This window comes from Carya illinoinensis, chromosome 1 (assembly GCF_018687715.1).
Source record: "Carya illinoinensis cultivar Pawnee chromosome 1, C.illinoinensisPawnee_v1, whole genome shotgun sequence".
NCBI lineage: Eukaryota > Viridiplantae > Streptophyta > Magnoliopsida > Fagales > Juglandaceae > Carya > Carya illinoinensis.
In genome coordinates, this window is record NC_056752.1 from 33865966 (window position 1) to 33938054 (window position 72089).

Sequence of the window (72089 nt, forward strand, 5' to 3'; positions counted from 1 at the left end):
TTTGGGGAAATGCAAGTACCCTCTCTCTTGTTTTAATGTTTTATTGTTGGGTATTAATCATGATTGTACTTTTAAAAACCTTGTTTCGATATTATATATAAATGTATGATTAAGTTGAGTTTGGGGCGATCTAGTGTGATGTTTGAAGAGAATATGAATACAGATTCAGTGCTTCTGAGAGGAATTGATGATAATAACTAGGTGGGTTTCCCTCTTAGCGCTAGTTTTTCGGGGGCAATGTAGTTTTTTTCCCCTTTATCTGTTTGGTTTTGTACAATATTTCTTCCCAGAGGAAGAACCTGGTGAAGTCGCTATGGAGCAAAACTTCAGTTAGGAGTATGATTAAAATCTGAGCTAGTTCTGGATTTTTTTTTATTAATTCCTCCCTTTTGGGTAGACTCAACTTTAAAACTGAAAGGGTAAATGAGCCAAAAGCTACTTTTTGTGCTTAGATTGTGTATTTATATAATCTTTCTAGAGTATTGCATTAATCTTTACTTATCAAGAAAAAAATTATTGTGTCAATCTTCAAGAGAAAAGTATATGATCTGGCCTTTCCTTTTTTCAAGGGTTTTTTGAGTTCAATCTCACTTCATGGAATTCTCCTTTTTCTTTTCCAACATGCCATATTCATGGTCAGAGAGGCAGCAGTCTGAGGTCTTATGGGAAATTTTCTTTTTTTGGTTTAGTAGAGGGCGAAACCCCAATTTTATTAATGCCCTCACTTATGGCGGAGGAATACCGTGGAACCAATTAGACATCTTGAGGTTACAAAAGAACCAAAACCAAAGTGTAAAATGACCTAAGATAAGAAATCATAAAACTAAAGCCCTTAACAATGAGCTATACATAGTTATAAAATCATAGCCTAGCACTTACATCATAACACAGGCAATCCTATCCTATCAAGTCTCAAAAAACCTGTTGTCTCTCCTTTGGGGCCAGTTCAAAGTCTATCGTATTCCCCTTGACACCTTCTTTGGCAAGAAAATCAGCAACTTGGTTTATCTCTCTATGTGCGTGCCTAACTAATAGATTTAGATCCTTTGCAGAGTCAGAAATTCTCTCCCAGACCTCTTGAATAGACCAGTATACATTACCCTTTCCATTCCACCAGTTACTCAACAGTTGGTATTCCGTTTCAACCTCAATATTAGTCTGCTGCAGCATAATGCAAATTCGCAGGCCATCAAGCAATGCCTTAGTCTCAGCCATGGTGTTAGTGCCACATCCATAATAGGCCATAAAACCACCCAACAGACCCCCTCTAGAATCCCAAACAACCTCTCCACCACCACATTCACCAAAAAATCCCAAACTACACGCATCAATATTTAACTTGACAAAACCCAATGGTGGGAAAGACCATCGCAGAATCACAGTTTTCGGTGCTTTTAAAACCAAGACAAGAAGTCCTAATCTATGTAATATGGCTTCATCAGTTGGGCTTACCTTCTTGCAAGCTGACACTTTCACCATATGTTGAGACAGCATGCTTTTAATCCTAAAACAAACCACATTGGTAGGTTCTGATTTCCCTTTCAGACAAGCTTTGCACCTTCAAAACCATTCTTAGGGAATCAAATGCTTACCATTCTTGTAAAGTAGCCCTTTACAAAGTCAAAGCTGATTAATTTTATGGCATGTCTTGATGTAAGGGATATGCACTTCCCTCATGATATAATAGGGGATAACCTCATCAACATGTAACCAGTGAGAGCCTTGGGCAGCACTGCTCTAGCGCTGCTTCATGCTTCACTGTGCTCTCCACCATCCTCTGACTCAAAAAATTAGCTTCCTGCTGTGGGTAGGAAATGCCACTCTGAAATGCCTAATCCTATTGCAAAATTTTACTTGTGTTTGGTTTCATAGATGGTCTCAACCCATCTCATCTCATCTCAACATCTAAACACCATTCAAACACAAACATTTTTCAATTTCAAATTTTCAACTTTTCAACTTTTTCATCTAATCATTACAACTTTCTCAAACTTCCAAACAAAACACAAAAAACAATTCAAATTTTTCAAATTTCAAAATAAAAATTATATTAAAAAATTATATTCTAACAATATTTTAAATTTATAATATTTTTATTCAACTTTTTCTCTCCTTTTCCAAAACCCCATAAAACATCTTAACTCAAATCATTTCACTACTATTTACAAACTATCTCACTACTATTCACAAATTTCTCATCTCATGTCATCTTTGTAACCAAACAAGTGAGGCTGTAACTTCTCACACTAACTTCAGTGTAAATTGCTGGTCACTGGTACCAATTGCTTCAAAACATTTAAATATTGCCCTTAAACTTGGTCATAGATTCTGATTCTGTGTCATTGTTCTGCCATTTCTCTCGGCCAATTTTTCAGTAGATACACCAATGATTTCCTCAGTCTCAGCCATGTAATTAAATGATTTTTTAAGATAAGGTTGTTTGTCACTTTGTGATTCCATTTTTTCTTTAGAATGCATAGCATTTTTTTCGAATTCTGTGTCTAGGTTCTGAGTTTTTCCTAAAGGCTTACAAACACTTTGCATGATTCTAAAGTTAGAGTGAAATAACATTGGTGTTAATGACATAGGAGAGAATATAACATGACTAGCAGTGATCATTATGGAACCTGCTACATGTAGACCATTCCCTTTACCTGTTATTGATAAATACTTTAGTTTAAGTTATGATCCAGTGGTTTCAGGTTTCACCCACGTGTCTTCGTACCTGGCTCTACTGCCCTCATATTTCCTGGCGGCTTCTTTAAGGCTGCTAGTTTCCACTTTCTGTATCACTAGAATATTGAGTGCCTTTAAACAGGCTTTATCTGGAGTTGCATCATATTTGTTTCTTTCTCAGGATGTTGTTGTTGACATCTTTCTGGATGGGCTTAGTCACCTGACACCAAAAAAATTGCTGGACGTGCATAGTCTCTATGTTGTCTTTCTTCTTTCGTGTTTCTAAGTTTAAGGACTATTGCTGCATAATCTCCACAATTTCCATTATCTTTTATTCCTAGATCCATGACCCAACTGATAACTATGATCCCTTGTTTCATACATTGTGCATCAAATTGCTCAAGCAAGGTGAATGACAACATTGTCTTTAGTTGTACCTTAGGCTGCTTCATAAGCAAGCTAACCCCAATTCTCCAACACTGATGGATGTCCTAGGGACTTTTTGCCTGTGTGCAATACTTGATCATTCAATTTACAAAATTTTTTTAGTCCTTGTACATACTTTCTTCTTTTCACTCTCTTTGGTAGCATCAGAGTGGCCTTGGTCGTTCTATGCGTTGCAACTATGTCGTCATGAAAGGGAAATTCCTAGCAGCTTGTGATATGAATAAACTGCAACACTCAAACTTAATGATACATAATTAGACCTGCTTTCATAACTAAAGTTGTGCCACATTTTTCAGATGATGCATATCTTGTGCCATTGACAAATACTTGATTTAAGTCTAAAAATTGTGATGGTTAATTGGATTATATAGAGTTTTTTTTTTTTTTTTTTTTTTTACTTTGGAATCTTTATAACAGAAAGCTTGCAATGTTAGATTCTAATTAGCAATTTCATCTAGATTTTAATGAAGTAACTAGTCTGAAAAATAGTGCATCCTAAACTTCAGAGTAATATCATGGGGCAAATAACCATCTGCCTTCTCTGCACTTGAAAGTTCTGGCCAATCACCGGTTGTTTGCCTGTACTTTTTCATTTTTAATGCATTTTCTCCTCGTTTGTGTTACTTTTTGCTCATTGAGACACATAGGGTAGCTGACACCTAACATGATGCTTTTGTTCTTGGTAAATTGAGGATCTGAAAGTATGATTGATTTTGTGATTAGAACTCGCACAGCACAAGTCAAGTTTTGTTTAACCTCGATTGCAATAGTTATCTCAATCCCTATAATGACCTTATGAAAAACCACTGCCAAGTTCTGCCCCTGGCCCCCTAGTCTTAGATCAGGGGAAGGAACTATTAGACGAATTTGCAAAATTCTGTCCTTTTTTTTTTTTAATGTCGGGCAACCTCTCCAAGGCAGCCCTTTGGACCCACCCCTGCAGAGTACACCCCGATCCCATGCACCGCAGCCTCGGAAGTTTCCTTACACGGAACTGATTTAATTGCTGGTTTTTCACCATAGGGTGTGGCCCCAAAGGATTATTTGCACCCATGAGGTATTGAACATTGGACCTTAAAGGGAGTGAGACCCTAAGACCAAGGCCTTCACCACTTCAGCCAACCTTGTCCATGGAAAATCGTTTCTTTTCTTGGGAAATTTTTTTATCTCTTTTATTTGCTTTTATAACTCATTTACCCGTAGAATCTTCTAGTGAATGCGTCCTCTCTCTTCAACTGGATTTGCTCAAGAACTTACTCTTCTGGGTGTTCTTGAACTCTTTCTTGAATAGTTTGAGAAGGTCTTAATCTGCAGTCAGTACCAAGATTTGTAGGCGTACCGGCAATGGGCAACCAGGCTTTAATCTTAAGTTTCACTAACGGTGCTTTATGGTGATGCTGGGAGTTATTCTCGCATTGTTCCAGCTGTCAGAAAGGGCCATCATAAGACAGAAATGGTTAATGGCTTGAATGAAGTGAAAAGAGTGATGTAAAACAGACTGTTTTTCTTTTTATTGTTATAACATAAACTTTTAGGTGTTTTACCAAGTGGCATTCAAAGTAATATTTTCACTTGCGCTACTTTTACACCTCCATGAAATTCATTGTCCTTGCATTTTACCCCGATATCATTCCATCGTGACTCTTCTGTCTCCCCTGAAAAAGATACCTGAAACTACCATCCACATTCCGAAGCAAATCTCTCTGCTGATTGTCGTGGGGTAAAAAATCAGGACTCTGTAAGCGAAGGCAGCAGCTCAATTTTGACCGTTGAGCAGCTGCATGAAATAGGCCTAGAGAAGCTACGCCAAGAACTCAAGGAGCAAGGGGATGTTGTAAAACTCGTACTAGAGCAGATGCTCGAGTTGTTTTTCAATTTGGTTTATACTTAAATAAATTCCCGTGAATTGATGTCACCATGTCTACCCAGCTCTAAAACAACAGCAATTCTTGTGAATAACTACTGCCGTCCTGGACTACCTACATTTCTTCATTTTATTTATTTATTTATTTATTTTTTGCATGTATTAACATCAGTTGACAAGTTATGCTGACGGCTAGCATTTTCGATAATCCTATCTGAAATTTTCTATGGTTTAATATTGAGTTTTTCAAATAATGAAACGCTTTTAGTTGTTCCATTCTAAATGCAATGTGAGATCTTGGTGTGTACAACGGGCGGGGTATTCAGATCAAACTTGCAAGAGATGAAATGGTACGGACATTAATTCTCAATTTAGTGTGAATCATGCCTGTGCAAGCTAGAGCCTGGAGTTGGCTATAATATGATGTGATGTGCCATTGTTTAAAGACGCGAGAAGGCGTTGTGCAGAACTGCTGGAGCCACTGCAGATTCTTGTCTCTGGTGGGAAAGACAAGAATCTGTTTCTAAAATGGCTGCGTTGTGGGTGTAACCGTGCAGGAAACCTACTTTCTTTGGTCGAGTAAGCATCTATAACACAAAGACTTTAGATTCTTACTACTATATTGCTTTGGAAGCTTTAGGAAAGGGGATTAGATATGTGGAGATGGACTACGAGTACATTTCTTACGCTGAATGTTGATGGAGAAATAAGGCAATAAGTTAGAGCTTGACATGATACAAAGAGGTTAGAGGAATAAGACAACAACTCAATGTTGATGGAGAAATAAGGCAATAAGTTAGAGATTGACATGATACACAGAGCTTAGAGGAATAAGACAAATATCTTTTATTTCTTTAGGAAGAAGAAAAAGATAGGAAGAAGAAAAAGATGAGTCATTGATTTAACAAAAGCCAAAAGGATAATCCTAAAATAACCAAAGTTTCCACAAGATTAGACCTTAACCTACCACCATTACCTACCTTGTCTTTTTATACTTTCGTGACGGCTTTTGGGTCCAGGCCCCAGGGTACAATGCCGTGACTTCCACGTTTTAGTTATTTGCTTCTTCTTCTTCTTCTTTTTAAAACAAAAAGAAGTAATAGGAGAGCCCAACATGAAGATTAAAAATTGGAGATGGAGAATCCATTTTTGATGCATTTAGTGGAGGATTTTGAGGATGTAATGATCAGAATGAAAGCAGAAGAAGAAGAACAGCCTTATAAATTTGGGAAATGCAGGAACGATGATCGGAGTGAATGTGAAAATAGCCGACTTTATTTGTGCTTTTAAAATAGCATCTCTCTCTCTCTCTCTCTCTCTCTCTCTCTCTCTCTCTCCAATATTTAGTACTTACTTGATAAGAATTTCGCACAACTCAGTCTCCTATAAACATGTTGTGTTTAACATTTAACATTGTTTTTTACTTCTCTTTGTATCGAAAAGTCTAATCCAATAAAATAAAAAGTATTCAGAAACAAAGGTTGCTGACTGTTTGCATCCATTTATAGGAAATCTTATGGGGAATGGGATGTGCTATAAGTTTATTGCTTGTCACCAGTATCTACCTTTCCAAACTTGCATAAAAACGCACATTTTCGCTTATAAAATTATATCCGGGAAATGCGAAATATCAACCTCATTCTTGAATCGGAGCAAGTGTGGAGCTAAAAGATGGCTAATTAACGTTCGATTTATGGGGAGTTTCATTACTGGAAAATCCCAAGTGTATGAAGAAGACTTATCATTAGAAAATAACTTAATTTTCTTTTATCAATATGAATAACTTAAAAAAGACTTGAAAACGAGAAAAAAAAAAATGCAATATTGTCAACTAATAAAATAACAACTAGAAAGCTGCCAAATCAAGACAATGATACAGCAAATAGTATTATTTTTTTTTCCCTTTTGAGTGATAACAAAAGCAGCAAAATTCAAAGAGAAGCAGTAACAACACAATCCCCACACAGACCCATCCAGCCTTATTCATTTAGAACCCAACCAGGGTCTTCTTTCAACCGCGACCCGGCAATTTCTTTCCTTCCAACACATTCCACCACCAGACAAAAAAAACCCTAAAGAAATCAAACCTGCCATCCTACCAAGTCAGGAAGCCGAAAGAGACACGATCGTGCCCTCCAAATACCCCATATATATATTTTTTCCCCCTCAAGTTCTCTCATTTTCAAGAACCCCCTCAATACCTGTACTGAGCAGGCTTGTAAGGACCCTCAACGGGCACGTTAATGTAGTCAGCCTGATCCTTGCTGAGCTTGGTGAGCTTAGCCCCAAGCTTGCCAAGGTGAAGTGCTGCAACCTTCTCATCAAGGTGCTTAGGCAAAACATAAACCTTCTTCTCATACTTCCCACTTGCCTTCTCCGTCCACAGCTCAAGCTGTGCAATCACCTGGTTTGTGAAGGAACAGGACATCACAAAACTAGGGTGCCCTGTGGCACAGCCCAAGTTCATGAGCCGACCCTCAGCCAGCACAATGATGCCCGAGTTCGTCTCGGGGAAAACCCACCTGTCTGTTTGGGGCTTGATGGTGATGCGCTTCACGCCTGGGTAGTTCTCAAGGCCGAGCATGTCAATCTCGTTATCAAAGTGACCAATGTTGCAAACAATGGCATTGTTCTTCATCTTCTTCATGTCGTCAACCATGATGATATCCTTGTTACCAGTGGTTGTGACGAAGATGTCAGCCTCTGCGACAACATCCTCAAGGGTCAGAACTGGGATGCCTTCCATAAGGGCCTGAAGAGCACAAATTGGATCAATTTCAGTCACGATCACTCGGGATCCAGCTTGCTTCAAGGCAGCAGCACAGCCCTTTCCAACATCACCGTATCCACAGACAACAGCAACCTTGCCAGCAATCATTACATCAGTAGCTCTCATCAAACCATCGGGAAGGGAGTGGCGGCACCCGTACAAGTTATCGAACTGTTTCAACCAAGATCAACAGCCATTATATGATTATGGGTGACAAAGGAATCAAGCAGTAAAAACTTTCAATTTGCTAAGAAACCATCCCCCCAACCAGGAACACGCTAATGCATAAAAATTCAGCTTGTTAGTTGAGAAACCATTGAAAAAGAAAACTGAGTCCGTCCAATATTTATTTGCAATCTTTGAAAGCTGACGAAGGCCCAGTTTCGAGAAAGACATTAAGCAAAGCAAAGCAAGGAAAAAATTGGATCTAAGATTCGAAATCCTAGGAATCAACATTCAAAGATCCACTAGAATAAGCAGTTTAATAGAATTTCCTTTTTGGCTGAGATCAAATATATGGTAAAGACTAGAAATTTCACGTGTCAACTAATAAGAATGTGCATGTGTCCTTGAAGTTAAAAGTGTAAGAACAATGAAAAGTAAACGAAAGAGCAGGACCTTTATACAACAGATCTGATTCAAGACTATTGAGACCAACTAGATCTATAAGCAATCCAGTTATAGGATACAAACCTAATAGATCTGAAGCAAAATATCAATTAACACAGAGGGGAAAACAATCACTACCCAGATCTGAACTAAAATCTCACAGATCTACAAACATAAAAAGTGAACAAAAAAGAAGATTATTACCTTGCTCTTAGTGACAGAGTCATTAACGTTAATAGCAGGGAACAGCAGAGAGCCACTGGACTCCATCTGGTAGAGCCTCTTAACCCCAGTGGTGGTCTCCTCCGAAACTCCGACCAACCTGCTCTTCATCTTGTGGTACCTCTTGGGGTCAGTCTTGAGCCCATCCCTGATAATGGTCAGCACAATCTGGAACTCGGCATTGTCGGTAGAAGCCGGGTCCGGAAGCTTCCCGGTCTTCTCGAAGATCTCCTCGGCCTTAACCCCCTCGTGGATCAACAGCGTGGCGTCTCCGCCGTCGTCCACGATGAGGTCGGGGCCACCGCCGGGGCCCCAGTCGAGGGCACGCTCGGTGCACCACCAGTACTCCTGGAGTGTCTCTCCCTTCCAGGCGAACACGGCGGCGGAGTCACGGGCTATGGCGGCGGCAGCGTGATCCTGGGTGGAGAAGATGTTGCAGGAGCACCAGCGGACCTCCGCGCCGAGGGCGGTGAGGGTCTCAATGAGTACAGCGGTCTGGATGGTCATGTGAAGGGAGCCGGTGATCCTGGCGCCCTTGAAGGGCTGCGAGGGACCGAACTCAGTGCGGCAGGACATGAGACCAGGCATCTCGACCTCGGCGAGCTCGATCTCAAGGCGACCAAAGTCGGCCTGGGACATGTCCTTGACCTTGTACTCACGGCCACTCGTGGTTTTTTCCACTGAAAGAGCCATTTTCGAGGGATTCAAGCGACGCAGGAAGTAGATGCAAGATAGGAAGAGAATTGGAGGGCTGTGAGCGAGGAGAAGCAGGAGAGGGAGAGGTGCTATAAATAGGTTAAAATGGTAAGATAGACGGTGGGGATCAATGTATCGGGTTGGTGGATTTGGTAAATGATAGCGAAACGTTTTTGCGTGCGACACGGAACATCATACGGCGGCTTCGGCCATGGACGATGATGCCGGACTAAGGTCTTGACTCTTTACTATTTTAGACGCGTGTTGATTTTTCATTGGCTGATTACATAGGATTTATGAATTTGTTCTGTACTTGACTGCACTGGGTGCACTTCTCGTTCTGTTTCTCAGTTCAGCTCGGCTTGTATGGTTAATACTCTACCACATTTTTACAGTCTTGACATTTAAAGCGTCCCATTTTGATCATTTTCTGGACCCCTACACCGCACCCTGCGCCGCAGCCACCACTCGAGAGGGCCAGGGCCACCCACCGCAATGCTGGGAGTGGGGCGGACCCTGTACACCTCTAGCATATCAATATTTCATTAAGTTTAAAAAATATTTTTTTGACAAATTACTATATAATTTAAAAATTAATAACATAAAACTAGGTTATCAGATTTTTAAATTTTATTAAATTTGTTTACAAGAATATTAGACTTGATTTGAGAGCAAGAGTGTGAAATGAATTGGCATAGGAGGCAACCATATAGTATGGGAGGGTTAACTGGGTACGGCTCTGCTGTCCACCTCTAATTTTCAAGTGAGTTATTTTATTATTAAGTGGTTGGGTAGAGTGCATTATTTATATGTTAAAATTTCATAAATTTATAATATTTAAAATTTAAAATTTATCTTTTAAATTTGAATAATTCTACTTATCATTTTTACTAATCATACTTATTTTAATTTTTTTTATAATAAATACGTGGTTATGGATGATAAGTAAAACAACTCAATTAGTTTAATAAAAATAAAATAAAATAATAAATAAAAATTTTAAAATATGTAAAATGTGTATTGTGAGATGATGATTAGCATCACTCTTTAAATTTGATTATATCATATAAATATTTTACTAAATATACTTTACACACCGATATAAAAATAAGATACAAATTATCTCATCTAGACTGTATGACAATCTAATCTGTCTATCCAAACAGTACTATCTCTGGATTTTGAAATTAATAACTAACATAAACAATAAAAAGTGAAGTAAACAATATACAAATGATAGAAAACCTTAAATGAACAGTGCAAAATTGACAGAAATAATAAATGAACAGTTCAAAACAGTAAGTGAACGGTTGGTATCCAAACAATGGGACTCACTCCTTTATCAAATCCCAAAAAATAAAAACTATCTCATCTCATCTCACTATCTAAACACACATTTTTTTACAAACCATCTTATTTTATCTTAACTCAAAAATCTCACTACTATTCAAAATATCTCATCTCATTTTAACTGTGTAACCAAACAAGGCCTTAGACTTTCAAACATACATATCGGTGAGGGTTTTTGTGAGGAGGTGGTGATGATTCAAGGCTTCAAATTTACTGTACCTTTCCAAGTTTTGACATTGTAAGACTGTGATATGGTTCTGGGTGTGCAGTGACTTAGGACATTAGGGCCTATTAACTGGGATTTTGTTGTTAAGTCTATGAGTTTTGTTGTGGGAAACTTGAGGTTGCCATTGCAAGGGCTGAAGCCAAATGAATTGAGGGTCTAGACTAGGAAAGTTGCTTGAAGTCTTCCCTGGGTAGACAACATGGACATTTTTTACAGATAGTGGTAGAGAATTATGAACAATAGTCTACAAGTCAGGAAAAAGTGATATCAAAAGTTATTGAAGAATTTAAAGCAGTTTTTGGGAAACCAATAGGGTTACCTCCTAAAAGGGCCTTTGATCATCAAATTCCCTTGAAGGAAAGGACTGCTCCAATCCCAATAAGGCCTTACAGATATCCACATTACCAAAAGATAGAAATTGAGAATATTGTGAAAGATTTGTTGGATTCTAGAGTGGTGAGGCCTAGCCAAAGTCCCTTCGCTTTACCAATACTTTTGGTTAAGAAATCATATGGTACTTGGAGAATGTGTGTGGACTACCGTGCCTTAAATAAAATAAAATAAAAATCATTAAGGACAAGTTTCTCATACCTGTCATTGATGAGTTAATTGATGAATTATTTAGAGCCAAGATTTTTTCAAAGATGGATTTGAGATCTTTGTACCACTAGATTAGGGTTAAAGAAGATGATATTAAGAAGATAGCCTTTAAGATTCATGAAGGCTACTATGAGTTCTTAGTAATGCATTTTGGTCATATTAATGCTCATGCTACTTTTCAAAACTTAATGAATGATATATCCAAGCCATTTTTTAGAAGTTTTGTATTGGTCTTCTTTGATGACATCTTGGTCTACAATAGGAACTTGGTTGAGCATGTACATCACCGCAAATCAGTGTTGGAGGTATTGAGAAATAATACTTTGTATGAAAAAATGCCCAAATGCAAGTTTGGACTAGATGAGAATGATTACTTAGGCTATGTTATATCGGGTTGTGGAGTTAGAGCTAACAAATTCAAAATTGAATCCATGTTAGAATGGCCTTTTCCAACATCTCTAAAGGCTTTAAGAGGGTTCTTATGTCTCATGGGCTACTATAGGAACTTTATAAGACACTATGATACTATAGCAGCTCCATTGACAACATTTTTTATAAAGAATTCCTTTTGTGTGGAATGAGGAAGCAATTGAAGCCTTTATAAAATTGAAGAAATCAGTGACTAAACTTCCTATTTTGAGGTTCCTAGAGTTTTTCAAAAGTTTCACCATTGAGTATGATGCTTTTGCAGCCAGCCTATTTCTTTTTATAGCAAGGCTTTAAAAGGCAAAGTCCTTCTTTTATCCACTTATGAGAATGAGTTCTTAGCACTTGTCTTGGTTGTTCATAAATGAATGCCATATCTATTGGGGCAAACCTTTAAAATTAAAATTGACCAACAAGCTTTAAAGTATTTGTTGGAGCAAAGGGTAGGGAATTGAAGCTCAGTAGAAGTGGTTATCAAAGCTTGTTAGTTATGACTTCACTATTGATTACAAGAGAGACAAGGACAATATGGTTGTAGATGCACTTTCAAGGAAGTATGGAGAGGAAGTGGCAACTATAGCTCTGATCACTTTTCCAACTCTTATATGGATTTAGGAATTGAAACAATTTTACCAACCCTCTCCTTTAATCAATGACATATATTCTAAGCTCTAGCAAGGCTTAGAGGGGCCTAAGCACTACGATATTAATCAATGGCTTCTGTTGAGGAAGGGCAAGATAATAGTGGTTCCTGATTCTCCTTTCAAAACCAAGATACTTCATCAGATATGATGTAGCCTACAAACTGATCATGTGGCTTACCACAAGATTGTCCAAAGAGTCATTCTAGATTTTTTCTAGGAAGACATGAGAAATGATATCAAGAAGTTGGTCAGGGAGTGTGATGTAAGTCAAACCAATAAGCATGAAAATCTGTATCTAGATGGGCTACTGCAGCCTATACCAATTCCTAACTCTCCATGGCTAGACATATCCATGAACTTTATTGAGGGTCTGCCCCTATCAAAGGGATTTTTTGTCATATTGACAGTGGTTGGCAAGTTTACTAAGTTTCCTCATTCTTTTCTTCTTACTCATCCTTTTACATCAATTAGGCCTAAATATTTTTTTTCTGGTGTTTTTAAGTTGCATGGGATGCCCTAATCCATTGTCTCAGATAGAGATGATGTCTTCACAAGCTCATTTTGGAGAGAAATTTTTCAGTTGCAAGGGACTTCATTGAATTTCAGTTCTGCCTATCATCCACAATCCAATGGATAAACTGAGGTATTGAATAAATCTTTGGCGGGTTACTTAAAATGTTATGCCTGTGACAAACCTAAAGAATGGAGTACTTGGACTCTTATGGTTGAACGGTGTTATGACACCACTAACCATTCTTCTCTAAGGGTTTCCCCCTTTTGAGGCCCTTTACGGGTATTTGTCTCCTAAACTGTTGGCCTATATTCTAAGAACAATTGCAAATGCAGCTGTAGGCCAGTAGATAAAGTCAAGGGAACAGTTGCTTCAAATGTTAAAGGAGAATTTAAATGTATCTTAATAGAGAATGAAAATGTTTGTAGATAAGAGAATGACTAAGAGGAATTTTGAGTTAGGAGATTGGGTATTTTTTAGACTTCAGCCCTATAGGCAAAAGTCGATTGTCATGCGCCACAACTTAAAACTTGCCCCAAGGCTTTATGGTCCTTTTTAGGTGATCGATAGAATTGGATCTGTGGATTATAAATTGAATATGCCTTCTTCTTCAAAGACACATCTAGTTTTTCATGTGTCATGTTTGAAGAAGAAATTAGGCCAGCAAATCACACCACTTTCTATATTATCTCCTGTCGATTCTTAAGGCCATATTCAAGCTAAACCTGAGTCTATTTTGGAGAGAGAGATGAAAAAGGTTGGTAACCAAGCTGCTATAGAAGTATTAGTGAAATTGGTGGGAGCACCTCTTGAAGATAGCTCATTGGAGTTGTTGTGGAGACTAAAAGATCTTTATGCACACCTTGTGGACAAGGTCTTTTTTGTGGACAAGGTCTTTTGAGGGGAGGAAAGCTGATAGGGCCCTTGAGGTCAAGGATCTTAAAGGAAAGCAGATTGTAAGGAAAGGTTTGGATGAGGACCTGGAAGGGTTGTGGTGTGGATTCTGTAGGAGAGCTTGATGGTGGTTGAGTAGTCATTGTAAGAAGGGGTGAGATAAAACGGTGCATAGCAATAAGTGATGTTGTGCATTTCATGTAAGAGCAACAGTATTAATGATAGGAAGATCCAAACGATGCGTTTGATACTTAAGTATAACAATGTTTTTTATTGTAGAGAAGAGTATTGTAGTGTGTGTAGTGATTTGCAAATGTCGTCGTTTCTTAATTCATGTAAAGAACTAGTATAAAAGCTCGAGAGTAAATGTGATTGATGTTCTGAATCCTTAAATATCAAAGTGTACTTTAGAGGTTAGGTTAGAGATTCATTGAAAATCTATGCAGAAATAAGAAGAGTGTTATGGGCTTTTACTTCATTTTCTTATTTCTTGATTCCTAGTCTTTTTTCTTCATTCTTGAATTGTTATTTCTTTCTTTTTCTTGCGGAAGATTGAAGAATACCTTCACAAACTATTAAATACTCTTTTACTATTATTTATAAATTATTTTATTACTATTCACAGATAATATGAGATATTCTTAACATCTAAACAAAGATAAACACACATATTTAAACATTAAAAAAAAAAATTATTGATTAGGTGGAAGTTTACTACTCAAGAGTTTGAGTAATGCAATCTATAGAATTAAACAAGTTTCTTTGCTCATAATCTTTGGCCTTCAAGTAGGATGTCCCACTTCGTACTTCCTATTCCTAGTACTTTGAAGATTCAGCTGCAACATTTAACCAATTTTTGGTTCAAAATGCAAAAATACCTCTTTTTTTAATCTTTAATTTTTTTTAGAGATTTGATATTCATCATTTCCACACATCATATTTATTTTTATTTTATTATTTTTAAATTAATTAATTTTTTCTATTCATTATTAAGGGTGTAAAAAAAAATCGATAAACTGGTAAACCGGACCGGACCGAACCAAACCGGTGGCATTGGTCCGGTTCCGAGGTTGGTTCGGTCCGGTACCGATTTTAGTTTTCTTAAAACCGGTCAAAATCGGTTCGGTTCTAATTTTTCTTTTTCTAAAACCGGACCGGACCTGACCGGACCGATTTATATATATTTTAATTTTTTAATTATATATAATATTTATATATAATATATAATTATATATAAAATAGTTTTGTACTATATGTTAAATTACTAATTAATATAATATTAAATTTTAAAATCTTATATCATTTTACTTATTGTATTAATAGTTATATTATTATTATATAGTTCATATTAATAGTTACACTTATACTATATCACTATATATTATAATATAATATAATATATCATTATATTATATATTATAATATATCATTATAGTCTATAATACCATTATAATATATATTATAATATACTACAATATATTATCATTATAGTATTATATACTATAATATACTATATTATATAATATATAATATAGTACATTAAAACTGGTAAAACCGAACCGAACCGGACCGAAAACCGGTAAAATCGGAGTACCGGTTTAGGAGGGTAACCAGTGCGTAATTGGTTTTGAAAAATGCAAAATCGGTACATACCGGTTCGGTTCTAAATTTTGTTCAAAACCAGATCAAATCGGACCGGTTACACCCCTATTCATTATCTATATATTATATATTAAATAAGAGAAAAAAATTATATAAAATTTGATGTGAGGAAGACGAAGAGAATTTTTATTTATTTAATTGGTTCACGAAATAGACGATTCTGTCGGTCGCTTCGCCCGCTACATAGACCGCTACTGTACAATCACAGCTGTAGACAATAGGCTGTTCGCCACATCCGCATCATCTTTGTGGGTCCCATTACCGAACAACAAGTACGGTCATCATGCTATTAGTCACGAAATGAATCCCACTTCACTAATTCAGCGTCGGTGGTTTTTTTTTTTCTTTTTTAAAAAATAATAAATAAAAATAAAAGATTGCATTAACACGACGTGATTGACTTTGTTTAATTAGATAATTAATTTAGATAAACAAAATCACTAAATATTTACATAAAATCTATATTAGTCATAATTTATATTACTTATTTTTAAAATATTGATGATGCATTATTTTATTTTATCATAAGACATTAGACCGTTAAAATTTTTTATGTAAATTTTATATTTTAATAATTTAAAATATTAAAGAATATCACGTATCTATATTTTAAAATTATTTAATAATTATTCTTAATATAGAATCAGAACATCATATATGGTGGACAAAAATCAAACTAAATTAATTAAAACCTAAAAATATGTTGGATGAAAAGAAAAATATATAATTATTAAGAATAATGATAGTTTTGTCATTAACAACTAGTTCACAACTTGGGTTTTAAAAAAATTTTAAAAATTAATAAAAAATTATGTAAATTTATTTTATAATTTTGTAAAATAAAATATTACTTAACCTCCTCATTATTATTTTTTAAAGTCAATATTAGCCTATTTTATTTAATTTTATTTATTTCTTTTACTTAGTAGTAATTAAAGAAGTGACTCCTGATAAAATCATATATTTTTTTTAAATTTTTTAATGCTTAAAAATATAATAATAATAAAAATAATTTTATCAATTTTATTATTAATTAATTGATAAAATTATATTACCTTAATTGTAAATCCGTTGTTTAAGCATTGGAAGGGTATGATTACCCAATTATTAATAAGACGAGATCGTGTTGAAACGTGAGCATGTCTGGATGTATGGACGGTCCTGCTACTGGCACGTTGCAGGCTACGGCAGGAGAGAATATTACCATGTGACTCTGTCTAGTGTCTGGGTATGAGGATGTGCACGTAGCTTTTTACGGCTACTTTTTTCACATACGGATAAACCAAAATGAGGACGCGACTATTATATAGTTCATGAGCTCATGCACTTCTGCGTATAGGATCCAAATTAACAAGTTCAATGAGGATGCGCCCCCCTCCCTTCACAGCATAATCCCAACCTCTATTTTTTTTTATTACTTTTAGCACTTCTTGTCGGAGAAAAAACTCAAGAAAATAAATAAATAAATAAAATAAAGATGAATGTTGTAAAATATTTATTATATAATATATATATATATATATATAAAATAGGTAGGTGAATAAAATAAGAGTAGAAATGAGATCAAGATCACATTTTGACCAAAGATTCCACATCGATCTTTGGAAAAGAAATAATGTCAACATTATGTCACCTTCTTCATAGTCCAATTTCATGAGATGTTTTGCCTTTTTCATTGTTGTCTGTTGGTTATATAGTTGAAATAATGAGATGATATGACATATTTTATTAAAAATTATAAAAAATATTATTAGAATATAAGTTTTTAATAATAATTTTGTTTTAAGATTTGAAAAAGTTAAAATTTTTATTATATTTTATATATAAATTTGATAAAATTATAATTATTATATAAGATGAGATATTTTGGTTTGGTGTAATCAGCCATAAAACAAAGTAAAAACAAAACAAAACAAAATCCTCTAACTTCCAACATCATGGTTCATAGCCTATTTTTTCTTCAAGATTTTTTTAATATGAGCTCATAGTTTATATTTTCCTTAAATGTTGAACCTATATTTGTTAAAAAAAAGCTTGTTCATTCATTAAAGATATTTTGTCTTTCGTTTAAAAAATATATATAAAAATAGTTGATGTAAGTATGTACTTTAATCTTAATAATCATACGAATAATATTAAGTACAAGTCTCAAATAGATAAGTTTCGTATAAGAATTTTTTATATATAAAAATGTAGGTCCCACCAATAAAAATTAATTTTTTTTAAAATTTTTTAAAATAAGATCTAATTTTTTTATAAAAGTTTACGTGAGATTTATCTATTTGTAACTTGTACAAATAATTTTTCTAAAACAAAAGAAAGAAGTCATAAGTACCTTCATAGGTAACATCCCACAGTTTCACAAACCCATTCCTTAAAAGATCAGCATCTACAAAAAGGTCTTGCTTACCAAAAGAATATAAGAGTGAGGAAATGAACCTTTATCTTAAATTATTTAACCATCTGATTGATCATTTTTTTGGATATTAAATATCAATCACAAGTTAAAGCAAATTGTTTTTTTCCCTAAGAAAGTCAATTGCCAACATGAGATCAAGAAAAGCTTGAGCTGTATAGTTTTAATTTTTATAGACCGATACAGAAACGGTTTTATATCATCTCATCTTATCATTAATTTTTTTTAAAAATTTTTACACAAAATATAATAAACAATTCAACATTTTCAAATCCTAAAATAATAATAATATTAAAAATATTTTAATAATATTTTATTTAACTTTAAACTTTCATCTAAAATCATTTCATTTCATCTCACTATCTAAACTACACGTCTTAGTGAATAAAATAAAACAAAGACTCAGTTAGTAGAATTGGAGAATCTATTATACTCAAATCACACCAATTGATATCACTCAATTTTAAGCGATCGATCCTTATTTTAATCACTTAAATAGAAAGTCACTTAGAATATCCCACATTATTTTTGTGACTATAAAGAAAAGTGTTACATCTATAAATAGATTTTATAAAAATAAACTTACAAATTATCATTATTTTATATAAGATGTCGCACATATTTTACAATAAAAATACTTTACACCTTTATGTACCATATAAACATATGTCAATTTGTAACTTTATTTTTATAACATCTTTTTATAAACTAACATTTCTGGATTATAAGTAACAAAATTATGAATGAAAAAACATCACCCAATAGGATATTTAACTCATTGCTAACTTAAAATCTGAAAAATACTATTCTCGAAGTTGTCTCATTAAAATCAATAATTAAAATTTATTACATATGTTTAGTATTGGACCACGGATTTCTAGAAGAAAAACCATTGAAGATGGTAAAGCAAACGATGAGGATTATATCTTCTTTTTGGGACTACAAGATAATGTACTTCTTACATCATAGGCTATGAGGTTAGACTAAACTTTCTATAACAAACAAAAAGGTGGGGATTGAGAAGTTTCAGATTCAATGGGCCATTTATTGGATGTCAAGTTAAACCAAAGTACCTACTTAATTAGTTCATGAGGTAGTTCTTGATGGAGTTGTGGGCAGGCTAAATACCAATGGTTAAGTACCAACATTGAACCTAACCAACCCTTGAGAAAATTTACCAACCCATTCTTAATGTGAGCTTTTGATGGAGTTGTGGGCAGGCTAAATACCAATGGTTAAGTACCCACCATTGAACCTAACCAACCCTTGAGAAAATTTACCCAACCCATTCTTAATGTGAGCCTTTTTAGGTATTTTTGATACCTAACTTCCGTGTCATTTTATATGTTAGTCATTGTCACCTTAACGATGGCATGGTCAAAATGGTACGAATATATGTTTTTCTAGTAATATAATTATGTGAGAGGAAAATGCCGGGATCTTGTCGGAGCTTATTGCCATTTTTCTTTTTTTTTTTTTTCTTTTTTTTTTTTATAGTTTTTTTTTCTTAATAGTTAAGAAAATATTATTTAATAATAATATAACTTTTTTTTATTTTTAAAAATATTTAAAAGTATCTAAAATATGATGTAAAAAATAATAATAATTTAGAAAACACTTAGCAGGAGCCCGGTGGGCGTAGCACGTCCCAATGTGAAAAAATAATGTTCCGACGTGGAGGACACAACCTTTACATCTTTGACATGGCATGATTCTATTTGTCAGAGAATTTAGTTTCAAAATACCTTATGCAAATCTAATCTTGTCATATCAATTATATAAATATTATGTTTTCTACACCAATTTACAAATAAAATGACTTAAATACACGCAGAAGTTGAGAGTATAGATATGATTAAACATGTGTATATATACAGATTTCTTGAGCCCGGTGCCCATCCTTTAGTACCTTTTGAAGTCCTAGACTTTCATAGTTAGCTACGATAAACATTCTTGTCTTAAATTCAAAATTTTCATTTCTATCTCTAAATCTGTCTGATAGTTCTATTTTTTCTTTTTCTTATTTCTTTTATATCTCCAATCACTATATTTTCCCAATTTGTATCCTAAACTACAAAATTATAAATTCCAAAAATAAATTATTATTATTATTATTTTTTATAATTTATATTCTTGAATTAGATCTAACCGTTAAGATCGATCGAAAATCAATGTAAGATGCAAAGTATTAAAGAAATATGATGTGCAAATTAAGGTTATGGTATTTTGAACACAAAATGGAAAAGTGTGATAGTTTAAAATTCACTGCAGTTTCTCTATATATTTATTTATTTATACTATATATTAGATTGTAAAATTATTTTTATTATAAAATAAATGTAACGGATCATTTAAAATTATATCTATTTATAAATTTATTTTTATATAATATTTTTATGTACGTGACAATTGTCGTAAAAAGCAGCATGCATGTTTACAAATATTCATCTCTTCCGGGCAAGATAGACACGTACAGCTTCCGATCCTATATATGCTTCTCATGAAGCGGGTGCTCTTTTCTTTCCATATTGCAATAGAAAATTTAGCTATTAGACTCCAAAACATCCTTAATGGATTAGTTAAAGGCTAAATCTATCATATAGTTAGCTATTAAACTCCAAAATATCATCACAATAGATCAGTTAAAATCCAAATATTTTAACTTTAGCTACAGTGAACACCAAAATCATTTCCAAATTTATTAGTTATTATAGATACCAAATATATATTTTATCATTTATTTATCTTTTTACTTTCATATTTACTTTTAAGTTGAACGAAAGTAATATTTATCAGGTGATATTTGGGAGGCACGGCTTTAAGTAAATTAATTACTTTCAAGTAAATGTCTATATTTTTTAAATAACTATTAATGCACAGTACCCTATCTTTTATTTTTTGTTTAAATTATGATTACTAATTAACATATAATATGTAGAATTGTAAAATACGATAAAATAAAATAAATTTTTTTAATTATTAATTACTCATTATTATATAATGAATAAATTAATAATCTAATATGAGAATTTGACGTCAATAGTCAAAATTAAATTTATCTTATATTATTTTATTATTATATAAAAAAAATTATTTTAATATAAAAACTTAGGTGAATGAAATAATCAAAAATTAAATTTATCTCACATTTATAAAAAAACAAATATCCTTTTTAACTTTGACTAATCCATCATGTAGTACTTATTAATGTGCTTACTTGTCCAAAACTCCTAGCTAGCTACTTGGGGTTGGTGTGGGGTTGGTGAGGGTGCTATGGGAAGTCGTTACTTTAATCTTCATCTTACATGAAAAGCATGCATGAAATGATTCATATCGACAACATGGCTCTCCAGTAGCCTTTCTGGTTGATGATACTTGAAAGCGCACTGTCAACAACCGCATAGACTGCAAAAACAAGAGAGGTCAATATCAAGGGGGTTGGTGCCTTAAAAATAAATTGCCAAATTCCCTGACCTCAACAACCCCCACAAACTTCAAACTTCGAGAGCTACAAACTTATTTTCCAAACCACAATCTCCCACCATTTTACCAACTCTTACAACGATCGACATGCATGGGCGTCAAGACATGATATCATTATTAATGTCGTTCCATTTCTTCCCATAAAAGGGAACCTTGTTTACTCTTGCATGTTTGTGATGACATTTTCTTCCTTTGGTAGATGACATCCTTTATTGGTAGTCTACTGTGATTTTTTTAAATAAAAAATTATATATCCAGTTATTTTTATATATTTTTTATACATTCTATTAATGTAATTAGTTGTATTATTTTTTTAATATAAGATAATAATTTTAACCAATCACATCAATAAAATACGTTCAAAAAGTACGCAAAAGTGACTATATATAATAGAACTATTTTAAAATATATAAATTTTTCTAATATAAATAATTGCTTTATTATATTTTATTGGATTACCCCAAATACATGACTAATGACTAGTTCCGGCAACTTATGCAAGGAATCAAGCACTATGACGGATATCGTTGAAATAGGCACTAGTCATGTGATACCATACACATATTGAGTAAGGAATGTTTGGCTGTTTATAAGATGAATGCAACATAAGTGATATCACAGAATCGATACAAATTTTTTAAGGATTGAGTTCTTGTTTTGCCTGTCTGTTGGGGTTAGCATAAGAAAAAAAAGTGTGCTTCCTTGGATTGTTGTTGAGAATTCGTTGAACAACTTCCCTTTCTACGTTACACTACATGGAGAAGTACGTCAACCTGTCTTTAGTGAAAGCATTGCATGCATAGAGATAAACAGAGTGTCAGATCTTGAAAACCAACTGTTAGAGAATCTAATAGTATGATACACAGCGGTTGGACATGCGCACACTGTTACGCACGAGAATCACTCCACTTGTATCGTGGAACTGATTGTTTTGATAAAGTATCAACTCTACAATTGATGCGGAGTGGCACCTGTTAACTAGTGATGTGGAACCGTGGTGGTCGACCCGTTATAGTTGGCCGGCCACCCATGCAGAGGCCATACTTTAGCCACCACGGGGTGGCTGAAAGCATCCATGCACCTTGCATTGACTTGAGCTCAGCCGCTAGCCACATGGTGTTCACTAGCGGGCTTTAAGATACGAAATTAACGGATTTAAATTTGATGTTAATAGATTTGAGTCAAAACGAGTAATTGTCTCGTTAAGACACGGTTTATAATAGGTTAATAATGAGTTAATCCACTTAACACGAAACTAACTTATTATAAGCTATTTAGATTTTTACTCACAATCACAATTTTATTATTGTTGGATTGTAACATTGGTATTTTCAATTTATTTATACTTTTATTGTTGAGAATGTAATTCTAAACCTATAGTTATATTTGTTAATATCGGGATTGTAATATTGATTTTACTATAAATTAAAATTTGAAAAATATTGATCTTTCTTATTAGTGGGTAATCTAATTGTTTTGTTTAGATATTGTGGCCACTAATAAAATAAATTTTAAATTTTATATGAAATTATATTAATCAGATTAAATAGATTATGTGAATTAACTCAACCTATTTACATGAAACGAATTGAAATGAGTCATACTATGTTAATTAATTTCTAATTCTTTATTAAACGAATCAAAATGAGTAACATTGCATAGCCTATTATTTAAATATGTCATGTTAGGGTTTAAAGATTTAACACATTTACCTTAATAGATCGATTTCAAATTGAGCTATATAATCAAATATCCATAACTTAATACAATATGAACAAGAACTGTACACAAATTGCCACACCTATTCCCTAATTTGCATATTGAAGTACCTAACATACTTTTTTTTAGGTGAGATATAAAGGAAAAAAAAATTGACTCTGTATATTAAATATAAATATTTAAAAAAGAAAAAGGTTACACAATTTCTTATTATTCACACAATTTTTACACATTATATTTTTTTAATTTTTATTATTATTTTATTTTATCAAATATTTAATATATAAATAATAAATAGAAGAATTCAATTAATTTAAGAAAAATAAATTTAAAAAATTAAAAAATATTAAAAAAATTAAATTTTTTTATAAAAATATGTTGTATGAAGATTAGGACGAATGACTAGCATGGCTCTAAAAAAGAAAGGATAAAATTAAAATCTGCAACTTGTGTGGTCTAGCCACCTCCGCAAAATTACCTAATACTCCAACTCCCACCAACAAAAGGGCTAAATTGGTACTTTCACCAGCCGAAGCAACTCCTATAACTATAACCCAGATTTCGCAGCATTTCCTTGTCCTATCCTCTCTCCCTCTTCTTCTTCTTCTTCTGTACCACTCTCTCTGTCTCTCCTCTCTCTCTCTCTAGAAATGGATCCCGTAAGCGATTGGGGAAACACACCTCTCCACACCGTCGACCCAGAAATCCACGACCTCATCGAGAAGGAGAAGCGCCGCCAATGCCGCGGTATTGAGCTTATCGCCTCGGAGAACTTCACCTCCTTTGCCGTCATCGAGGCCCTCGGCAGCGCCTTGACCAACAAGTACTCTGAGGGCATGCCCGGTAACCGTTACTACGGAGGTAACGAGTTCATCGACGAGATCGAGAACCTTTGCAGGTCTCGCGCCCTACAGGCCTTCCATCTCGATCCCACCAAGTGGGGCGTCAATGTCCAGCCCTACTCCGGCTCACCTGCTAACTTTGCTGCCTATACGGCGGTGCTCCAACCCCACGACCGCATCATGGGTTTGGATCTTCCTTCCGGCGGTCACCTCACCCATGGCTACTACACCTCCGGAGGGAAGAAGATCTCGGCTACCTCGATTTACTTCGAGAGTCTACCCTACAAGGTGAATTCCACCACTGGGTATATCGATTACGATAAGTTGGAGGAGAAAGCCTTGGATTTCAGGCCCAAGTTGATCATTTGTGGTGGAAGTGCTTATCCCAGGGACTGGGATTACGCCAAGTTCCGCTCTGTCGCCGACAAGTGCGGCGCGCTGTTGCTTTGTGACATGGCTCACATTAGTGGTCTTGTTGCTGCTCAGGTATATGATCTTTTATTTTTTATTGCTGGTTTCTTTTGATCTCTTTGTGATTTGATTGGTTATTGCTATATTCTCTGGGATTAGATCTGTATGTCACAGTTAGGTTGCTTTAAGAAGGAAGAATTTATCAAATTCTTGATCTGTGAATTTTCTAAATCCAATCATATTTGTTAGTTTGCGGACCTGACCTTTTAGCGATTGGTTGTGTAGATCTGCGTTTGCTCGGTACGTACGCATTTAACAATCATTTGCAATGATGTGATGCGAAATCGTTCCTCAGCTTTTGGATGCATTGTATTATATTTTTAGTAGATCGTAAAAGTATGTTGTGGGAAGGAAATAGTTGAGTGTCTGGTTTCATGACGGGATTGTAGTGCCGGATCTGGAATAATTGTTCCGGGAGAGTGTAGCTCTCTATTGAAAGGCTGTGCTTTCTATTACACTACCACATGCAGTGGACATGCAAGTTCGGACCTGCCATAGTAACATCCCCCCTAGGAAAAAATAAAGATGAGTATGAATGTGGAAATATATTGTTGTTAGTGCTTTATCCTGTGTAATTTGGTTAGATGTCAATTTGATCCTTGAAAATTTGTTTATAAGTAAATGGCTTGTCAATTTTAATTTTTATAAGTGAATGGATTGATTCTGGTTGCTTGCAAAATATGCTGAGCTCTGGAGGTATTATGAATCTGTCTTTTTTACTAGGCTTCCTTTTTTTTCTTAATTGTTCTTTTTGTCCTGTACAGTCTCAGAATTTTTTTGTCGGAAATATGTTCAGAGCTTGGCACGAAGTCTTGATTTCAAATCCTACAAACAAATAATTCCTTTTTTTTCTTAATTGTTCTTTTTGTCCTGTACAGTCTCAGAATTTTTTTGTCGGAAGTATGTTCAGAGCTTGGCACGAAGTCTTGATTTCAAATCCTACAAACAAATAATGAATTAAATTATTGGATCCCTCCTACACAGCATCTTTGGATAGCAAATCTATTAGAGCTTTGAAATATTGGCGTTGTCATTTATACATGGATCTTAGGTTCCTAATTAACTTTTCAAGACCTAGGTGTTTCTTGTCTAAGCATATGCTTTTCTTGTTGAGTGTAGGAAGCTGCGAATCCCTTTGAATTCTGTGATATAGTTACCACCACAACCCACAAGAGCTTGAGGGGTCCTAGGGCTGGTATGATCTTCTACAGGAAGGGGCCTAAACCAGCCAAGAAGGGCCAGCCAGAGGATGCAGTTTACGACTTTGAAGACAAGATCAACTTTTCTGTTTTCCCCTCTCTTCAGGGTGGTCCCCACAATCACCAGATTGGTGCCTTGGCTGTTGCTCTGAAACAGGCCACGTCACCTGGGTTCAAGGCCTATGCCAAACAGGTCAAGGCCAATGCAGTTGCCCTTGGAAACTACCTGATGAGCAAGGGATACAAACTTGTCACCGGAGGAACTGAGAACCACCTTGTCCTGTGGGATCTTCGGCCTCTTGGGTTGACTGGTAAAAGAAACGATATTTTAGTCCAGTAAATGTAACTTTTGTGAGCATTGGTTCCACTAATACAATTCTAATATGTTAATGGTGTTCTTGCAGGCAATAAGGTCGAGAAGCTTTGTGACTTGTGCAATATCACCGTGAACAAGAATGCTGTGTTTGGTGATAGCAGTGCTTTGGCTCCTGGAGGAGTACGAATTGGTGAGAACTACCAGATAAAACTAGTTTTATTTTAACAGTCTTCTAGTGATTAACTTTGAGACGAAATGAAAGTATTTACAAAAAATGTGATGTCAGTCCGAGGTTAAGATGTCTTTAAATATTTTCTCTTTTAACGGTTGTATGCATACCTTGGTAGAATGACTTTTAAGAGAGAACTTGACTTGTATGAAAGTTTGATAACTGAAATTGCCATGATATAAAACAACATTCATGGGACAGTTCGTTCATGCAATTAGGCTTCTTTGGTTATAGTTTTCATTTATTTTTTTCCTTTCACATGATAATATGCATTGCAATTGTTGTTAGTATTTTAATTGTTGGGCATCCTTTTTCTGTCATGGATAAGTAACAGTGAGTGTTTTCTGGCAGGAACCCCGGCCATGACTTCAAGAGGGTTGGTGGAGAAGGACTTCGAACAGATAGGAGAGTTCCTTCACCGGTCAGTGACTATCACCTTGAGCATCCAAAAGCAGTATGGAAAGTTATTGAAGGACTTCAACAAGGGCCTGGTTAACAACAAGGACATTGAGAGTCTCAAGGCTGATGTTGAGAAGTTCTCAGCCTTGTTTGACATGCCCGGCTTCCTGATGTCCGAGATGAAGTACAAGGATGAGGTCTAGAGCTTGTTCATTGCTATTAGTATATTTGTTTACTAAACCCGTCCACGCAAGGGCAAAAAAGAGAAGGCTTCGTTTGGCTGTTGTCCTCTGTTTTTTGATGGTTTTGTTGGTCGGGGTTATATGGGAGTTTGATATCATATCCTCTCAGTAGCATCTCGTCTTACCTTGTTTTCTAATCATTTCTTTTGTGACGTGGGGAAATTATTACCAAAAAAAAAAATCATGTGCTTTTCCCACCTACTAATGAACAATAAATTCCAATTTCTTTAGTTTTTCTTCTTTTTTCCTTTTTTTTTTTTCCTTTTGGAATTAATGATTGGGGATATAATATATATACGTGCCTTTCCTTTTCCTTCAGTTTTTTATCCTTTTTTTTTTTTTTAAAGTTCCCTTTTACCTTAACATTCTGGCCATATAGGTTTCCACAACTTCCCAAAGACTAATCTTTAAAGGATCTTAGGATATGAACGTCCAAGCGTTCTGTTCTGATATATATATATATATATATATATATATATTTAAAGAGAAATGCTATGCGAAAAGGAAAACAAAACATAAAATAAATAAAACAACTCAACACCATCTCGCCCCACCCAACAACGCCTCTTCAAATTAGGGGTGTGCATCCGGACCGGATTTTTTTCCGGTCCGGTCCAGAAATCCGGATCCGGATGAATTTGGGCGGTTATCCGCCCGGATTACATTCGGGCGGTTTTTATAAATTCGGATCCGGTTACGGATCCGGTTTTATAACCCGGTAATCCATAACTGGGTTATACAGATTTAATTTTTTTTTTTTTTTTGCCAACACCGTTCAACTTCAAACTAACTTCGTATTCCCCTAAAGTACCAATTTTTGGACTCAGCGATTTGGCCAGCCGGAGAGCAGTTTCGACGGCGACGGGAGTTTCATAGCCGGTTTCTGGTTGCCAATAAGGAAGCAGCCGGAGATTTAGCCGGGGTGGGTATGCCCGAGATGCGAATCGTAGTATATCGTATATACACTACGTACGTACGTAAACATTACTGATCCAATACAGCCATTTCAGGGGTGGCAAACGTGCCAAGCCAAATACGGATTTCAGACACCCACTTGCCCCAGCTCCGCATTCGGATGCTCTGTAGACATGGTGTTTGCTGGAGTATCAGGGTCTTTTAGGTGCTCCCTGCTCTGGGGATTGGGGATTCGGTATTTTGGAAGAATTGGAAGAAGTGGGCGTGGACGGCGAAGCTTTGAGTGAGACGGTGCTGCTTGCAGGTTCTGAGTTGTTCGTTTCTACCATTGTAGGAAAGACCCAATTTGAAGATTCTTTTGAGAAACATATGATACACTATACAGAGGGGGCTAGATGTGTGTGTATATATATACAGACACTGGCGTCCTTAATTAGCGTCGGTGGAGATGACGGCGGTGGTGGTGATGGAGGTGGTGTCCACGAGGGGACCTGGGGTTGAGGAGAAGGGTTTGTGAGTATTTGTCGATTCACTGATTCAGGTGAGACTTGAGACGAGATTGACCGTTGACGCCCAAAAAAAAAACAAAAATCCGGATATCCGGATTGACTCCGGTTATCCGCCCGGGTTTAAAAATCCGGATCCGGATCCGGTTTTGGCCTGATATCCGGATTCGGATCCGGATTCGGATGCACACCCCTACTTCAGATGCCTACCTGCCATTGGCTTCCAACCAGATAAAATTTGGCAATAAAAGATCTCATGGATCATGCTACAAAATTCTCTGAATGGTTTACAGACAAGCATGATTGGAATTTTAAGGATTGAATGAGAGAGAGGAGAAAAGAACAGAAAAAGACAAAAAAAACTTGAGTGCTTGTCGACAGAATCATCAACACGCAATCTCTGTAGCCAAATGCTAGTAAGAGTACGAGAGTATTTGGCTTCAATAAATTTTAATTAAAATTTAGTTAAAAATTTATTTTTATAAATTTTAATTAATTATTTTTTATAATATTAAATAATAGACTCAATAAATTTTTTACTATTCTATTAAAATATTAATTTTAAATTTTTTATATATTTTAATTCTAATTATAATTTGAATATGATTATATTAAATATTAATTAATCTTTTAATCTAGCTAGCCGGTTTTCAATTATTATAAATGAAAGTAATGTTTCTAACATTATTTTATTTGAAAAAATTAAAACAATTATAACAAAAATCCAAATTGGGCAACAGACGGTAGATTGGCAGTAATATTCAGCTACTACGAGAGAGAACTGGAAGTATAGTAATATTCGGCTACTGCAGGAGAGAATTAGAAGTAGTATTTCTCTAAAAATAATATTTGGCTAGAGTTTTTCCCTCAACAAATTTGGCCAGCCATCTAGTTGATGACCAAATTTACTATAGATTTATCGAGCCCATTGTAGCATAATATTTCACATTTTAACTATTCTTTGACTATAATTTAGCTTTGTTGAGTCCACTACTAGTACTCTTAGTAGTGGCCTCAATAAAATTTAATTAAAATTTAGTTAGAAAATTTATTTTTATAAATTTTAGCTAGTTACTTTTTACAACACTAAATAATAGGCTCAACAAATCTTTCTCTATTATATTAAAATATTGATTTTAAACTTTTTATTATTTTAATTCTAATTGTAGTTTGAATATGAGTATATTAAATATTATGGTTGCATTAAAGTTTATTGTTGTATTAAAATTTATGGTGTTTGTTTGTAATCAATCTAGTAAACATATAAGCTAAAAATTTGTGCGCAATGTAGATTGAGATGCAGTGAGTTATATGCCGCTAAAAAAACTAAAAATAATATCATCAACGTGTGGTCCAGTGAATTATAAAAACAGGCATCAGTCCATTAATATGAACCCCATTGAAGTGCTTTAAAGTTCAAAGTGAGGGAGAGGAAATGTAGAGAATATTGAATTTTTCTTCAACTATTTCTTCTTGCACGGGAGAGAATGAGATAGCGGGAAATGAATATTTTAATCCAAAAATAATATTTTGTCAGCCTCTTCCACTCAATAAATTTGGCCAGCCATATAGTTGATGGTTAAATTTATTGTTCGTTTGTTGAGCTTATTATTATAATTTATTTTACATTTTAACTATTCTTTAACTAAAATTTAATTTTATTGGGCCCATTACTACTGCTCGGGATATATACCAAACAGCTTACAACTGCCAGCTCCCTTATATTTCACTTCTTTTTTCAAAAGCAGTGTCTATGGTTTCCAGGATGCTCTGCTTAACTGCTACTACAGGAAGTTTCATGTTGCATTTCATACTAAATGAGGGATGCATCATGGTGGGAACACGCGAGGAAGTTAGATCTTCGATCCTCATCCAAAACATGCTTCTTCATCCAATCAACATTGTCAGCATTATGATCAGTAAGAACCAACTGAATCCATAAGGGGTCCGATTGAAGGTGATGCGTCAAAGTTAATGGAGAAAGCTCAAGAAGATTTTGAAATTCGAATCGTCATCTCATTACCTAAAGGAAAATACTATATGTCTGTTCGGTAAGGACGTGATACTCCCCCTTGTGAAGAGGAATTTGATAGTACCTTTGCAGCCACTTGATGCATATACCCCACCCAAGTGCGGCATGGCTCTGGTTTTTCGTTGTTTCTTTGACTGTCTGTTGTATATATAAGATTAATGTAAAAAGCTTGTAACAATGGATTTTTATGTTCTGTTTGTTTTCTCATTTTCTCTCAATCTTCCCTTACCCATCACCATCAGTGCATCACTCCTTCCTCCTTTTATTTCTACATATATTTACCCCTTTCTCTCCCATACCTAATTTTTTCGTATTTCCTTTATTATTGTATCTACTACTACAACTACTACTACTATCAACCTCTAAACCTATTACTTTCATGAATCCCCATCATATTCAAGATATGATCCTACAAATTCTATCCATATCTAGATCCAACCTGACTTGGTATTATAGATCTTGAGTAGTCCAAACTATTTCCTTATTGCTGATTTTTGCAAATCCAGGGAGTTCATATAAGTTTTCCTTGCAAAGATGGTGTGGTAATCAATTAGAAGTAATGCACACATACAACATCATCAGATCTTGCTAAATGCTGAACAAACATAGCAGTCCACTAGTGGACTATGTCCCAAACTGTGTAGATAACTTCTGTTTGTTACAAAAATGCTCCTTTTATTGGTAGGTAGTGTCAAACAAGTACTTATAGAAAAAAAGGTAGTGTCAAACAAGGGAGGGTCCAATGAGTTGGAATCCACGACTCGTTCGGTTTGATAGTAGAGAATTTTGAAATTAGAATTTTGAATTTTAAGATGAAAAAATAAATAATTATATTTTAATATTATTATTATTTTGAGATTTGAAAAAGTTAAGAAAAAGTTAAATTATTTATTATATTTTGTATACGAATTTGAAAAAATTGTAATAATGAGATGAAAATTTTTATGTGCCAAACCGAATCATGAGCTAGAGTCTTTTTTAGACTCAGGTTAACTCCAACTCTTCTATGCATGTTTGGTGTTGGAGTTATTTTATTTGGAGTTCAATGATTTATCCATTAATAGTATCTTGATTGGAATGGACTCTTGGAGTGAGGGGTTGTGATATGGTTCTCCCTCCTAGATGAGGACTGCTATAGCTACAAAAAGATTACACATAAATAATCTCATAAACTGACACAGGTTTATGTAATTTGTTAAATTTACTATAAAATAAAAATAACTTTACAATTCAACAAACCATATTAAATCATGCCAGTTTCTGTGATTACTTTGTATAATCTATTTGCTGCTAAACTATTTCTCTTTGTTTTTTACTTGAAAGAAACCACACAAAGGGAGACAATGAGTTTGGAGCCGCCTTCTTTATTCTTTTCCCAGAGTGCGGTTATTTTCAATTTTTCGTCTATCATCAATCATCACATTATCGGGATTTTTTTTGATACACAATGATAGCGTTGAATGTAGCCATTGAGAATCATCATTTTGTGGATTTCTTCCAAATTGTCTAGCCATTATTTTCTGAGTTGAAAAGAATTTCCACCTAAGATTTATTTATTTATAAGATAAGTACACTACTATCAACTAAAAGGGAGAATTGGTGACTCAAGGAAAAATCATCCTAATTTGATGACCCCAAGAGAGAATCCATAATTTCTAACCCATAACCACTACTCCACCCCTTGGGTTTTTTAATATCAGTAACTGATTTGCTTTGAAGGAGTGAACAGTGTCCTTAAGCCGTTCGCAGGCACTTGAGGACATGGCTACCATCGATTTATATGGTTCGCCTTACCCAATTTCAGTGTCTTCCAAATTTTGAATGCAAAATGATAATAGCAATGCTCAGATGTATCACATTTTACATTCTTTATAAAGCTTGCTTATTTTACCCTTATTTAGGTTTTTCCTAGAACACATGAACTTCATATTTTGAAAACAAACCTTCAAAATCTTGATAACACAGCCAAACCTTCTCCTTCCATGTTTTGCCTTCTGTAAGGCTCATTGGTTAATGATGAGGTACACTTTAGATGGAGCAACAAGTATGCGCATCAGAACTTCAGTGAATGCCAATTAACTGTTCTATACAAAGCTTATATACAACAGAGAACTCTAGCAGTCTGCACTGTACAGAACCTTCAGTATGCTTTTACATCCCATCCCAACAAATGAAACTCCGCACAAAACCCTTTTGGAGAAACCTCAGTCAAATATCTCCTGTGCTTCAATTATACTATGCTGACTGAAAAAGAAAACGGCACGTTAGGGTGATTGAAGCAGCGCATGAAATGAAACCATGTGGAGCAGAGAAATCTAATATAGGGGAAAAAAAAAACAAAAACAAAAACAAAAGCAGAAGTACAATCAGTTTTGAGTACGATAAGATTATTGTCTTACTGATCATCCTTTGTGACCCGATAATATTTTTCTGCATGCTGCCGTTGACCAATTAGTTGAGCAAAACGCTCATCATGAGTAATCACTATCAGCTGAAAATTTTCCTGGCCCTTTCTGTCCTCCATAATTCTGCAGAAAAAGCACAGAACATGGGTAATAAGCAGGCCCTCATTATGTAATGGAGTCTCCAGTGACGATATAGTGTGTTCATACCTCAGAAGGGCAGCAGCAAGACTCTCTGCATTTGGGCCATCCAAGTTTGTGGTTGGTTCATCTAGTGCTAGTATACCACAGTTGAGGCAGAAAGTCTCAGCTAAAGCCAATCGTATTATCAAGGAAGCAAGGACCTGAACCAAACAATTAGTTTTCAATTCCTTGTAAAGGGAAGAGGTAGTAGATAACGTTAGCCTGCAGTCATACCCACCTTCTGTCCAGCACTACACCTACCCCTCATTTCTAACTCTGCATCACCAGTCTGCATGAGAACCTATATAAAAAATGCAGTGGATAAATAGAAATAATTGACAAAATAGAGTTATATATATATATATACACACACACACAAGACAGGAACAGCTCAAAAAGAATTTCCATACCCTGTAGCTGTAGGAACGAGTCCCAGCACCTTCAGAATCTGAATGGATACTAATGTAATCTATATCTTGTCCTCTGTATGTTTGCTGCCACAACTCTCTAATAATTTTATTTATTTCCTCCATTTTCATTGTGTGGAAGCGCATAAGAGCTCTGAAAGGAAATAAGAAAATAAAATATAATAGAGAAGAAGATGGAGAAGAGAGAAGAAGAGAGAAAAACTTAGAGGGCTACATCTTTGCTATTCTCAATTGTGATTGAATACAAAGCATTGATCTCTATTTATAAGAAAATTACATTTTTTTATGAATAATAGAAAAATTACATAGAGATGAGATAAGATAAATATCTTTGAAAATCAAATCTCTTGATTTGATAATTATGAAACCAAATCAAAATAATTATTGATTTAATATTATCTCCAACATCCCCCCTCAAACTCAAGGTCTAGAACCTTGAAACATTGAGTTTGAAATTGAATGCAGTCTTCATATCCATTGGTTGTTATTTGATGAGATGATCAGAATGACGTTGGTGATAAAGTGACTGGTAGTTAGAATATCAAATCTGGAGTTGTGACCAACAATAGGTTGATAATGGGCTAACAATAAGCCGTCGACAATGAGCTACATATAGCCTTTGTCAACTATAGAACCAAAATCAAAAGGCCAAAAATGGGTCTAGGGCTTCAAACAAAACTCACAACAAACCAAAACCCAATAAAAATGGCTCACATCTAATAAAGATATTCCAAATGCATGGATTTGAGACGAAACATGGTTGAATGGCGATGAGAATTTTGTGAGGGTAAAAGTAGCGGAAGAACTTTAAAAGAAATAATCCACAAGATCAAGTCTGGCGTTAGCCAAGGGCTCTAATATTATGAAAAATCACCACTTATTCTAAAAGCTTGAACTTAAGCGGAAGTGTGGTGGGCCCATAGCCCACATGTCCCATGATCACAACCTGTCTCTGATATCATGATAGAAAATAAAATATAATAGGAAAGATGGAGAAGAGAGAAGGAGAAAGAGAAACTTTGAGAGCTTTATTCTCAATTGTAATTGAATACAAAGCGTTGACCCCTATTTATACGAAAATTATATGGTGATGAGATAAGGTAAATATCTTTGAAAACCAAATCTCTTGATTTGATAATTATGAAAATCAAATCAGTTAATAATTCTTGATATGATATTACCTCAAACACACTTTCCATAACAGAACTTTGACAAGTTAGCATCAGTCATTAGAACTGTAAAACAATGCTTCTCTAATTTTCAACATCAGATAAGAGCTTATACATAATTATAGCAGCTGAACATTGCCAAAAGGAGATCCATATCAGAAATATGGCAATCAAGAAGCACGTTGTAAAGGTCAGCGTGGCTGCAATAGGATGCTGGGCACTGGATAAGCAGACAACAAGAAGTAACTGGGTCATCCCATTGGACCCACCATCAATGGTTCGTTTACAAGGACAATGAACGGTTATCGCATATAGATATTGGAACTCATTGATAGTGTACTTTTGAAGCATCAGAAATTGATGACCAATCTATGCTAGACAATTAAGACATGACTACTCATCAACTGGGCTTGGTGATGTCCAATGAAAAAAATAGAGGAAAAGAAGAGCTTCACTGCAGTAATGAAGTTGAGATGTATGACCGAAAATTTAAGATAGAAAAAACAGGCATATGTTTGTAAGAAAATCGAGTAGCACCAATAGTGGACAAGATTAGTAAAAAATAAAAACCAAAACTAGTGACTAGCCTTTTCTTTTTCAATTCAGTGGGCCTTGAACACAATTCCAATCTAAGATAACTGGTCAAGACAAAGGGACACAGGATGTCCTATGATTCTGTTGGATTATAAGTTGTCTGGAAACGTTTTGTTATTATTCAGTAAAAACTCTTGTGTGAACTAAGACTTGTCCGAAAGAACGAGAATCTAACACCTTAAACTAATGGATTACAAATTCCTGTCTGTCACACAAACAACGAGAATCTAACACCCTGGCGGTGAACCATCAGAACAATTTTAAACAAAAGTGAGCCAAAAATGTATATATCACACGCTGCTAGATTCGAAGGATGATACACCTTGGATGGTGCAGATATGTTTAAAAAAAAAAAAAAAGTACAATCAATTCAAAATAGCCAGAATTTTCTAGGGAAAGTCTTGAACCCATGACCCCACCCTGCATCCTCTAGTCACAGGAGATCCCATTTAAGTTAGAGCTCATTGGATAAAATTAGAAGTGAAATGATGTTCAAGAACAACATAATAAATTGGTTTGAATTTTGCCAACACCTACCTTAACCCAAAAAATTGAGGAAGAATTAAAACATCAACTAAATTTTTTGATCGGTAAAAATAAACCTCAACTAAATATAACAGGTGATGTAAAAACATGAATACTATGCTTACTTGTCAAGGGCATTGTAATATCTGTCTAAGTCCTTGTTTGCCATCTCAGTTGTCTATCACAAAAAATTCTCCAGATATTAATATACAGGTCTTATTAACATAGAAGGAAAACACTTGAGCAATTAGAAAAAACTATCAAACCTTAAGCTGGATTAGCTGATCGAAGTACCGTTTGTCAATGTCCTTGTACTGTGCCTGTTTAAGATCAATTTTGTTTTTCGAAATATTGCTTTGGTAAACAGACATTGTTCCATGACACCTGTTCAACTGTTAGGAAAATTGCCAAGGTCTAAATTCTTTTCATGTAAGTAAAGGTTGTTGCTTCAAGATAAAAATTTTATAATAGAGAGAAGCAATCTTAAAAGCATAAACAAATTGTACAAGATGGGAATTTTATATACACATATGCACTGCCTCTAACAAGAAATCCAACATCAACCACATTCAAGTCACTTTTCAACTATTAAGATTCATTGCATTCTAGAATGTGTGCACTTTGCAACCATAACAACAAAGTTACCTTCTACTTTTTCTCCTTTGTCTGCTCCTCTCTCCCTTCGTTTGTGCAATACCCCAGATAATGTGATTATGTATAAGAAGGCAGTTAATGAAGATCCCACATTACTTGAGAGGGAGTAGTTCAAGCCCTTTATAATGATCCCAAGGCATTCCAATTGTAACTTTGACTAGTCCTTTTAGAGTATGGACCCAGATGTTGCTAGCCCTTCATTGGGTCGTTACAAAATGGTATCAACGCCAATCCCAATCAAAAGTGTGGGACTTGAGCCATACCGCCTACAATAGATTTGGCTTGGTGAGGGCGTCGGAGATTTAAGGGGGCAAATTATAATAACAATAGTGTGACTACGTGTAGAAAGATGGTGAATGGAGTCCCACATTGCTTAGGAGGGAGAAGTTTGAGCCCTTTATAATGATCCCAAGGCTAATTGTAACTTTGAATAGTCCTTTTAGAGTATGAGCCCAGATATGGCTTGAGCCTTCCTTAAGTCGTTACAGCTTGTATAACTTCCACACAAAATTTAGGCCTAAAGAACCAACCAGACTTACCTACAGAGTACGACAAGCTTTACCGGTGGTTGTTTCTTCCCAACGGAACTCTCTCTCTCTCTCTCTCTCTCTCTCTCTCTCTCTCTCTCCTTCCATTGTACCACGTGGCCTATTTTTCGTCCATCTTGGTGGTCAGATCTTAATTGAAAGTGCACATTGAAATCTATTATTAGTTTAGAATACCCATTGCAAAAAGGGGTGGCAGTTCAAGGATGCAAAATGTTATTTCTCTTTATTCTCAAACGCCAAAGCCCATTACTAATAACTAATTCATTAAGTATAATATTGGGCAGTACCCTAGTGCATGCAAAGTTCACAAGAGAAGCTCAGGAAAAAAAGTATACAAGAGAAACATCCAATAATAGATCTAACATGTAGTATTCAAAAAGGTCCAATAACTCCCACATTTACATAAACTCCATTTCAGCGCTGGTAACTTGCAGCCCTCAAAATTTGCCACGTTATTCCTCTCAAAATACACCACATGATACTGTGAGAACACCAACAAGCAAACTATCTATTACTAAACTAAACTCATCTAATACTAAAAGAGTACCACAGTCAACAACTGTGGCTTAAGTATAGTAATTACAGAATTAACAAATACACTTGGTTCAATAAAGGCCCATTAACTTAATAAGACCTTTAACTAGTAACAACAGCTTATGTCAGCAACTACATAAATTATTAAATAAAATTACCCTTGCCTTGGCGGGAAAAAGCTGAATCTAAAGAAAACTAAGATACTAATGACTTAACAAAATACCATCAGCCCTTGCTCCTAGGCCAAAATCTTAAATGTTATAGGGCGCATGCCTTATGCTTAGCCTTAGGCTTCCAAAGAGGGTATTTCCTTTCTATCCACTTACAACCATACAGCACCAGCAATTCTCAGCTGAAGGACACTTCTGGAAGTAGCAGCCCCAGCAGAGAAAGCTGTCCCCAAAGGAAGAAGGACATGGACCTCCCCTACCTACTACCAGTTGCACTTCCTCCTCCTAGCCCTCCCTTCTTACTGCCCAAAAAAATGCATATGAAAACGACATCTTTGAAAACTTTGTGTATAGTCAGCCTCCAGCACAACTAATTGTCCCCAGCACCTTGCAGCTTAGCTCATTATTTATTCCGTTTTAAACTTTTTTTTTTATAAGAAAAAATTTATTAATATCAATAGACGTAACCAAGTACACTAGGTGTGTACAAGAGAGAACAGCTAGCCTATAATAGAGTACCCCTAATGACCAGTAAGTCCATCCCCACAGCAAAGCAAATCATTGTAACTACCCCAACCCCTTGTTTCCACAAAACTAAGACACCACCTGAAACTCCCTTAGAAGCTACTTTCTACATACTACACCCAAAACTAATACTACACCCCTTCCTACAAGGAAGGAGGAAGGTTTCATAATCCTGCCCTCCCTCTAGTCATTCCTCAACTTAAACTATCTCCCTCAGTGTCGTAGTTGACTGCCCAAGTAAGGCACTTTAACTCCTTGTTCTTCTTAAATCTTGATTTCATTTCAAGTGACCCGCCTCAACAGCAGTGAGTAGTGCTGTGAATTGGTCGTCAAATCCTCCACACGTAATCCCCACACACTGCTGTATTTCGTTAATCTTTTGCAAAACCCAATCCGATGATGAACCAGCTAACGGAGGAAGAGATATCAAGGGGACAACATCTTCCCCAGACTCAGCTCCCAACTGTACACTAGGCCCTAAACATTCCCCAATGCAAGGCACCAACGACAAGCCCAAAATTTCCTCCACACCATCCCCTGCATTCAAATGTCGTACCTCCTCAACAACACCCTTGTTACTGTCACAAGTGCCTGAAGAGATACCAACAAATTGGTTCTCTGTCATGAGTGGTGAGGCTATGGTCACCATTGGAGGTTCTGGGTTGGTGGCAAACCCACAAATTTCCTTCACGTCCGACATGGGTGCCGTCGTTTTGTCGGTGAGAGCTGGAGATGCATCACCCCCTTACGATCCATTTTGTGCCACTTTGGTAGACCCTACATCTCCCTCAAGCCTCGGCGTTACACTCAGCTCCGATGAGGGTGCCATCATTTCTTTGGGGAGAATGCTGACCCATGGCGAAGGGCATTCCATTTTGGTTGTCGCTACACCGATACCTAACGTAAAACCCACTTCAAATGACCCTATTTTCCTATTGACCCTCCACTCTTCTAGATCTGGTTATAGAGACTAGGCTGAACCCGACTTTTTGTTTACCTTTATCTGAATTTAACGGATTCGAGCCTATCTTGGACTCCCTCTTATTGGGCTTTACAACCCTGTTACCTCTAGCTGAAAGCAAATCTATTTTCGTAGATAAAAAAAAAAAAAAGTAACTGCTGCCTCCAACTCGACAAGTTGGTTTTTCATGTCCATTTCAAACTTTTATTGCATTTGATTGGTATAAAGAGGCATTTCTAGTATCAACGGGAATAAAGAAAAAGCATCGCATACAAAAGAGAAAAGATGATGGCAAAGCTTAGCCATACAAATAAGTCTTTTACTGCTTTCCAAAAAGGGAAAAAAATATAGCATGTCTCCATGTTTGAAATGAGCATCAACTATTTAAATGGGAAGGTAAACATAGAACAATAGAATCTGTAGGATTTATAAATACCTCTGAAAGAAGTCTTTCTCTTTCCTGAGAGAGCTTTCTAAGCTCAGCTTCAATGGTTGAAACTCCACCAATTTTTAGTATTTTTTCTTCCAGTGATTCAATTTCATGAGTAAGCTCATCTACCTCAGCCTTTGTTTTCCTGTAATTCAAGTTGTCCTCAATATTTCGTCTTAGTTGATCCTGATTCCTCATCAAGTCTTTACTTTTGTTTAGTTCAGCTAAAATTTCCTGCTTCCTAACGTCACAACTTTGAAGTTGAGATTCTGATAGAGATTGCTTTTCTTGCACCTCTGTCAATCTATCTCCTTTCTTTAGATCATAATACCTGGTAGAACAATATGGTCAATATCAATGGCATTGGAGACCTTACAAATCTCAGGCTCAACTTACTCTTTAATTCTTGAAGTAATTTTAAGTACACTCTCCACTTCCTGCTGGTAATTTCTTTTTTGTTCTGCCTGCTCCTCATATTCATGATGAAGCTTAGCTTTCAATTCATTGTGGTCACTCAGTAATTTATCTCTCCCCTTCGATAGAGGGCCAAGGGCCTCCGCCAAATGCTGAAATTAAGAAGAACAGTGCATTGTGCACATTAACACAATAATAATAAGACTTTCTTTTCATGAAAACTCCACAAAGTCAACCAAATGTTAAGAACAAGGAGAGGAAATAAGCCTAGGTTAAAGAACTTGACTTATGAGATAGGTAATGCCAACACAGATGTTAGATGGACAAACAACCTTATCATCGAGATCAACTTGACTTTTTTCCTCAGTTAAACGTTCTAACTCTTCCTCTGCCTTTTTAACATCACGTAATGTATTAGCTGCTTTGACTTTCTCCTCCCTTACAGTGTGCCACCGTATTTGGATGTTGGATAAATCATTTTCCATGTACCTCTGCTCATCCCTTAACTTCTCCAGTTCATTGTGCAAACCATCCCTGAATAAACGATGTAAAAAACTTATGTCCATGTCACATAATTGGCTGAAAACAAAACAAAAGGTGGATAAGTTCAAGTGATGTACTTTGTGCTTTGCAATGTATTCAGCTCTGACTGAATTTCTTCCATGGTTCTCACACCTTGTCCTCGAAAATCAAGCTTATACTCCAAATCATCAACTTGCTTTAGCCAAGTTTGAATTTCTTGGAAGAGCCTGTCAGCAGTGTCAATGGGTTGCACCAAGACCTCAATTGAGTCCTTATCAGTCTTTACTTGAGCCAAAACACCTAACACCTATACCACATGAACAGACCTTGTTATAGCTGATAAACATAGCAGTTTCAAGAGTTTTTTTTAAGATATAGCAAGTTAAACAATCTTCAAACACAATTTAAAAGGAATAAAATAAGACTCTTACCAGGCACTACTCAGACCCTCTTTGGGCAAGTTACAGGTGTGTGTGTGTGTGTGTGAGGGAGAGAGACAATTTTTTTTGTTTTGTTTTAGTTCTCAGATAGTGTGAAAGTGTCTATTCCATCAGTTCCTGTTATGGTTGTACTCTCTATCTTTTTGGTGAAATTGCCTTGAGTTCTAGAAAAATGACCATGACCTACTTAATGCTACAACAATCATTTTTTTTGTCGGCAAACACTGCCAATTTAACAGAGCCACATCACTATTACTCTTGGGCTGGCGGCAGAAATATTTTCACACCGTTCTGCCCTATCAGGGGTGTATCCTCTGTTTGATCACAGAAAATCACATCATTTTTCACTGCTTTGACCAATTTCCTTTATTCTTTGTAGTGCCTCTAACTCGAATCAAGTCAATCCTAAATGTTTAGAATGAAAATGACATGATCATCATGGTCATCTTCATAACCTGAAGCAAAATGGATATTATAGCTTAAAAAAATAACAAGCAAACATCTGCTCTTAAGTGAAAGTACTATTGGTTGAACTTTTTTATTTGTTTCGAAATCAAGTTGAATTAAAGTAAACATCAAGGGGATGTTGGGAAATTATTTTTATCCCATCCCATCTCATCTCATCTCATTCCCAAACATAACTCAAACACAAACACTTTCAAACTAATCATTACAACTTTTCCAAACTTTCAAACAAAAAATAAAAAACAATTCAACCTTTTCAAATCCCAAAACAAAAATAATATTAAAAAATTATATTCTAACAATATTTTAAATTTATAATATTTTTTATTCAACTTTTTCTCTCTTTTTCCAAAATCCAAAAAATACTTAACTCAAACTATCTCACTATTATTCACAAATCATCTTACTACTATTCACAATATTCTTATCTCATCTCATTTACTCAAGCATCCCCTAAGAGGTTGCTAATGATATAGTCAACTCAACCCATCACAGCATCATCTGAAATGCTCTTGTATCAGCAGCATGAATACTTTTCAACATTCTGCTGTCCCAAGGGGTATATCTTCTGTTCAATCAAAGGCAAAAGAAGGTCACTTTCCACCGCCTCAACAAGCACTCTCTTAATCCTTCCTCCAGTCCTATTTGTCGTGTTGAACATGACACCATCATCACAATCATTCTCAAAACACAAAGAATCCAATTTCTCTCTCCTCTCAAAACAGCAAGCACCTGCTTCTAACATGGTAATTTCTTAGTGTTCCTAATAATATTAAATACCTTCTGTCAAAACTATCTTAGCCAATATATTTCTTAAGCCATAAGTTGAGGACAGTCGGGACAAGTCTTTCACTTTCATTTTTTTCCGGGATTTTCTATTTCTTTTCCCCTGATCATGCAGAAGTACCAATAACATTTCTCATGTTTTGCTGGCAATTCCTATGATCCCCCCCCCCCCCCCCCCCCAAAAAAAAATAAATAAATAAATAGATAAATAAAAAGATAAACCAATCTACAAATGTGGACAGTAGGTGAAATCCCTTTAGGAAAAAAAATCGATAGGTAAAAATAAATTTATTAATGAGAATGAAATAGGTGTTGCCCAGGTACACAGGGAGTATACAAAAGAAAACACCTACTACATTCTATGAACTGGAAAAAGAAACAAGAAAATCATAAGCATTAAGTCATGCTTGTGAAGCAAGTTAACACACTGAGCAATAAGTCATGCATATTGAAGCATTATGCATCGAGGAAAATACAGTTGTATAAATAGATATTCTTGTTTGGAGGTTGAATTATAATGAACAGTGCACATATCACATGCTTTGCACAAAAGTTGGTTAGACTATAAAGGCAATATCTACCAGAGTTGGTAATTACATCATCGAGTGCCTGAGACTTTTGATCCAGCTCTTCAGTCAGTTCATGCAAATCTTTCTCAGCATTAGGAATAGTTTCCTCTCCAATTTTAACATATTCTTCATAAACCATACGAAGCTTGTCCAACTGCTGGAAAAAAGAGTCAGCATTTGAGGTCTCCACAGCCAAGACCTTCATGTGCTCAGCAGAACTTGCTGCCTTCACTCTTTGCTGTAATTCTAATGAAATATTAGCCAATTCAGCAAGAACTTTAGGAAGCTCAAGGAGCTAAAGGGACCTGAGTTGATGGAGATCTGAATGGAAGACCAAACATTTTTAAAAATTCAATAATGAAATAATCAAACCTTTTTAACAAATTCATCTTCCTCTTCCGCAGAGAAAGGGCGCTCACAGCAAGGGCAAACATGATGAGCACGGGCAACCCTTTCAAAAGGATCAAACATTTGCCGCATACCATCTGCAATGTTGTATTTGCTGCAGGAGTTTCACAAATACAATTTTAGCACCTTTATAACAACAAAAGTGATGTAGGATCATTTTGATATGCATCAATTAATAAAATTATTGAAGTAAGCAGCAGGCACCTTTTCTGGACATCCTTTTTTTCCTTGGCCGACTCAAGTAATTTGAGATAAGCATCAATACTAAGATATTGCCGGTCTAAGGACTGAAGTTTTGATTCAATAAATCTCTTCCTTGCTGCACAAAAATCAAATTACAAAACTATAAAGCAAATGATATTGACCTGACAAACTAGATGACAAAAATAGGGGGAAAGCCAGAAAAAGTCTTCCTTGTTGCTGCACCTAATATGACAAATTAGGCCACACTTTATAATTCAGTATCTTTTGAAATTCTTAGATGTTATACCCCCACAAGGTACATCTTGCGCCTATGGGCCGCTATAACTATCCAAGAAGACACTAAGAAAGTCAGCCCTTAACCACTGTCACCTAACCTGCCATTTACTTGCATGTATCCCAAAATACACCATCTCCGACATGTATCAGTATCAGAGCCCTCTGAAACAGGGATGAAGCTAACATTCACATACACCATAAGTGTAGCAGATAAATGATGGTCCCACCAAGTTTTTTTAACCAATTAGGTAGCCGGGATGTATAAATGAGAAATTCAATTTAATTTATCTAGCTATTTACATCTACGGATGATAAATTTTATGTTGGACTGTTACCGTATAAGCGCAGTGTCCAACCGAATTCTTTAGCAGAACATGACCACCACCAAGACTTGTAAAATCCTAAAAAATACTGAAACATAGAACTTTTCTGAATCTGAGTAATGCTTACACTCCATATCCTTGTGATGTTTGGAAAGATTACTATTGACTTCTTGTATTTTAATCTGCAACATATTCACCTCCTTCTCAGCTTCACGGGATTTTGTATTCAAGTCATCAAACTCAATTCCAACAGCCCTGCAACAGGAACAGTGTTTAAAGAGAAGCACTAATACATATCCAAAAAACATGAACCAAAACAAGAGTAATAAACACCCATAAAGTTTTCCAAGAACCTCTGAGCTTGGATCTATGAGCAGAGAACCCTCCCTCACATAACAGCAAAACATGTCACTTAAAATTGAACAATAGATAATGAAACCAGAAACATACGGGAACATGAATGCAATGTCAAGGAACTTAGAAAAAGTATATCTTCCTTTGGAAGAAAGAAAAAAAGGGAGGGGGGGGGGGGGGGAAGAATAGCTCAATGCCCTGACTTATTTTTTGGGACTCAAGAAACCTTTCAAACAAGACCTAAGCAGGTTAACGCAGGGGTCTATCAGACAGGCTCAAGCCAGGGTCTGAAACAAGATCTTCGAATCCTACGTTAACTGTCGCCAAATGATAGTTGCAAGAATGCCTCATCTTTAAATCTAATCCTTGCACATAAACCAGAAAAAACTGAGGGATCAGCTTGGAGTTAATTCCTGGGTGGACATCATTTTGTTGCATCCTTATCGCTATGGTCCAAAAAAGGAACTCTACAAGCAAAAATATATTATATAAAAATACATGCTCAAGCATGACTTAGAAATGCACAAGAACTTGCACCCTCCAATCACCAAAACATAGGAAGAAAATTGGATTCTTTAAAAGAAACGGGAGTAAAAACCAAAAAGGGAAGGAAGAATGATACATCCTCAGTTACAAGGACCACATACCTTAATCAAGTCTTTGGATTAAAAAGCATGTGATGTGAATGGATGGCCAACTTAGAATAAAGTCTTTTATATAAGTCAGTTTCTAGTTCTTTCATCAAGTAAATATTATTTCTCAGAGAATATTACAGAGATCAGGCTGATACTCTTTTTTTTTTAATGCTATTATTTCATATAGCTTTTTTTAAGACTTCAGAACAGACATTTTTCACTTCAGTTTCTATATAGCAAGGTAATTTTTTTTATCAGTAAATAAGGATTTTATTAAAAAGGTGAAGCCAAGTACACAGGACATATACATGAGCAACACCTATGCATGAGTGTCTAAAGATACAAGAAAGTCATGTACATTCATTGTACATTTTCCGTTCATGATCCTCAAAACTCTGACCGTTTTGCTTCATCCATATGCACCACCATAAACAGATCGGTATTATCTTCCACACAGTTGCAATTTGAGAATTACCCTGGATGCCTTGCCAGCTGGCCATAAAGTCAACTATTCTTTGTGGCATCCGCCAATGGAGCCCCACTCTAGAAAAGATATCATTCCACAAATTCATGGCTACTTCACGATGCAATGATGGATGATCCACTGACTCCCCACTTTTCTTACACATATAAAACCAATCCGAAAAAATGATTCTGCGTTTTCTTAGGTTATCCAAGGTGAGAATCTTCCCTAATGAAGCTGTCCATACCAAAAAAGAAGCTTTTAAAGCGGCCTTAGTCTTCCATATGTTCTTCCATGGGAATGTAATCATAGAGTGCGTCATTAGGGACTTATAATATGACTGTACAGTAAATCTCCCCTTCTTGGACAGTGACCACAGAAGCTTATCAGCTCTTCCATTAACTCTATGGTTATATATGAGATTGAAGAAATCTGCAAATGTGTCAATTTCCTGGTCTTGGGCAGCCCTTAGGAAAATGATATTCCATTAAGGAGAGCCACTAGATAGATCCATGAGCTCTGCCACTGAAGCCTTGTCTTCATGTCATGTTGTATATCGTTGGATAGGCTTCCTTAAGGATTCAGTCTCCACAACATAGGTCATCCTAGAATTTAATTCTTGAACCATCCTAGATTGCTTAGCGTGTCTCGTTGGAAATTCGTCCAACCTCTTCTTATGTTTTTCCAAAGCCCCCACCCCACATGATCCGCTCAACTCTTCGACCCACCCCCCCCCCCCCCAAAAAAAAAAAAAAAAAAAAAAATCCACCATATTTTAGATTTATGATAACCCTCCACAAAGCTCCCCCCTTCTTGGTATCTCCACAACCATTTTCCAAATAAAGCCTTGTTGAAAACCAACAAGTTCCGAATTCCCAACTTGCCTTAACGACAAACTGTAGCCCAGTTCATCAAATGGAACTTGAATTCTTCATCCATTCCCCCCAAAGGAAATCATGTTGCAATTTCTCTAACTAGTGAGCCACCTTGCCTGGTAGTGGAAATAATGATAAGAAATAGGTGGGTAGGTTGGATAAAGTGCTTTTTATCAACGTGACTCCACCACCTTTGGACAAATACATAATTTTCTAACTCGCCAGTTTATGCTCCATTTTTTCGACCACCCCATCTCAGATAGACTGCGACTTAAAGGAAGCACCCAACGGAAGACCGAGGTACTTCATTGGTAAGGTGAAGATTTTGTACCTCAAGAGTATTGGCCAAGCTCACAATGCTTGGAATATTTCTGACTAGAACTAATTTTGACTTGGTGAGATTCACTTTCACACTCGATGTCGCTTCAAAGCAAAGTAAGAGAGCCCGAAAGCTTGAATGTGATTATGACTAGCACCACAGAAGACCGAGTGTCATATGCAAATAAGAGGTGAGTCATCTCAAGGGTGCCAATTCTTGCATCCCCGACTACGAAGCCCGACAGAAATCCACCTTCCACAAGGCTTGTGATCATTTTACTAAAGGCTTCCATTATGAAAACAATAAGTAGTGGAGAGAGGGGATCACCTTCCCTCAAACCCCCTAAACTTCCAAAGAAACCCATTGGAGTATAACAAGTTAATTTGATTTCTATCAATCCCAAAAGGATTTAAAAAGTGAGAATGGATAAATAAGAGTCTTTTTTTATGTAAGTGAAAGGATAAACAAGAATTAGTCAAAAAAAAAAAAAAATATTAATGTCATAGATAAAAAGTGCCAGCTTCCCACTAATAGATTCCTACATCCAACCTCCGTATCAAATAGATGTGCATATAATATAAGATTAGACCACAATACAACACAGAAATGGATAATTCTTTTTTGTGTTAGTTTAAATTTTAAAATCCAGCAAATAGAATTTTTAAAATAAAATTTGGATTTAAAACTATCATCATGCCATCATACAAGCTGATATGGACCAAACATGAATCACATGTTGTATGACTTTTGATTTGATCCACCAACCTCCCTGTCCTTTTCACAATGTCCCACACTCATCACATGTTTATGACTTCGATTTGATCTCCCAACGTCCTTTCTGTACTTGCAAAGTTTCCCCACGGCCCAACTCCTCCATTGGCTACCACTAATGGCAATGGTGCACACATTAAGTAGGCATTACAGGAAACCTAACCGTGTTAGTACAATAGTCATAGACCATGATTGGCCCAAACTCATAGGAGCTGGTGGCTGCAATGCACATTAAGGCTGGACAATGTGGGCTCGTCTCACCAATACCTACTCTCCACCCAAATGATACACTTATTGACACATTATCTACTGCAGCCACCAACACCAGTTTCGAAGTCCTTGTAGGTGGCAATGAAGTGTGCATGGGTCCAGTCCGTCTTGACCCGATTAATGGCATACCCTTGTTTTTCATGTATGCACTCTAGTCCACATCCACCAGAAACACAACTTGGCACTGGTTCCAGAAGATGGAATATGAGTGGAACTCCTTGGAGTGATCGAACCAGAGTTTCAGTTTTTGCTCTCAGTTATCCACACAATTTACATATACATTGGTATGGATAGAGTACAATTCACGGTGGTGTTGCCTAGGAACTCAAAATCAAACTTATTGTGATTTGGACTGTCCAATGACATAATAGAAAAGCACTTACAGTTCCAGAAGATTCACCCTCCACAAGCTTAATTTGAATCCTCACTTTCCCAAGCATATGCTTGCACTTCAATGAAAACCCCAGCACCAGGATAATTGTCAAATTTGAGCTTATGAAGGTCTCTCAATCATAGATAAAATGGCCAAAACGCAGCTTGGCTGAAATAGCTCCTCAAACTTCACTGAGCTTACCAAACCCACCAATACAAGGCCCACAAAAAAATCCAAGAACACAGTCACAAGTGTGTGTGTGTGTGCGTGTGAGAGAGAGAGAGAGCAAAGTGACAATGCTCTGTTTATTGTCCAGTTCTCAGAATCAATTATAAGCCTTAAATTTGAACAGAACATAACAATTTGAACAAAACCCAAAAAGAACATGAAAAAATAATATATTGAGATTCAAGGGGAAAAAAGAAGAAGAAGACATTCACTCAAGCCAGAAAAATAAGCCATAAAAGTCTTAACACATAACATACTACAAAACAACAAAACATGCACGGAGCGCTAGTATATGCCTAAATTAAGTAGCATTTGGTTGCAGAACCAACCAAATCCAAGAGACCAAGATAACTAAGAAAAAGGCAAAGAGATAATCACCAATTATCATGATGATAAGAGGCAAGTGAAGTCGGTGAGCCATATGATGGGAAACTATCTCTTGCATTCGGAGAGGACTCAGCTGTTATTTGGTAATCCCCAATCATATAAAAATATCTATATTACTTCAATTATGAGTCAGAGGTTGTCTATAGAGTAGCCCTAAAATCATACACATTCAATTTTTTTCCAGAAAATATTTCAAAGAAATTCTAGATCAACTATGGGGCATGCATTTTTTTTTTTTTGTCAAGTACTATGGGTTAGGCTTTGAAAATAGTAGTAAAAATTAGAAAAAGTAAGCAGATTCTTTGAGAAATGAGAATGCAAGTGCAAAACCTTCAGGCCGTGGGATGTTAGGAAGCTTACAATTTTGTGTGCATCCATGCACAGAGACATAAAATAATCCACTACAAATCCATGCTTTGAAATTTCACCTTGCCAGTTCCAAGCCCACATCAAAGCGGCCAAAGTCCAAAGGGATGTGAGAGAACAACATTAAAATTGGACCAGTCCTGTAAGCATATACTAGGAACTACAAAAGTTTGGTCCACGAATGGAACTTCGGTGATTCATGTTATTTTCCCACTTCTAACTTGATTCAAGCTTTAACGTGGTTTAACAGTGTGGGAGATGGGAAATAAATTATAAAATACCTAAGTGAATCTCAGACATTTTCTCAATTATAAATCCTAAGGTAAACAACAAACCACAAAACAAAAGTGAGAGATCAATAACACCAACAAAGCAAAGATAGAAATTTGTGGCCATATTTTCTCCTCTATATCTTTAAATCAAATGCAAATATATCAAAAAGGTGGCTCCTGAATTGTTGTTAAAAAGATCTTTTGAAATTTCATATTCCAAACACATCTGTCACGAGATTAGAGAGTTAACTGGTTGGAACAACAGCAAGTTCGAATACTTATTGGCATTGCATAGCCTGAGAAAAGACCTGTGAGTACCAGGCATTCCAGTAAGATAGGGAGGATAAAAAAGTGTGTCAGAGGAAAAGTTAAGAAATGATACAGACGGACTAGACTCTCAATCATTAAAGTTATTTGCCTTCACATGAAACTTAAATTAAAATACCACACAGTTACTCTGTATAAATGCAATTTGCACGAATAAGGATTGGGGCAGGGGGTGGAAAAAAAAAAAGAAAATATACAGACAATACCAAGTTGGCATTATTCTGCGTACTCAAATTCTAGGATCTCCCAAATAGATTGTCAAATAACATTTAAAGTAAAAAAGGGCAGAGTATGAGCTAAGTTGCACAATTGAACCTTATTCTATACTGATCTTAGTAATAGATTTACAAGGCCAGAGGTACATCAACAAAGGACAGATCACTGAGATACCATCACATGAAAATGCCAACAATGAAAAAAATAGATACACAACCTTAGGGCTTGAGTTATTTCCTTTTTCAAATCCTTTTCAGGTGGAAACCGCCCTTTCAAAACTCCTCTAATTCTGTCCTTGTACTCATCAATTCTGTGAAGCAAACACCACTAGCTTCAGAATACAAGAACACATGATGACAAAACATTAAACCACAGAAGCAAAAGAGATCTTATTAACATCACTTATTTAAAAAAAATCTGACTAACATCTTTTTGTGTTTCTTCTTGTGATTATCCAACTCTGCCTTCTTAAGAGACAGTTTCACTCTGTCCTCGGAATCAGCAGCCATGATGTCTTTCTCTCTATTAATAGCCTTTATCTTTTGCTCTATGCTATATAGTTCACTCTGCTTTTGACGTATGTTTGATTCAAAATCTTTTTCAGCAAGCTGATTTGTTTTTCTCTCAACCTCAATGCGCTGCATGATAACAAAAGAATTACTTGAGAATAGCATAATGTTTTAACTAGGACCAAGTATGTGAATTCCAAGCAAGACTAGCCTGCAGGGTCATCTCACCAAGTTCTTCTCTTTTTCATCAATGTGAGAAAGATTGACATTAGAAATACGGAGCTCAAATGAATCCCGCTCATTTTCCTTCTCTTCAATTCGTTTCAAAATGCCGCTCTGCATGAGTTACATTGAAACATGAAACATGAAGGAATTGGCAATTTCAAAGTTATGTAAGATGAAGTTTTTGGGCACAAACCTTGATCTCCAATTTCGCCTGTTTTTGAGCATCAATATTTTTCCAACGGTCATTTGCATCCATGTAATGGTCCCAGGCTGTCTTAAGTTCCTTTTCATTTGATTTCTGAAATAAAATCCTTCCAGTCAGTGCTCTTCAGAACGTTTATATAAAGCATTAAAGCTCTTATATCTTGGATTTTGAGATAGATAAATTCATTTTTTGTGCTGAATTAAAATCATGTTGATCTCAGATAGTCTGATTTAGGGTACGTTTGGGTAATGAGGTGATCTCAAATAATCTGTGAATAGTAGTGAAAAAGTAACAATAAAATATTGAATAGCAGTGAATAGTAGTAAAACGTAGTGAAAAGCAGATAAAAAGTAATGATAAAATAATGAATAGTAGTCCACTACCCAAACATAACCTTAAAAAGAAAATGATGTGAGCCTATAAGGGTTTCTACATGAAAATATACATTTAGCCAAAAGAAAAAGTCACCTTTTTATCCTCCAGATCCTTCTCAAGATTTGTCAACCTAGATTTTATTCTATTTATGAGGCTTAAAGCACCTTCATTGCTGAAAGGGGTATCTGGAAGAGACCCTAGATTATGCCTTGCAAAAAGTTTTTGAATGGTGGAATCCCGTTCGTTCTTCAAGGACATATGAGCCTGAAGTAAAGTAAAAAAGGTGATCAGAAATAAACCCCACACGAATTGTACAGCTATAAGATAAAATGTGTATCGTTTCAATTACTTCAGCTTCAGTTTGAAGCTTGCTAATCTCCCAGATATATTCATTAATTGTCTGCTTAAGAAAAGAACTTTTAGTCTCTGTGTCATTCATTTCCCTCTCCAACTTGCTTATTTTAGATTCCAAAAGCGCGATCCTTTCTTCAAACTTATTTTTCCATTCCTTCAACTCTTCATCAGTGTCTGACAAAAACAAAGGAAGAAACAAAAGAACCGTTATAAAATCCCAAGATATGTCGCCAAACAAATAAAAGTACAGCATAATAAAAACAATCAGCCTGAAGGGGGAACACTACGAGAATGCCAGAAAAAATAAACTTCAAGAAATGGGACAGATTATCCTGCTTTTTTGCTAGGCATTAAGAGACCTTCATTCTCCTCAGCAAGAGCAGCATATTGTTTCTGCTGCTCCTTAAACAAAGTACTTCTTTCAGCAGTCTTGGTTGATATCTGGTCCTGTAGTTTCCGCAAATCTTTCAGTGTTGCTTCAGTATGATGAATTCTAGCATCCACATTTTGGATGCTACCCTCCAATTCCTGCATTTGAGTTTTCAGAGATTCTGTTCTCTCTTGATCTTGAGCAATGCTTTCCCGAAGCTGTAAGGGCATAACTCATAAAAATAAACCACTCGATTACAGCATAGGAACATTGGATATCAAACATCAAATTTCTTGTGTAAATGGTACAACTGAAAAAAAATCAAGTTTCACAACAGCTAAAGCAAAGACAAAATTAAACTAAATCAGCATCTCAAAACACTTCTACAAACCTCAAACACCCCCCCCCCCCCCCCCCCCCCCCCCAAAAAAAAAACAAAATAAAAGAAAAGAAAGAAAAAAAAAAAACTTAGATGAGTGGGTACAATCTCAATCTCTATGCTTGGCAAACCACTTGCGTAATTATAGGTACTAAAACACTTATTATCACTAGCCTTCCGTCCAGCTACAATCTTATAATTTCATTACAAGCCTAGAGTGAAGCAAAACACAAACCAAAAGAAAGAAAACTTGCAAATACATATATACACTTTTTTGGTATCTGATTATCTTGGTACAAGAGGGGCTAAGAAAAAAACCTTATATGCAGCATCTTTCAAAGTTTGAAGATTCTCCAATTTCAACTTGTAGGTCTTTATTTCATGAGCTTGATCCTTGTAAAGTTTTTTTATGACCTCCAATGCCTTTGTATATCTGCTTAGTAATACATAGCCAGGTATAATTATTACTTTCTAAGTCACTAGCATCAACATATTTAACAAAATCAACTGAAGGATGCATGTTAAAGAAAGAAAAACTGCAATGAAAGATGGAATAGTAACCATAAGTTTATGCCAACAAACTTTGAGTTCATCATTGCATTTTGCTTTGATTCACAATCATGCAAACAATCTATTTGAAATACTTTTTTATCTTGACAAAAATGGAGGCTTTGTGGGGATTGGTGATAGATACTAAGAACAGTAGTTTGAGGGGAGGTCGGTGTTCTAAGGACATAATATGGCCTTTCTTTTTATTGGCACCAAGTGTCCAGAACAAAGTCTCGACTAATCCAGGGGGTGCACAAGCCCTCGAAAAGGAGTTTTCTGCAAGTGCACCTCAGATAATTCAAGGAGAAATTCTCCCAATTTGTTGGCCCCTAGAAATTGTTTATACCCAAGGATTCGAACCTTCAACCTAGAGGAAGCATACCACCAAGATTGAGACTCTCACCATTTACTGTAGAAGTACGGAAATATATAAGGAGAAGTGGGATACTTTTTCAAAATTTGTTGACTTGTGGGCTGTGATGATTCTAAGGTCAGCTTTTGACATGATGTGTGATGTGGAGAAGAATGTTTGAAGATTTCTTACTCAGATTTGTATAGTGTCACACATTAGAAGGATGAATGGGTTCATATCAGGTGATCCGTTATCTTCATTGCTCTTTGACTTTTTAATGGAAGCCCTTAGTAAAATGATTGCGACTATAGTGGATGGTGGATGATGAGTCTAAAAGTGATAGAGAAATATACTCAAGAGATGCATCATGCCAAAATTTAATTCTGTATATACCACCCACCTCAAAGTGGGTATGTCTAAAAAATGTATCGTGTCCTCTTCTTATGGGCTTCCAAGGCCCCACTCATTTGAACATGTCATACCTCATTCTAATAAGTGAGGGTAGGTGGTGTATGGGATCCCACATTACTTAGGAATGAGAAGTTTTTGCCCTTTATAATATTTTAATGGGGCTCCAATTGTATAGACTAGTCCTTTTGGAGTAAAGGCCATGTGGCTTGGGCCTTCCATTAAGGCATTGCAAATGGTATCAAAGTCTATCTCCACCAGAAATGTGGGACTTGAGCCATGCCACCTACAACCAATTAGCCTGACGAGGACGTTGAGAATATAAGGAGGAGAGATTTTGATACCCCATTTTGATAAGTAATAAGGGTAGGTGGTGTATGAGATTCCACATTACTTGAAAAGAAGAAGTTCTTGCCCTTTATAATATTCCAATAGGCCTTCAATTGTATCATTGATTAGTCATTTTGGAGTATAGACCATGCGGCTTGAGCCTTCCATCGGGGTGTTACAGAACACTATCATCCCCATGCTTCACTACACCTTGATTCTACAACAGTTTTCCACAAAGGCCCCTTGTCTTGTTGGTATCTCCATAGTCATTTACCCAATAAAGTCTGATTAAAAGTCTACAAATTTCGATACCCCGTTCACATTCTGATATAAGGTAACATACTATGGCCTTTTTACTAAATGAAATCCAAACTCATCATCCATCCCCCCATACGAAACCCCTCTAAAGTTTATCCACACGATGGGCCACCTTAGTGGAAATTGTAAATAGAGATAAGAAATAGGTCAGCAAGTTGGATACAGTACTTTCAATAAGTGTAACCCTACCACCTTTGGATAAATGCATTCTCTTTCAACCAATCAATTTCGGCTCCATTTTTTCTAACGCATCAGCCCAAATGGATTTCAATTTGAAAGGAGCACCCAATGAAGATATCTTGCATCCCAAGAATACCCTCCACATTAGGAACATAACCCACTAAAACTACTTCTGACTTGTCCAAGTTCACCTTCAATCTACAAACAACTTTCAAAATAAAGAAAGGGAGCCCTAAAAGCTTGAATATGACCATGACGCGCCCCACAAAAGATGAGTGTCATCAATGAATAAAAGGTGAGATATATTGAGAGGATCAATACTACTTCCCCCACTAAGAACACGGATAAAAATCCACCCTCCACGACACCTAAGATCATCTTGCTAAAAGTTTCCATTACAAAAACAAAAAATAATGGGGATAAAGGGACACCTTGTCTCAAGCCCCGAGAGCTTTTAAAAAAGCCCATTGGTGTGTCATCGACCAAAATAGAAAAGCATGCAGTAGAGAGATGATATTTGATTCAAAAACACCATTTCACACCAAAACCACATCTCTCGAGCATATAAAGCAAGAATCTCCAATTGACTTGGCCTTTTCCCAGGCACCCCCATACTTGGAGTCAATAACAACTTTCAACAGCATAACTAACATCTGCATAATTAATAACAACCACTATTATTACTCAGTAGTTTAGTCTAGAATTTACATTTATGCTTATATTTATAACTAATACAAAAAATGACGTGCGTGTCTATATATATGTTTATCTTTAATAAATATTGTTAACTTTTTTTTTTTTAATGCTGGGGAACCTCTCCAAGGTAGGACCCTTTAGACCCACTCCTGCAAAGTAAACCCCAGTCCCATGCACAGCACCCTCGGAACTTTCCCTATACGAAATTGGTTAAATCATTGGTTTTTCACCAGGAGTTGTGGCCCCAAAAGATTGTTCGCACCCATGAGATGTTGAACCTTGGACCTTAAAGAGAGTATACTATATACATATAATGCTTATATTTATATAACATAAGGCAACCTTACAAGTCAAGTCCATCTTTATACGAGTTTCTTCACGAATATTTTTTTACAAGTAAAAGTTTTATTAATAGAAAGTCCAGGCAAAGCCCAAGTACACATTACCTATTCAAGACTAGACATCTAGTTAGGAAAGAGAAGAAATAGATACAAGGAAATCGTGGACATTAACCCCATTGAAATCTATAACTATTGTCCAAAGAAATAGCGCGTTAAAAAATGAGACTTGAAGTTCTTGAAGCGAACATTCATATCTTCAAAACTCCCATCATTTCTTTCCCTCCAAATATACCACAAAAGGGCATGTAGGGGTCATCCTCCCAATTTCTGCAATTTGCGGAACACCATAAAGACTTCTCCAGCTAGCAAGAAGATCAATAACCCTCCCTAACATAACCCATGCTACCCCACTCTGCTGAAGAAATCATCTAGTAGGGCACTAGCAACCTCAAAATAAAGAAACAAGCTTATTCACAAACATTACCCAAGTCGAGTTTTATACGAGTTGTAATGATAAATAGTCGATCATGATTTCATGTTCATGAATGGTTTATTTAATAAACAAAACAAGTACAATTCAAGTTTAATTGAGCTGAATTAAATAGCCTTGTTCAGCTTACACCCCTATTTTATGTCAAAATTCGTTCAAGTGTACATGAAATTTAGTCAGTGAAGCAACTTAAGGAATATTCCATTAACATCAATAGTGAGCACAATAACATTATAACAGGGTCTGCTGGAGTTTGATGAGTAAGAATTTTGGGGTAGAATCTTACCATCAAGCTCTTAGAGGGGGGATTAGAGAAAGCTTCCATGAAGGAATGTTTAGCATGCAAAGTTCCCTGACTTTTTATTTGAAAAATGTTTAAATGGTTTACTGAACTGGTATGCAGCAAAAGAGTTACAAAAGTTGAGCATCTACTAACATTCAATAACAGGAGAAGGGGGATGTCACCATCTAAGAGCCCTATTTTTTTCCTTTTAGGCCTCCAATACATAAATTATAACAACTGACTTTGCATAGCATGATTGAAAAAAAGAACACGTTGTTAAAAGAGTTTGTTCTCATTCAGAAAATTGATGGTGTAAAGATGATAAAAAATAATGTATGAATACACAAGTTTACCACAATATCTTTATAGAGGCAAACAGTAGATAGACAATACCGGGTAGCAGAGAAGATATCGTCAAACTTCTTTTTTAGTGTGGAAGGATCTTGCAATGGCCAATTAGCTTCATCTTGGTGTACAAATATCACGTTTTCCAGAACAGCCTTTGAAACACCCATTAAAGCCGGGATCTCTCTATCCATATCAGCACATCTATAGCTAAGGCAAACTTTCTGCAGTTAGGAATAAAGAGGATAAATGCAGGTTGATGTTAGATTTACACAAGTGAAAATATTGAATAAAATACAGATACCGTTGTATTTTATAAGAAAAGTACATAAGTATGGATATCGTTCTAACCAATTAAGACATATATACTAAGGTGGCAATGAAAAAATTTTGAAAAAACAGAAAAAAGAACGAGCTAGCTCAACTTTCAGGACTACAAAGCTTAATTAAAAGTGCAATTGCGTATAGCAATTTGATGAACAAATCAATCAGTTCCAAGTACTCGATCTATCATGGATAATGAGAACAGCTTTGAGCAGAAGAAAAAAATTGCCTCTCCAGTGTGAGGGTTAATTGTTTGAAGCACGCTCTCAATTGCCTTATATTCCATCTTCGATGCCTTCTGTGTCAGCTGAAACGACCTTATGCACACCACATCCTTCCCCGCTGCTGTCTTGAAACGAAGCTTAATTTGCCCTTTTGTCTCTGTTTCCCCTGCAACCTACAACCGCACCCAGCAAATAAAAATTTGGAAAATTTATAGAACGTCTTTAAAGACATTAAAAGAAATGAAAATAATCACCTTTTGGTTACTGAGAAAACGTAGCAAAAGAAAAAGAAAATTGCTTTCAGAAAACCCAGAAACAAAAAACATTACAGCATCCATTCAACTGAAGCTGATACAGTTGCTGAACTCTATTTTTACGAAATATTAAAACAAGCATAGACTTCATTTTTTCATTTTGCCCCGTATTCCCGGAAACCAAGCAAAAAATGAAATAACATCAAACTACTGAGAAATGGAGAGACCTTGGGGTCATGAATGAAACTATGCCCGGACCTTGCATTGGGAGGCAACTCTCCGGTGCACGAAAGCTTCAAGCACTCTATAATGGTCTGCAGAATCAAACCCAAAACTCTTGACATACATATCCGTAAACATAGATATATAAGGAGGTAGGATTGAGAAGGAAATTACGGTTTTTCCAGCTCCGTTGGGGCCGACGATTAGGGTTAGGGGCTTGAAGAAGGTGATGACGTTCTTGTTCTCCGGATCGAAGCTCCGGATACCTTTGATTAGCATTTTATCGACGGTGCTCATATTTCTTCTTACTGATAATCTTCTAATTTAACTGGAGGAGCCGTTGATGAATGCACTGAGAGCATGAAAATGTCGCCGGCAGTGTTGGCGTTGCAAGTGTTGAAGCTGACAGAGGGTGAGGAGGGAAAAAAGGACTGTCTTTTTCTTTCCTCAGGTTTTGATTTTTTTTTTTTTTTTTTTTATAAAATAAAAATTATCTCGGGCCAGGGAGTGGGGTAGTGCGGGGCTACCCGCAAGGGCAGTTCAGGATTTTACTTCCAGCACCCGTTCCCGGAGTGCGAGGTCGGGATAACCTGTCCCCGGATACCCGGGTGCGGGGGAGGGGGAGGGGTCCGCCCCCTAATGGGCACTTCGGCCCAAATGTCGTTTCTGGTCCATTTTTCACCCAAAAACAATTGAAATTGGTCAAAAAATTCTAGGCCATTTTCTGGGTTATTTTGGATCTAGAAATTAACAAAAAAATATTTTTTAAAAAATATGTAATTAAATTTATATGAAAAAAATAATATACATAACATAAATTTGAAGCAAATGAACTAATGGAATACTATTCCAGACTACTAGTCTATTACATAACAAATTAATAATAATAAATATTCTATTACAAAATTAGAGACAAAATAATTACAACATTACAAATATAAAAGCATCTAAGGGACATTATATTAACATTATAAATAATTGCTTCTAAGGGACACTATATCAATATTACAAATCACTAAATACATTATACAAATACAACTGGTTCAAATTTCAATATCCTAAAAGAGATGTTTGACAGTGACATTTGGGGCAACCTGAGCGGGTGGTCAAGGGTGGAAAGATATATAATTAGTGTTGCATGTTGTGACTGTGTGAGATCATAAAATCTTAAACAACATTAGCAATTTAATAGGAAAATAAATTAAAATTATAAACAAGAAACAAGAATTAAAATTACAAACATATATTATAAATGAAAAAATTAAAAACTAAAATCAGATTGGGATCAAGATAAGACATTGGGATTAGAATTAACTCATTGAGATTTGAGACTTGAGCTGCACATATTCATAATGTATAATACAAACAATAATAAAGGGACAGTACAAATTACAAATTATCAAATTGTACAAACCTATGAGCTATGGCAAATGACAAATTGGTAATGGTGGGTCCTTTAATAAGAAATCATACTGTAGCAGAGATAGACATCGTCTGACTCATCTCATGTATTGCTACAATAATTAATTTAGAAAATAATACTAATGAAATCAAAATGAATATAAATAAATCAAAATAATAAATTGAAAACAACGATTACTAGATCTAGGCTAGTCACCACCCTCCTCATCGTCAGTCTTTTTAAACTCAAGAACATCTGGAATATGAATTTTCTTTCCCACCTTCCAACTCTGTATGCATATCGATGCATCAACAGTGGTAAGAAATAATGAACTCCGAAATGGATTTGGTATGCGCCCTCCAATACTAAAAGCTGACTTTGAAGTAATGGTGCTAATATGGATGGCTAAAATACAGCGAGCTATCTCTGCAAGAATGGATATCTCAGGGCAGAGATCTTCCACCATGCTAATATATCAAAGTCATTTGAATGTGGAAGAAGATCCCTTGTCAAATATCTGTCTACCCCACATTTTGCCATCGTAGATTGACAAACTAGTAGGGGATTCTTTGAGAGGCTTTGACTCCATGTCATCCTACGCTTTTTTGCTTCCCCAATGTCTGGAGGAGGCACTGGGGTAGGTGTATGTGTAGATGCAGTATCACTTTTGATCGCAGTAAACTCATCAAACAATTTACGTAGAGTTTCTCGGGTCATTTCACCAATAAGCTTAGCTCATGCATTCCCATGTACAAGTCCTAAACCATATATCATGTCATCAATCTTGAGATGAGAATCAAGAACAAGAGCCACATATAACAAAATATTAAGCCTATTCAAATCTCCCTAATACTTGTCATATTTTACCCTTATGGTCAATCACATCTCCCTCATCCTAAAATGGTCACCCCTACACAGCTCATCAAATTTTTCTTTTATCCTAAATATTTGTTAACAAAACTCATGGAATGTAAGATACAAAAAATGAGATAATTTCAATGTGACCTCATAGAAAAGCCTAAAAAAATCAATAAAAGTAGAAATTACCTCACAATGATCATCATCACGCTTTTCTAATCCCCCGTGCTCATAAAGTATTTGAAATATTGAATGTCTTCATCACCTAATTATTGAAATATTGTTTTATATTCTTAGGCCGCCTCCAACATCAACAAGGTTGAGTTCCATTTTGTAGAAGCATCAGTACAAAAGCCATTTTTGGATGTTATGCTCACATTTATTGCAGCAACTTTGAATTACTCCAATATAGCAGGAGAAAATCTCACAAATTTCACGTTTTGACTCGTGCAACCAAGTCATCAACATCTTTCAACCCATTAGTCACAATTAGATTTAAAATATGTACAACACATCTAACATGCAAAAAGTCACTACCCAAGACTATCTTATTTGCCTCTCTAAGATCAGTCTTCAGATATCCAAACGAGACATCATTAAACGAGTCATTATCAAGCATCACTATCAAAACTTGTGCCAAATCCCAGTCTTTTTTTGAGGACTCCAAGGCCTTCCAAACCATCTCACCCCTGTTATAAGTTATTTGACGAAACTTAATACTTTTTGTGTGAAGTGTCCAATCAGAATAAATGAAATGCACAGTTAAAGATATGTAATTATATATTTGGACGGATGCCCAAGTATCGATAGTGAGGCAAACTACCGAACCCGCCAATTGGCCCCTCAACGAATCTCTCTATTTTCTATACATCTTTTTAATATCATTTGTTTTAGTGTGGCGAGAATGAATATAAAATCTGGGTTCCAATTCTTGAGAATATTTTTGGAACACTCTCCCCTCCACAAACTGAAAAGGTAGCTTGTTTATGATAACCATACGAACTAATTTTCTTCTACACTCATCGGGATCATATTTCGTAAACTCCTTCAATGTTGAACCCCCATTACTCCCATCTGCCATTTGTTTTAGTTTAATTTATAGTTTAGATTGACTCTTTTCCTGTAAGGATCTTAATATTGGATTCTTCTTGCATTGTTTCTCTAAATGGATCTTTAATTAGGATGTATCATGTTTCCTATAATGGTATCCATATATTTTCTTACAGTAATTATACTTTGCTTGGGGGTTATTGGGGTCACCACCCTATAGTTTGGTAAAGTGGGACTAAATTATAGAAACATGTTTTTTACTTTGTGTGGAATTGGGTATAAGGCAACGTGTACTCTCTATAGGGTTAGGAGTAGGGTTCGTGGGCATGGTGTTAGGTATTGGGGTGATTGAGCCGAATTATTATATATTTCATATATCTATAATCAATATATTTTAATTATTTCATGACATTATTATTGTTTTTAGATGAAAAAATGGTTAAAATGCATAAATCCAAGTTGTAATTTAAATTGATTAATAACATGATTTATGCTAATTTTATAACTTGTGATTTAATTAGACTATATTTTTTTTCTACATGCAAAACACATCTTTGATATTTTATTCTTCATTTTTATTTATTCTTCATTTATATATATATATATATATATATATATATGTAGGTGAAGCAGGCACTAATGCTTAAAAAGAAAAGAAAGAAGAAGAAGAAGAAGAAGACAGGCTAAGGCCCTTTTTGGAGTAATTGTTTTTGGGTTTGGAAGGACCTCCACCAAGTGCCCTTTTGGGCTTTGGACGGCAATACCAAAAAAAATAAAAAGAAAAAACACATTTTCGTGTTAGACCATTGCTCAAAGCAAGTTTGGGTTTCTCTCATATATACATGCCACACGGATGGAAATGAGAGATGAATAGCAGAGTCGCATTGAAGAACTCCTCGAAGTCCAACTGTTGCTGCAGTTTAGTCTCTTCCACTGCTTTCAATCTCAATCTCCATCTTTTTAGCTTGCTCTTTTCTTTTCCTAATCTCTATTTGATTTTAGTCTAAATTTCATAGTGTATTTTTGAGATTTTTAGTTTAGAATCAATTGATTTTGGATATTATATTTTCAGTATGTTTAAGTTTGATGTCATTATTTTTCTTGCTTTTTTAAACTTTCATTTAATAGTTATTACAATTACTACGAATTAATTTTGAAAATTTGTGATTTGAATACAAGAATGAATCCTAGAATCTTGATTTTGGGACTTTTTAATTTTCAGCTCGTATTTTGTCAATTACTTTATAATCTAGTTTAATTCTTTACTTAGTTTTATTAATCTCTTAGTTTCATGGCATTTTAGATTGATTAAAGGTTAATTAAGACTTAAACAATTTCAGTTTTATTATTTAATTTTCAAATTAATGAAGATTGTTTAGTTTAGTTAATTCCTTAATTGTTAATTTCAATTTGTTAGTCTTTTACATTCCATTTCCACACTCAAAAAATTCAAAGATATGAATCTAGTTCATGACTAGTACCATTTTTATTTCCGTTGTACTCTTCCACTCATTGCATATATCACCACTTCGGTTTCTTCTTTGTGAACATTTTTACCTTTTACACGAGTTTAATTTTAAACAACTTTTTCCGATGAGACGATTTAGGAATTTTATTCCTAATTATTATTTGATATCCTCATGTACTTGAGATAGCTTTTGTACTACTTATTTTTTAGTTAGTCAAGTTTTTGACGCCACTGCCGGGAAAAATTGTCTAACTTAAATTTAAACTCGTTATTTTTTATTTTATTTTATTTTATCTCAATTGTTTCTTTCACTATCTTTATCTCTGATTACACATATCACTTGTCATCTACTACTCAGTCGCTTGAACCTTATTTATGCTATTTGGATTGATGTTTCATATCATGGGTGAGAGACAGTTCAAATAGGTTGTTTAAAATTATATTGAGCATTGAGAATAGTATACACAGCTAAGAGATAGGTAGCTCTTCTGTCTCTTCTATGAGTGAGGACATTGAAATTGGTCAAACCATAGCTGCATCTACACCACACACTCTTAAGGATTATTTGCATCGCACCACTACACCTTCATGCATTATTTTATGTGATGATGCACCTAATTTTTTTATTAAGTATGGTATGATGTCAATGATATCTCAGTTTCAAAGGATGGATTCTGAGAGCCTTTACCAGCACTTGACAGACTTTGAGTTGGCTTGCATTACTTTTATTATTAGGGCCATTACTGATGAATTTATTAGACTTTGTTTATTTCCATTCTCTTTAAAGGATAAAGTGAAAATTTGATTTAATTCTTGAAGGTCTAATTCTATATCTAGTTGGTCTGATATGCGGTGTGAATGCTTATAGAAACTTTTTCCTTTTTAGAGAACTTAGTTTTTGCAAGAGCAAATCAACCAATTCGATCAGAAACCTGATGAGACTTTTTAGGCCAGTTGAAAAAAATTTAAAAATTTGATAAATATCTGTCCACATCATGCTTTTAATCTTGGAGGTTGGTGAGCTATTGTTACATTGGTCTCACTTCAGAATGCAAGCACTTTGTTCAGATAATGTGCAATGGGGAATTCTTTAGCAAAGAACCCGATGAAGTACTATCATTTTTTAACTATCTTGTTGAGAGTGCACAACAATAGAACACTCGGACTGATTGAGTTCTATTAACAGCATAGCCACTAAGGGCTATTTCTGGTGATGGCAGATATGAACTTAAGGAGGATATTGATATTCAAACCCAAATAACTGTTTTAACTAAAAGATTGGAGGTCATGGAAATGGAAAAAGTGAAGGCTGTGAAAGTAGTAGAGTCATGCTCTATATGCGCTGATTCGAACCATAAGACCCAAGACTGCCTGATTATGCCAGTATTTCAGGAAAGTGGGTATGAGCAGATGCAATCAGCTAACTGGGTTAACAAAGCACAAAATCAGCATTTTTTCAACATATATAGTCCAGGGTGGAGGAATCACCCAAATTTCTCATGGAAAAATGATCAGCCTGGCCGGTCTTCACCATCTTCGCAGCAGCCCTTTCATCAGAGTGCTCCTCAGCACCAGTATTAGGCATATCAGAGTTCTCAGAGCTATCCTTTTGTAGCGCCTCCTAGATTTCAGTCTCATGTAGCTATACATAGTTTTCAGCCTTAATCATCTGCGAAGATATCTTTAGACGATAGTATGGTACATATGGCCAATACACTTTAGCAATTCATACAGATTCAGGTCACCACAAACAATTAGAATACTCAGGCCATAAATAAGTTGTAAGGCACCATTAATAAAATGAGTACGACATTGAACACTCTAGAAAATGTGAAATTTCTAGCATAACCTCAGCCTAATCCCCAGGTATACACAACAATAATAGCAAGTGTATAATGTCTCAGGGGACGTTATTGAGACAATAAAGACCGTTCTTACTTTGAGAAATGGAAAGGAAGTTCCCCAACCTGAGATGACCATGGACAAACAAGTAGTTGTTTCTATACCTGAAGATGTAACAAAGATTGATGAAGCTGAGAAAAAACCAAAGGAAGCGAGACCAGAGTCGAAAAAGAAGCCTATGAGTGGAGAGGCCAAAACTAGTAGGGGGTACCAACTTGTGGTTCCCTATCCTCAGAGATTGGCAGCTGGCCAAAAGAACAAAAATCACATTGAGATTCAAAAGATTTTCAAGTAAGTAAAGATTAATATTCCACTCTTGGATGTCATACAGCAAGTGCCTTCATATGCAAAATTTTTGAAGGACTTGTGCACAGTGAAAATGAAACTGAATGTGAAGAAGAAAACATTCCTAACAGAGCAAATTAGTGCACTGATATTGAACAAGACTCTTAAGAAGTTTGGAGATCTCGGCTCTCCCCACATTTCCATTATGATTGGTGAGTCACGCATTAGAAGAGCTCTACTTGATTTGGGGAGTAGTGTGAACTTGCTATCATTCTTAGTGTATGAGCAGTTGGGATTGAGTGAGCTGAAAAAGACCTCCATCATGCTACAGTTGGCTGACATATCAGTTAAAGTGCCGAGGTGTATAGTTGAAAATGTACTAGTTCAGGTAGACAAATTTTACTACCAAGTGGATTTTGTAGTTCTTGACATAAAGCAGCCGATCTCCACTATTCACCATGCGCCTGTTATCATTGGACGCCCATTCATTGTTACCTCCAATGCACTTATCAATTGTCGAAATGGAATACTGAAGCCCACTTTTTGAAATATGACATTGGAGATGAATGTGTTCAATGCTTGCAAGATGCCTAGTGGATGCGACGATTTAGATGTGCATGCCATTGATATGGTATATGATTTTGACGTTTCAAAGTTGTTATCAGTATTTGATTCCAAGAATGCATCTAAGGATGGCTTTCCTGAGCAGTCTGAGGTTCTTGTTGAGACAATTCTTACGTCACTATAGTTGAAAGAATCAGATGGGCAGTTAACAAAGACAATTGGGTCTCTTCAATTATCATATGTGAGTTACATGAATAATTGGCGTAGGCTAGTCTTTGAAACTCTTGATTTATCAGGAGCCATGAAGTGATCAGAAGAATAAATCCTAATACTAGAGTTGAAGCTACTACTCGAGAACTTGAAGTATATTTTTCAGGGCCCAATTGAGGATACATTTCTAGTAGTCATTTCTTCTCAGCTTATTTTGAAGTAAGAAGCAAAATTATTAATAGTGCTGAGACATCATCGAAGAGCAATAGGCTGAACTATTGCAGACATCAAAGATATTGACCCTTCAATTTGTACCCATAACATTTTTCTAGAAGGAGATGCGAGATCAGTTCGTGATACACAGCGGAGGTTGAATCCTACCATGAAGGAGGTGGTGAAGAATGAAGTGTTGAAATTTTTAGTTGTTAGCATCATCTATCCTATCTCGGACAGCAAGTGGGTAAGTTTGACATAGGTAATCCAAAAAAATTTTGGTTTTACTGTTATTGAAAATGCTAATGGTGAATTGATCCCAACTAGAAGGTAATAGGTTGGAGAATGTGTATTGACTACCGAAAATTGAATTCAATCAGTCGAAAAGATAACTTCTCATTACCTTTCTTAGATCAGATTTTAGAAAAAGTAGCTGATAATACTTTTTATTGTTTTTTGGATAGTTTTATTGGTTATTATCAAATTGTCATAGCACCAAAAGATCAAGAGAAGATCACTTTCACTTGCCCATTTGGTACTTTTGCTTTTAGAAGAATGAGATTTGGTTTATGTAATGCACCTGCTACTTTTCAGCGCTATATGATGAGCATTTTTCCTAATATACTTGTTGATATGTATGAGGTTTTTATGGATGATTTTTCTGTGTTTGGTAAATCTTTTGATGTCTATTTAAAAAATCTTATTGCTGTGTTGAAAATATGTGAGGAGAAGAATTTATTGCTGAATTGGAAGAAATGTCAATTTATGGTCACTAGTGGTTTGGTACTTGGACACTTAGTTTCTGAACACGGCATAGAAGTTGATAGGGCCAAGATAGAATTAATATCTCAATTGCCTATTCCTAAGATAGTGAAGGACATTCATTCTTTTGTTGGTTATGCTGGCTTTTATCGGTGTTTCATTTAAAGCTGTAGTAGTATTGTAAAACCATTATGTAATTTGTTGCAAACTGATACTACTTTTGTTTAGATTGATGAGTGCCAGCATTCTTTTGAGACGCTGAAGGAACACTTAACAGTTGCACCTATTATGCAAACTCCTCGATGGAAATTGCTGTTTGAGATTATGACCAATGCTGGTGATTTTGCTCTTGGTGCTGTTCTTGGCCAAAGAGTTGACAATAAGCCTTCGGTAATTTATTATGCAAGTCGTACTTTGAATGATTAACAGAAAAATTACACCACCACCGAGAAAGAGTTATTAACTGTTGTGTTTGCCTTAGATAAATTTCATTCTTACATTATTGGGTCTCCTGTTATCATTTTTACTGACCATTCGGCTTTTAAGTATTTGTTGACCAAGAAGGATGTTAAACCCAAGTTGATTTATTGGATTTGTTTTTTCTCCAAGAATTTGACATCACCATTCAGGATAAGAAATGAGTCGAGAATGTTGTTGTTGATTACCTGTCACGACTGCAGCTGCCTGATGTGTCTACATCCATTTCTCCATTGAATGAAAATTTTCCTAATGAGCATCTTTTTGCAGTGTCGTGCACTCCATAGTTCGTGGATATTGTGAATTACCTTGTCACTGACCGGATGCAGAGCATTGGACAGCTCAGGACAAGCATAAGTTCCTTGCAAATGTACGATTTTATTATTTCTACACTCTTTTTCTTTTCAAGTATTGTGCTGATTAGTTGGTGCGTCGATGTATTCTTGATGATGTGTTTACCTCTGTTTTCACTTTTGCCATATTGAGGCTTGTGGAGGCCATTTTGCAGCTAAAAAAACTGTTGTCAAAATTTTACAAAGTGAACTTTATTGGCCCACTATTGTTAGAGATGTGGAATCTTTTTACAATACATGTGAGCCTTGTCAGAAATTTGAAAAAATCATAGCACTTAACATGATGCCCCTTGATTACGTCTAAAGAATCACACGGTAGTTGTAGCATAGTTTTGAGGTGTCGATTCCACAGAGAGACAATTTAAAAGAATAACAGAAGAAATAAAGAAACTATAGAAAATATTAAATAAGTAATAGAGAGCAAATATTAATTTTAATTACAAATTAAAGTGAAATAAAGTAATTAAAAGAAAAAACACTCAAATTTGACGAACAGTAGAGTTCGAGAACCCCTTGCACAAACCTGGTATTTTAGTTATTTTTAATTCATTGGATAACTCAATTGGGAACTCAATTCCTGAAATTCTCAATCAGAAGATATAGATTTATAAACCAAAATTAACCCAAATATAACCTTTTGAAAAATCATTCACTACTTTTAAAATACGTAAATCATTATCCCTATTGAGAAAATCCAGAGACGACAATATACTAAGGAAGTAATATTACAACAAAGAACTAAATCAATATAAATAAATAATTGATTCAAACATAATCAAAGAACTAATTAATTCAATAGAAAAAGTATGACTGAATTCATAAAGAGAATAAATAATATGATTATTCGAAAAAGAAAACATCAACAATGAATTGAGAATGATAAAACAAAAGAGTTTTATTAATTGAAAATCAAATACATAAATTAAAAATAAATTAAAAATATCATCTAATGTGCAAGTTCATCCCTAATCCTACTTGAGAATTTAGTTACCCATAAATATAATGGAAAACAAGAATCTCTAGAGAAAGATGAAGTGAACGGTGACTATAGAAGTGATTTTCTCATTTCTTCAAATCTGCCTCTTATATCTCTCCTCCTCCTCCATTTTGTGCTAATGATATGCTTATATAGGGTAGGAAAGAAACCATAATGTCTTCATAATTTCTACATAAAAAAATTTCTTAAATTTTAGGACTCATCTTGGTAACTATGTACGCGCTTCAAGAGTTTGAATTTGGAAATCTTTATTAGAGGCAAAATTTATAGCCCTTTAAGATAGCTTTCTAATGCATTAATAATAGCATCAATTTGATATGTAAGTAAAAAGTTACGATCAAAAGACTAAAGTATGTCCAGACTGTCTCCTAATTAATTTTGGACTTGGACTTCTTGTGGTTTCCTTTTGTGATTTTTTTTCTTTTTCTTTTCTTCAAAATCGTTCTCAAACCCTATGAAAGTTCTCCTTTGAATTTGACTGGGGTTGACTTGCTCTTTTATAAACTCTGAAATTAAACATAAAAAACTGCTTAAGAGTATCCCAACATAAATAGAAACTCAATTTAAGAATACACATTAATTCTTATGATTTATATTCACATTTTAGCATTTTAATCTAATAATAGGGTATTTAGAGTGCACTTTCGCACACTCATCAACCCTTTCCCCTATTCTTACACTTGAGATATTTGATTGTTGGGGGATTGACTTATGAGATAACTCCTAAATTCATTTGGGAATTCTTATATTTTAGTTGGTGTGGATTATCTTTCAAAATGGGTAGAGGTCATACCTAGTAGAACAAATGATCATAAGATTGTCATTCGTTTCTTGAAAGAATTGTTTGCATATTTTGGCATGCCTAAGACGATCATTAGTGATAGGGTTTAACATTTTTATAATAAACGTTTTCAAAAACTTATGCAGAAATATGGAGTGAACCACAAAGTCTCTACTCCATATCACCCCCAAGACTAATGGTCAAGCTAGTTGACCAATAGAGAGATCAAACTCATTCTTGAAAAAACAGTCCATTCCACTCAGAAGGACTGGTCTGAAAAACTGGTTGATGTTCTTTGAGTTTATAGGACTGCATTCAAAACTAATTTAGGGATGTTACCTTATAGATTAGTTTATGGTTGGGCTTGTCATTTACCTGTTGAGATTCAGTATCGTGCTTTATGGGCTATTAAGTAAATTAATTTGTCACTTAATGCTGCCAAAGATTTAAGAAAGTTGTAGGTTTTAGAGATTGATGAAGTAAGGAGGGAGGCCCACGACAATTCTTATTTGGCAAATGAGCGACTGAAGGCCGTGCATGATAAGAAAATCCATGACAAACATCTTGTCCCTAATCAGAAAGTGCTCCTTTATAATTCTATATTACATCTTTTTCCTAAGAAGCTGAAATCCCGATGGAATGGGCTGTACATTATAAAGGAGGTTCATCCTTACGGGATGATAGACATTGTCAATCCGAAGAATGGCAATAGATTCACTGTCAATGGATAACGTCTAAAACCGTTTATGACTGCCTTTGATTCAAACGAAGAAATCTTGTTTGTGCAAGACCCCGGGGAATTTTTTTTTTATTTTTTTTTATTTATTTTCTTTCTTATATGGCTTTCTTTACATGCATTTTGTCTTTTATATTTATTCATTATTTTGCCTTGATTTTATATCACATGATTGGTTGTTTGTGTTGCTTACTTATTGTTGTGCACTTTGTTTTTTTTCGTTCAATTCATCGAGGACCATGTCTTTACTAGTTGAGGGGCAACATGTGTGCACAAATTTAAAAAAAAAATTGCATTAATGTAATGTGCATTGATACATATATGATTGACACACTCTGTTTCTAGCATTTTATGAAATATGAGCATCTTGGTGGAGTAGTTGAGCGAAATCATTTTGTGAAAATTTATTTTAAATCTTGAGTATAGAACATGATTTCTGATGTATCGTATTTTGTTGATATATGGTTTGAAACACTGTGATGCTATACTTATTGAGATGAGACTTGGTAAGATTTATATAAAACGAAAGGAAAAGTTTGAAGGACATTTTGCACATACTTACACTTGTAGTGTTCATCATTTATTGTCCACTAATTTAATACAGGAGAAGTAAATTGCAGGACTACTGAGTCATGCTAAAAAAAAGAAGAAAAAGAATGAAAGAATGAAATAAAAAAGAAAAAGAAAAAAAAGGATTCGAAAAGAAAAATAAAAAGAATAAGATAAAGGCAGTTTAGTGAACTTTCCTAAGTAAAAGGGCTAAAAATAGTTACCCTAACTTTGGGGGTTCCAGTCCTCGGCAAGGAGAGTCCCAAGTAAAAGGTGATGGATGAAATTGAAGACAAGTGGAATAATCTGAGGCTTACGGAGGAAGAGGAAGAGGTCATTGAGCTCCCTCAAGGAGGAGAAGAGGAGATACAGCGCAAGGGTGACAGAAGCCTTATCGGGAAAATATGTTCGGATCGAGTTATTAGCAAGGAAGTCATAGCTAATGCAATGGGGAAGATTTGGAGAATCAGCAAACGTGCGGTGTTTCAGGAGGTGGAAAAAAACGTTTTTGTTATTACTTTCGCTAACCATGCTGATAGACAGAGGATCCTAGATGGTAAACCCTGGCTATTTGCAAGTATGCTTTTTATGATTCTACCTTATGATGGAGACTTACAACCTGGGAACATGCATGCTGATAAAGAATCATTCTGGTTACAAGTCCACAACCTCCCATTAGGCTTAATGTCAGAAGAGTGGGGTCATCGAATCGGAGCATCAGTAGGAGAGGTGTTGGATGTCGATGTTGATGAGGATGGGATAGGATGGGGCAAATGTCTGAGGGTGAGAGTTGAAATAAAACTACAGAAGGCCTTAGCTAGAGGCAGAACTGTAATGGTAAATGGGAAAAAGGTATGGCTAAGCTTTAAGTACGAGAAACTTCCAAAGATATGCTTCAGCTGCGGGTGGATCCTACACGGCGAAAATGGTTGCATGAATGAAGAAGAAGGAAATCAGGGTTCCAGCTCTCAGTTTGGTTCATGGTTAAGGGCAGAGGACAGTTATAAACGACGGCCAGTCTTTATCCCCTCAAATGATATCTCAAATGGCCGAGAGAAAGAAAAACAGGATCCTGTAAAGGAAGCCGAAGGCATCGAAGCAGAAGGCTCTATGGGAAGCACTGCGAGCAGGAGACAAGCCGAAGATTCAGTCTTGAACCAAAACAGAGTGTGGTCTGGTGGCAGTGAGAACCATGGCCCCGGAGGAGGAACAGTAACAGTGGACAAGAGGCGAAAGATTTTGGTGGGAGAAGGATGGAAGACTTCTACAGAGGATGAGACTGATGGGACACAGTATGGGGCAATGCAGAGCATAGGCATGAGTCTACACTGTGGAGGAAACATGCATGGAGACGAGGATTGTGCAGGGCGGGAAACAAGTGATGCACTGATGGGCCTAAATGCAAAGGGTTTGGCAAAAGTGGCTTTGGAAAAGCCCAAAGCTAAGAACGGACCCAACAAACAGACTCAAGAGAGGAAACAAGATGATGGGGAAGGGCCGACGAAGGAAATGGATATGTCCAAAAGTCAGTTACTAGCAACGGATCAAACAGAAGGAGTAACAACTTATAACCAAAGGAATCGCAGGTGGAAACGCCATGCTAGAGGACAGGGATCAACTCCTATGGAGGGAGGCCAAGAGACCAGCAGAGACTAATGAAGAGAACCAAGTTGCACCAGCAAGGAAAAGACGAGGTAAAAATGTTTGTTACAAAAGTGATGGAAATGTCACTTCTAAAGCGGTGGAGGCTGGTGACCAGCCCCACCGAAGGCCATGAAAATCCTCAGTTGGAACTGCCGGGGGCTTGGGAACCCCCGGACAGTTCATAGCCTTTGTTTCCAAACAAAGGAGAAAGATCCTGACTTGGTTTTCCTGATGGAAACCAAGTTGTCCCAAGCAAGAGCTATCAAGGTAGCAAGGAGGGCCAGGTTTGAGTGTTGCGTGGCAGTAGATGCAGTAGGGAGGAGTGGTGGATTGATGCTTATGTGGAAGCAAGA

At 35.7% G+C, this 72089-nt stretch overlaps 3 protein-coding genes across 4 annotated transcripts; 1 reads left to right on the forward strand and 2 right to left on the reverse strand.

Moving 5' to 3' along the window:
• Positions 1–6849: 6849 nt before the first annotated feature.
• LOC122315734 (adenosylhomocysteinase-like) lies at positions 6850–9362 on the reverse strand. Its single transcript, XM_043131856.1, has 2 exons — positions 8571–9362; positions 6850–7928 (listed from the first exon to the last, which is right to left on the reverse strand). Exons 1-2 carry the CDS (start codon positions 9279–9281, stop codon positions 7182–7184), a joined length of 1458 nt encoding a protein of 485 aa, XP_042987790.1. The 5' UTR covers positions 9282–9362; the 3' UTR covers positions 6850–7181.
• A 14419-nt stretch (positions 9363–23781) lies between these two features.
• On the forward strand, positions 23782–27143 carry LOC122315742 (serine hydroxymethyltransferase 4). Its single transcript, XM_043131865.1, has 4 exons — positions 23782–24543; positions 25648–26038; positions 26132–26233; positions 26624–27143. The coding sequence occupies exons 1-4, from the start codon at positions 23866–23868 to the stop codon at positions 26872–26874; spliced, it is 1422 nt and encodes a 473-aa protein (XP_042987799.1). The 5' UTR covers positions 23782–23865; the 3' UTR covers positions 26875–27143.
• Positions 27144–32289: 5146 nt separating this feature from the next.
• LOC122315750 (DNA repair protein RAD50) lies at positions 32290–57946 on the reverse strand. Of its 2 annotated transcripts, XM_043131878.1 has the most exons (27): positions 57660–57945; positions 57491–57577; positions 57015–57182; positions 56510–56685; positions 52488–52602; positions 51780–52008; positions 51416–51594; positions 51160–51330; positions 50680–50784; positions 50490–50597; positions 50179–50390; positions 49970–50062; positions 44024–44151; positions 43298–43412; positions 43058–43187; positions 42714–42923; positions 40524–40732; positions 40236–40437; positions 39886–40055; positions 39496–39820; positions 35934–36059; positions 35793–35845; positions 33362–33512; positions 33190–33252; positions 32979–33112; positions 32766–32894; positions 32290–32610 (listed from the first exon to the last, which is right to left on the reverse strand). In XM_043131878.1, exons 1-27 carry the CDS (start codon positions 57780–57782, stop codon positions 32571–32573), a joined length of 3951 nt encoding a protein of 1316 aa, XP_042987812.1. In that variant the 5' UTR covers positions 57783–57945; the 3' UTR covers positions 32290–32570. The 2 variants fall into 2 exon arrangements, with proteins under 2 accessions (XP_042987812.1, XP_042987822.1); XM_043131888.1 differs by lacking the exons at positions 32290–32610; positions 32766–32894; positions 32979–33112; ... (1 more) ...; positions 33362–33512; positions 35793–35845 and having other exon boundaries at positions 36022–36587; positions 57660–57946.
• Between the last annotated feature and the right edge of the window lie 14143 nt (positions 57947–72089).

Coding starts and splice junctions, on each gene's coding strand:
- LOC122315734 (XM_043131856.1), bottom strand. CDS start 9,281: ATGGCTCTTTCAGTGGAAAAAACCACGAGTGGCCGTGAGTACAAGGTC. Junction 7,929..8,570: donor ACTCTGTCACTAAGAGCAAG/GTAATAATCTTC, acceptor TGGTTGAAACAG/TTCGATAACTTGTACGGGTG.
- LOC122315742 (XM_043131865.1), top strand. CDS start 23,866: ATGGATCCCGTAAGCGATTGGGGAAACACACCTCTCCACACCGTCGAC. Junction 26,039..26,131: donor TCGGCCTCTTGGGTTGACTG/GTAAAAGAAACG, acceptor GTGTTCTTGCAG/GCAATAAGGTCGAGAAGCTT. Junction 26,234..26,623: donor TCCTGGAGGAGTACGAATTG/GTGAGAACTACC, acceptor GTTTTCTGGCAG/GAACCCCGGCCATGACTTCA.
- LOC122315750 (XM_043131878.1), bottom strand. CDS start 57,782: ATGAGCACCGTCGATAAAATGCTAATCAAAGGTATCCGGAGCTTCGAT. Junction 40,056..40,235: donor AAGTTGATCTCGATGATAAG/GTTGTTTGTCCA, acceptor TCTTAATTTCAG/CATTTGGCGGAGGCCCTTGG. Junction 33,113..33,189: donor GGTGTAGTGCTGGACAGAAG/GTGGGTATGACT, acceptor TGTTTGGTTCAG/GTCCTTGCTTCCTTGATAAT.